At 55.4% G+C, this 68,331-nt stretch overlaps 4 protein-coding genes across 6 annotated transcripts in view; 3 read left to right on the forward strand and 1 right to left on the reverse strand.

Moving 5' to 3' along the window:
- The first annotated feature begins 4,080 nt into the window (after positions 1-4,080).
- On the forward strand, positions 4,081-25,916 carry Adss1 (adenylosuccinate synthase 1). The gene is made up of 13 exons (XM_052739124.1): positions 4,081-4,377; positions 13,183-13,285; positions 17,101-17,163; positions 17,594-17,644; positions 17,988-18,054; positions 19,049-19,156; positions 19,285-19,366; positions 19,555-19,681; positions 20,181-20,335; positions 21,106-21,230; positions 22,913-23,010; positions 24,354-24,503; positions 25,534-25,916. The coding sequence occupies exons 1-13, from the start codon at positions 4,186-4,188 to the stop codon at positions 25,584-25,586; spliced, it is 1,374 nt and encodes a 457-aa protein (XP_052595084.1). The 5' UTR covers positions 4,081-4,185; the 3' UTR covers positions 25,587-25,916.
- A 2,585-nt stretch (positions 25,917-28,501) lies between these two features.
- On the forward strand, positions 28,502-32,974 carry Siva1 (SIVA1 apoptosis inducing factor). Its single transcript, XM_052739125.1, has 4 exons — positions 28,502-28,673; positions 30,807-31,001; positions 31,858-32,014; positions 32,804-32,974. Exons 1-4 carry the CDS (start codon positions 28,556-28,558, stop codon positions 32,859-32,861), a joined length of 528 nt encoding a protein of 175 aa, XP_052595085.1. The 5' UTR covers positions 28,502-28,555; the 3' UTR covers positions 32,862-32,974.
- A 5,371-nt stretch (positions 32,975-38,345) lies between these two features.
- Positions 38,346-60,881, reverse strand: Akt1 (AKT serine/threonine kinase 1). Of its 2 annotated transcripts, none has more exons than XM_052739127.1 (14): positions 60,764-60,881; positions 57,175-57,310; positions 47,116-47,244; positions 44,551-44,662; positions 44,081-44,228; positions 43,500-43,631; positions 42,808-42,873; positions 41,964-42,032; positions 41,570-41,695; positions 41,374-41,502; positions 41,085-41,299; positions 40,763-40,850; positions 39,645-39,747; positions 38,346-39,276 (listed from the first exon to the last, which is right to left on the reverse strand). In XM_052739127.1, the coding sequence occupies exons 2-14, from the start codon at positions 57,218-57,220 to the stop codon at positions 39,197-39,199; spliced, it is 1,443 nt and encodes a 480-aa protein (XP_052595087.1). In that variant the 5' UTR covers positions 57,221-57,310; positions 60,764-60,881; the 3' UTR covers positions 38,346-39,196. The 2 variants fall into 2 exon arrangements, with proteins under 2 accessions (XP_052595087.1, XP_052595086.1); XM_052739126.1 differs by lacking the exon at positions 60,764-60,881 and adding an exon at positions 59,740-59,832.
- A 131-nt stretch (positions 60,882-61,012) lies between these two features.
- The window catches only part of Zbtb42 (zinc finger and BTB domain containing 42), a 7,324-nt gene continuing 5 nt past the window's right edge, over positions 61,013-68,331 (forward strand). Inside the window, exons 1-2 of one of the 2 annotated variants that reach the window (XM_052739129.1) lie at positions 61,013-64,476; positions 65,079-68,331. The exon at positions 65,079-68,331 is cut by the window's right edge and continues 5 nt beyond it. In XM_052739129.1, coding sequence (XP_052595089.1) covers positions 65,164-66,180 — 1,017 coding nt within the window. In that variant the 5' untranslated portion in view covers positions 61,013-64,476; positions 65,079-65,163 and the 3' untranslated portion in view covers positions 66,181-68,331. Of the gene's footprint in view, positions 64,477-64,596 lie in introns of those variants that run through there. The other variant, XM_052739128.1, reaches the window with a different exon arrangement.

Consider the following 68,331-nt stretch of genomic DNA (forward strand, 5'->3'; position numbering starts at 1 on the left):
GTGGGCTGGCTAGGGTGCAACAGATTATCACAGCTTTCAAACCCCTGAGTGGGTGATGGGCAGCATGGGTATAGAGCCTGGGGCCCGGTGATGTCCTTAGGCAACAGTGAGCAGGTGCAGGCCATGTTCCTCGGAGACCCTCTTTAAAGAGGGCATGCCCTGTGCCCTAGGTCCCTGCCAGTGGGGATCCCAGCCCAAGAGGGAAGTAGGGACCTGGGGCATGGAGGCAACGTTGGAGCTCATGTCACTACCCATGCTTAGGCACCTGCTGGCCTGGCCCAGCCCTCTGGAAGCTGCTGGGTGTCTGCCCCTCAGCCAGGGCAGAGTGTCCCTAAATACTATCTGGGGACCCTGTTCCCAGACTCACAGGAAGGTCACACAGTGCAGCCGCTCCTGTGCTCGGGATAGTAAGCAGTAGTCAGTCCTCCCTTGTTTAAACACTCAACCACTTGCCAGGCGCCTGCTGAGGGTCCTTGAGGGAGGTGGTGGTGGGAACTAAGACCAGACAAGGCAAGTAAGTGGTAAGCAGCTCCCGGCTGCCGTGGTGTGATGGCTAATTTGCATACCGCAAACCTCACACCACATACTGCAAAGCTTTTTTGTCACTCTAAAGGCTCTGTGAAGGTCAGCAACTATGGTCAAAGGGCCTAGAGAGACGGCTCAGCAGTTAAGCACACTGGCTGCTCTTACAGAGGACCCAGGTTGCTTTCCCAGCACCCTCATGGTAGCTAATGCCCCCCATAATTCTAGTCCCAGGGAATCTGATGTTCTCTTCTGACTTTTGTGGGCAACAGGCATGCACATGGTGCACAGACATACATGCAGGCAAAACACTCATACACATAAAATATTTTTTTAAAAAATCCATGATCAAGCCAGGCGTGATGGCACACAACTTTAATCCCAGCACTGGGAGTGGGGGGGGGGGGTAATCAGAGGCAGACTGATTTCTGTGAGTTTGAGGCCAGCCTGGTCTATAGAGTGAGTTCCAGGACAGTCAGGGATACACAGAGAAACTCTGTCCCAAAAAACAAACAAAAAAAAAAATCTATGATCAAAGTTTTCCATTACCCCAGAATTCCTTCATACCCATGAGCATCATCTACTGTTCTGGCCCTGCCCCTGCCATCTGACTTCCTCTGGGTTGGCCCATTCTAAGCATGTCATATAAATGGAAGCATTGAACACATTTCCTTCTGTGACTGGCTGCTTCCAATTGTTCTCGAGGTTTGTGGGAGCAGTGTTTCACATCTCATGGTTGAGTCACATTCTGTGATGTGGCTGGATTGTGTTTCTTTTTTCCATTCAACTGCCTCTGCGTGGGGGTCATTCTGTGTGAGGGTATGCAAAAGCTAAGCGGCACGTGCATGCTGGCCTGCAGTGGACTGCTTTCGTCTCTGCTGCACACACACACACCTGGGCTGCAGGCTGAGCCTGTGTTTAACTTTATAAAGACTTTTCCAAAGCTGCTGCCCTATTCCACTAGGGATATTTTTAATCTTTATTAATTATGGGGGTGGGGGATGTTTGTCACAGCATACATGTGGAGATCAGAGGACAATCTTGGAGAACTGTTCTTTCCTACCATGTGGATCAGGGGGTGGAACTCAGGTTCCCAGGTTTGGTAGCAAGTGCCTTTACTAACCAAACCATCTTGCTGGCCCCTTGGGCTATTGTTTCTAAGCAGCTTAACTCTGCCTTCTCACTCTGGAGCTCCCGGATATTGAAGTAAAACTGAATTTTGAATTAGAGTTAGAATGCCTACCCCATCAGTCAAATCTGCAGAGCCTCAAGTAAGGGCAGCATTTCACCGACCTGGAGACAGCTGCTCCCCCAGCCTTCTTTCCCCACTGCCTACTGGAAGTCAGCCTGGTGGCTAACAGATGCGGAAGAAGCCAGCCCTGTGACAGCTCTGACGCACCTGGCACCTGCAGGCCCAGGGTGCCAGTTCATGGGCATTGACTGTAGGTGTCTGTAGGTGTCTGTGTGGCATGGTCTCATGCTAACCCAGAGGGAACCATAGGTGGTGCTATGCCTGCACACCCTCCCCCTAAGGCCATGCAAAACACTGCTGAAACCACTTGTCTGAGGTCACAGAGCTGCAGGGCCAGAACCCCTCAAACTTAGTGACTGCTGTGCTGCCCACCACCCTGGAACGGGCTCGATGAGGGGGTGGGGGTGCTAATTTCGGCTGAGCCTTGTGACTGTCAGGGCCCCAGCTGTTGAGCTCGAGTGAAGCTATTTTTAGAAAAGCCTTCCCCCTCTCTGGGCCCTTGGCTATTTATAGTCCCAGGCTTAGGAGAGTCAGTGCCCCAGGACCCATCTAAGCCCCCAGAGTAGATCCCTCTGAGCCCCAACCTATGCCTCTTACACAGAACCCCAGGAAAGGGAGCCAGGACCCTTTCAGGCTTACAGCAACCTCCCGGAGGGCAAGGGCAAGACAGGGACTGAAGTGACATTCAGCATGGGCAGTCTCTGTCTCTGTCTCTGTCTCTCTCTTTCTCAAGACAGGGTTTCTCTGTGTAGTCCTGGCTGTCCTAGGACTTGCTCTGTAGACCAGGCTGGACTTGAACTCACAGAGATCATCCTGCCTCTTTCTCCTGAGTGTTGGGATTTCAGGCATGCACCACCACAGCCCTGCTCCAACACAGGCATTCTTAATTCATAATCTCTCTCACCTGGAATCAAAACTCATTATCCCTTGCATCAGTCTGCTAGCCTGTCTCCTCCCTCCCTCCTCAGAAACTGCTGTGCTCCACACCCCGCCTCCTATGACCCCTGTCCTCTCTTGTGCACCCCCACTCCGTTCCTGTACCAGCTGTTTCTGTCTGCTCCACTCGGCATGCATCAGCCCTTCTCGGGTATTCCTGCCTGCCCCGGCCGCCTCTCGGGAGGTCTTGGCCTGAACCACTAACTCTATATCCATCCCACTTCTATCAGTTTGTCCCTCAGCATTGTGGCACTGAGTGAGGTCGGCAAGGACACGTGACCTGCCAATAAATGCGGTCGCTCTCTTCTGGAGGTCGTGTCCAGACTCAAGTCCCTGACTGCTTCACCCACAGCAACTGAAGGAGGGCAAGTGTCTATGTCCCCGTGTGAAACAGAGGGACACAGATTACAGCGACCTGCACAGCCAGGGAGGTAGGAGGGAGGTAGCAGCAGTGTGGCTGGGGCTGGCTGGGAACAGCCTCTCTCCCCCAAGCTGGGAGGTGGGGGACAGGCCCTCAGAGGGTGTGTCAAGTCTCCCTAGTCTTGTGACAGGCCTGGGAACTGGCCCCAGGACTACAAGGAGCCTGACGGTCCTATGAACCTGTCCAGGAGTCAGTCAGCACACTCCGGAAGCACATATGACCGCCCCCAACGGGGTGGGGCAGTCCTTCCAGGCAGAGCCTTCCTTTGTCCCTGTTTCCAGCCTAGACCGACTTGAGCTAGCTAGCGCAGGGCATAGGGTGCCCAGGAGTGGCAGAGGCCGTTGCCACTGAAGTCTGGTGTGGGTCTCTTGGAAACCTGAACCCTGTTCTGCTCCTGTGTCCCTGAAGTTGCTCTAACCGGGGTGGTTGGGGGTGCTTCATCTTACACTTGGTACTGGAGTCCAGAGCAGCATGCCACCTCCACAGCATGTCCTGGGCCCGGAGGGGTGACTATGTGGCCCGGTGGAGAGAGCCTGTCCACAGCTAAGGTGACTTTCTGGGCGGTCCTCAGGAAACCAGCGCCCAGTCATGGACTTGAGATTTTACCACCGGACAGCAGGAGATTCCCGCGGGCAGATCCTCCAGGTTAGCGGCAAGGACGCATTTGTAGTTCTGCCGTTGCTAACAGTGTCTTGCCGGGTGAAAGACAGCCACCTTCGCAGCTCCTGCAATCCCAAACCCTAGTCCTGGCAAGCCAGGGGGCAGAGGTAGTGTCCAGGTCACACAGCACTGACCCCACCTCGCGTCCCTGGATGCTCTGGGTCATTTGCTTGCCCGAATTGTGTCGGGGCGTCTGCGCCCTAAGTGCGCGCCACCTACTACGACAGCGACAGGGGCGGGGAGCTGTGGCCGCAGGTCACCGAGGCGCGTCACCGCACGCGCAGGACCCGCCCCCGGCCCGCCCCCAGCTCTAGGCGGCCGCATTTAATGGTGCGAGAGCGCTGGCGGCGGCGGGCTCTCCTGTGGCCCAGCGCAGCGGACCGACTAAGCCAGCATGTCGGGGACCCGAACCTCCAACGACCGGCCCCCCGGCGCGGGCGGAGTCAAGCGGGGGCGGCTACAGCAGGAGGCGGCGGCGACAGGCTCCCGCGTGACCGTGGTGCTGGGCGCGCAGTGGGGGGACGAGGGCAAAGGCAAGGTGGTGGACCTGCTGGCCACGGACGCCGACATCGTCAGCCGCTGCCAGGTGCGGGCCAGGCGCCGAGTCCCTCCCCAACCCGCCCAGCGAGCCTCTCCCCTTCCCTGGGAACCAGACGAACCCTGTCCTCCTGTGCCCTGAGTGGGTCACTGCCTTTTGGATTCCTCCCCTCCAGGAGCACCTTCCCCTTCCCCACTAAACCCTTCCTTCCCACACACACACACCCTCTCACACAACGCTCTTGTGCTCCCGCCCACCCAACCCCTCCCCAGGGCAATGGCCGGGACCTGAGCTAAAAATATAAGTTGCTGAGTAGGGGACATGGGATCTTCAGGGGTAGGGCGTTCCAGGGCAGTGACGGTGGGCCCTCTGGTGGGGAGAGCCCCACCGGGGTGAGTCAAGGTCCCCTAAGACACAGCAAGGGCTGTGAGCTGCTTTCTGGGCTGGGGGTGGCCCTGGTGAGTCAGCCAGGATAAGGCTATCACCCAGCGGAAGGGCAGGGGCAGGTGCCTGAAGCAGAGTTCAAAGGGGGTCCTGGCTGACGTGGGAAAAGGAGGAGCCACAGATTTACGGCCGGGGTGACCTAGTGGCTGGAAGTGCTCAGAGAAGGCCCTAGACAGGCTTTGTGCTCTTGGCCAGCTGCAAACTGCTCTGAGCACCCACATTTGTTCTGACTGACTCTGGACAGTGGGTGGGACTCTCCTTTGGCTAGTAGCCTGGTCTCCTTAGGTTCCTGGTGGTGCCATACTGCCGCTGCCACCACACTGCCTCTGGGCTGTCAGCTCTAGCACCAAGGGCTCAGATTGAGGGAACATACCGTCATGACTGGGTTTGGAGTCACACTTCCAAAATGCTGCTGACCTAAATGGAGGGGGAACACCTGCTGGAGTTCTTCTACCTGGTTCTGTGGCTTTCTTGCTGAAGTTCCTGAGGAACTCAGAGCAGGAGTTCAGGCTTGTGGGCTCAGGAGGCAGGGCTTGGCTCTCTGGGCCACACCTGCCCGGCGGGGGATGAGGATTTCTGGAAAGTTTTCCCAAAAATGGGGAGATAGCCCTCTCTCTTGCCCTGGTCACCCCTCTCTCCTGAAGTCTCTAGGTCCTAAGGACAGGCCTTGGACCCCTGCTCCATGCATGCTTTGTCCAGCTGTGTGTATGTGTACTTCCCGTGCTCTGTAGTCCCTCTCTCCAAAGTGCCCCTGCACCACAGCCCCCACCCCTCCCCAGGGCCATTTGCTCCTTTGGTGCCTACGGCCTCTCCATACAACGTGCTGGTTCTGGTCAGCGAGGTCAGAGAAGCCCTGTGGTGTGCCTTGATGGCCCCAGGCTCCACTTCCAGCTGTGGACACAGTTCTGGAGGGGATGGTCCCTCCCTGCTCTATGCTCAGGCCAACATGCCAGGCCCAGATCCCCACTACCTGTCAGGACCTGCAGAGATGAGAGCCAGCTGGACCACACCATCCTCTCAGACAGGCCTTCTCTCCCTACCAGCTGGCTCCCCAGCAGATCCAAACAGGTGCTCCCCCAGAGAACATGGGAGCTGAGACATGTCTCCTTTCCAGTCTCTACATTGCAGGTCAGGAGCCTCTGATAGAGCTCCTTTACAGGTGGGGAAACTGAGGCTCAGAGTTGTGGGATGAAACTAACTATCCCTTTGGGTCCCTTATAGCCTTTACCATAAGCCACCATGATGGCACAGACCTGCCTTCCTTCCTTCCCCAGACTCCATGGAGAAGGCAGCTAAGCCAGAATTCCCTCGGGCCCCACACAGCCCCCTCTGGAAGGCACTTCAAGTCCCTTTTCCATGGGTGCCCAGCCCTGGTCATTGCAAGCACTTGGTGACCCTGGCTTCTTGCACTTGTCCCTCCCCTTGGTCTGCCACTGGCCTCCCACATCGTCCCTGGTCTTATGTCCCCATGGCCAGCCCTATGTGATCAGAGACTGGCAGGGTGGGGGTCTAGGCAAATTGTCTCTGACTTTGGATGGGTGCATGAACCAAGTGAAGGTTCCAGGGGCCATCACGAAGCCTTGGACCCACTGGCTAGGACAAGATTGCAAACCAAATTCCCCCCATAGCAAGTTGGCTCCTTCAAAAGGTTGCAGTCAGCAGGGCTACTGGTTCCTTGGGCTCCTGGAGGATGACGTGGCCTAGCACCTGGGCTCATCACTGTTCCAAGTGGCAGTTGTGACCCCAGGGATACCCTGGTCTCTGGCAGGCACAGGCCTTGCCTCTGCAATCTGTTAACCCTCCATGCTGACAGGACTAGCCTCCAAATCCAGCTTCCATGCCTTTCTGTGGGGCAGGGACTTGTCGCAGCTCTCCACCTATGCTGGGCTCTGACTCTGCACAGCCCCGACAGCTGCCCTTACTTCTTGCTTTGCCGTCTTGATTAATTGGGGTCTATGGGGCAGAAGGCAATGTTGAGCCCCCAGGAGCACCCTCCAGCTAGCACCTCTGGCCTTGGGTCCTGCCTGCTTCTTTTCTTCGCCTCTAGGTCCCTGCTCTGACGTGGTTCGCACCCCACCCCTGCTCTTGACACTGAGAGCATCCTTCATCCACCCTGAACCTCTGAGGCTGCTGGGGGCTGCATTGTCCCCCTCCCTGGCTCCCCACTCATCTTTCACCCCTCATCCCCTTCCAGGCAAGTCCTTCTGGCCTCCTGCTCAAGGGTGTATTGCAGCTCCAGTCCATCAGTTGCATCCTGTGCTGGGGGATTTGTTCTGTCATCCTTTTCCTTGGAGTCCCCAGCACCTCTGCCCAGGCTTCCCCTTTCTGTGTCCTCCATGTTTCCTTCTCTGCTGCCTGACTGTCCAGCTGTGTCCAGTTGCTCCATCAGATGAGTCCAATGTTTGTGTTACCTCGTGGGCAGGTGGCCACCATCTCCTGATGCATCCCACTGCTCATCTAGGCTCTTTCCTTCATCCCCATAATACTCTTTCTCTGATACTTGTGGCACCCTGCCTGGCACTGCCAGGCTGCCATGCAGGCCTGTTGGTATTTAAAACTCTCCTTCCATGTGGTTGGAGAGTCAGAACCCTCAGGGTGCTAGGGCACTGTCATCTGGTCAGGCTCAGTACTAGACTGCTTTGGGGGCTTGCTTGGTTTCCACCATGAACCCACATACCGTTCCCATGTCTGAGACTTCTGTCCAGCTGAGGTCACCCTTGTGGAAGGGCTGGCCTCAAGCAGTGGTAAACAGCCATGGCTGTGACCACAGGTCTTGAGTCCCACAGTTTTCTCTAGTAGAGTAGCACTCTTAGAGCCGAAGTTCTGCGCCAGGACCTGCCTTGCAGTCTGCAGGTGCGCTGGCGCTTTCTCCAAGGGAAATGTGTAGCCTTGGATCCTAGGCTGCTCCAGGGGCCTCTGGCTTTGTGCTGGGAATGCCTGGTGTTGATTCCAGAAGCAGGTCTCTCTATGACTCTACTTGCTGATGGCTTTGATGGCCAAACAATATCTCCAGGAGAGGACTCTCAGGGTCACACAGCCCCACATCACCCTGGGCAGGACCTTCACACTCTTGCCGAAACTATTCCTCCCTGCAAGGGAAGAAGTAAGTGAGCTGTAGGTCTGTGAGCAGATCTGGAATGGAAGTGAAGGCCTTGATATGACCCCCCCATGGCTCTTAGAAGGTGGGCCATGAGGGGAGAGGCATCAGCAGGTTAGAAATTGATAAAGCCCTCTCCTCTAGCACAGGGCAGGTACCAGGGCAGGAGCTCTGGCAGGCATGGACAGGAACAGGGCAATGACCACACTGTGGAGCTTGTAACATGTTAGTAACTAGGCTCAGTCCTGCAGGCACTTAGCACCTGCTCCATACAAGGTCTGAAGGACAGCTAGAGTGGACAGAGGGGAGATGGGTGCTGGAACAGCTTGTGGTGTGGAGAAACCCCTGCAGATGCTGGAAGAGTTGGGGATGAGCTAAGGTAAACCGGAACCCAGTGCTGCAGAGGCCCTGGGAGCTAAACACCCATTCCTTAGCCTGTCCCTTGGGCGCACACCACACTAGCACATGTCATTCACACAGAGCCCTTCTCTACTGTCCGTGAGGAGGACAGGGGTCTCCTAGCTATCTCAGCCATCTCATAGTACCCTACCTGGGGTCTGCAGATATTAGGCCAGAGTAGGGAAAGAGAAGGGCTGGGAAGGCAGGAGCCCAGAGCACCCCCTGGTGGAGGGCAAAGGCCACAGCTACCTGTCCAAGGACCTGCAAGGGAAGGAAGGTTCTGGCCTAGAGGTGTAGAAGTAGGAGAGGCTAAAGAAGGCCTCAGAGATGTGCTCTAGGTGCTCTGCATTCACACACAGGTCTCCTGGATAGAGGGGTCCAGCTAGGCAGGAAGGTCTACTTCGGGTCTCTGCCCAGCAGGGCCCTGGTATGTCCTGGAAGGGGATACTAGGACACAGCTCATTGTATCCAACCTTGAGGTCCTCTGTTCAGCTTAGGTCTGTGCGCTGACAGGGCCCTGGATAGTCAGGAGCTGTGTCCAGATGTCCACAAGATGGATGGCTGAGAAGAGCATTTTGGGCATTGGGGTTGGAGCTCAGGGCTGTGGGGGCAGGTAGGCTCTCCAGCTACATGGTAGGCATGGGTAGGCAGAGGAAGAGTGTTGGTTTCTGCAGTGTATGTCCACAACTACTGTGTATGCAGCCCATTCAGAGGGTGCCTCTACAGGGCCGGCACCCAGAACCCTTCCCAGCCTCACACTGGAGATATTGGGTCTCAACTACAGGGCAAAGCAGAGGTCCGGACCAAGTTGATCTGGAACAGAATCTGGTTTGGTTCTGGTCCCCCTTTGTTTGCCCAAGACAAAGGTCTCTTGTCTTAAACTCTTGGACACCAGGGCCTGGGGGTTCTGGGTGACAAGCCAGGCTGTCAAAGGGTGCTAGAGGTGGGGATTTCAGTGTACACAGGGGCCTCAGAATTATGCTATGGAGAAAATCCTGGGAGAAGCCTGGAGGCACCAAGTAGTGCTACTGTGCCCACCAGGCTCCTTGATGCCCCCGATCCTGGGCTTGCAGCCTGGTCTGAGCCCCTGTGGTACAGGTATCTTGAGGTATGTGCTTTGAGCTGTCCATGTAGCCACTCCCCTTAACTGGCCAGTGGTGAGAGGTGTCATGATGTACCGTGGGTGACCATGCCTCCAAGGACACTGTTCCACACTATTTACACAGTAAGTGGAGAGGAACTGCCCTCGCTGATGGACCCTGAAGGCTGTACCCAGGTGCTTGGCATCCACCTGCAAACATAGGCAGCTGATCATCTTCCAGTGGACCTCCAGGAAGGGGGTCTGAACAAGAGCTTGACTCTGACATCTCAGGTCCTCCTTAGGGTTCAGCACCAGTGGGCATTCTAAGCAGATGGCTCCCGCAGTAGGGCAGGGCCACAGCAGGTCTTTGGGCTATTCCCAGCATACATTGGCTAGTGCCCACTTGGGCACTGCTGGACTCTTCCCCGTATGGGGGGGCGTCAGTGAGATCCTGAGCTCTAAGATGCCCTGGAGCAGTCTGAGGCTGGCACACCTCTGCACCCCCAGAACTGGAGCTGGCAGTGGCACAGGTGGTGTTTCCTCACTTGTGCAGATCTCCACAGGGTCCTCAAGAGCCTGCCCATGTAAGGGGGCTGCTGCGCCTCAGAAACAGAGCTCACCTCGCTTCTCCTCATCCCACCTCCCGCCTGGGAGCCAAGTGTAAGCAGCTGTACCAGGAAGGTCTGAATGTCCCCCACATTTTCAGGGGTTGGTGACTCCCATCATGCCCAGATTTTTTTTTTTTTTTTAAAGATTTATTTATTATGTATACAGTATTCTGCCTGCATGTATCCCTGCAGGCCAGAAGAGGGCACCAGATCTCATTACAAGTGGTTGTGAGCCACCATGTGGTTGCTAGGAATTGAACTCAGGACCTCTGGAAGAGCAGTCAGTGCTCTTAACCTCTGAGCCATCTCTCCAGCCCCATGCCCAGATTTTATTGAATGTCTGGACCGGGTTAGTAAAGCCAAAGAAGGCATGGGAGGGCTTGTCTCCATCTCCACCAACTGTCCCTGGGCAGCCTGTCAGTCTGAGACCTCAACGGGAAGAGGGAGACTGTCACCCTGGGCTCCACAGGGTTGCCCAGTGTCCCGGGATGGTGCGTGCCTTAGCAATGGCCTGTGTCTGATGCCTGGGTGTTGCAGTGGGCGCTGGCGCCGAGGTCATCTGATATCTGTTGGCCCATGATGCTCAAGCCTGTTCCTAGGCACCCGTGTTTACCCCAATACAGACAGGCGGGTGCTTGCTGTCTGTGTTCTCCAGCCAGCTGACATGGCTCTGGGCACTCAAAGAGAGGGTGGGACCGAGCATCCTGCCTAAGGTGTCTGGGTTCCCTGGACCTAGCCACGGTGGAAGGCAGGTTGGCCACCTTGCAGTCCCTGGAGGCCTGCCAGCCCAAGAAAAGCTCATCACTCTAGGCTCTGTTGCAAGCTTGTCTTCTCTTGGGACCTCAGTTTCCCCGTCTCTTCTTGGAGACCACCTCAACTGCCTCAGGCAGGAAACAGCATTGTGGGTGTTCACATATTTTGGGAACTGAAAGGGGGTGGTGGCAATTCTGCATCTGCTGTGGCAAAGCGGAACATGGCTGGAGTCTCCAAACCCCAAGGCTGGCCGAGGTTCCTCATGGACCTGTCCCCGTTCTGATGGTCTGACCTCACAAGCTCAGGGGCAGGACACAGGCATCTTCTGTGCCCAGCTGATGGCAAGTTCAAAGCCGGAGCTGCAGGTATCTTCCTCAGTTCCCACCTCCTTCATGCCCCACCCACAAATCCTCTGTTCTTCCCAGCAGCCCCTCTGGGACCTTCCCCTTGCAGTTCACCTTCTAGCACTGTATCTGTCATGATCCACGTCATTTTCTCCTGCTCTATCACCTGCTCACAGAGCCTGTAAGGCCAGGCTGCCTTCGGGTTTCCTGAGGAGGTACCCTCACGTGCCTGGAGCCACTCAAAGATCAGGAGATCCCTGCAAGTCACATTAAACTGAGGAGCCTCCCAGACGGTTCCTACCCTTTACATGGCAAACAGCTCCAGCAGAATTGTGTTTCGGAGATTTCGGAACAGACTGCACAGTATACCTTCCTAACAGTCGGGTGCCTGGGGCCCGTGCCATGAAGTTGGCTTCTAGTTGACCCATCTATGTCATCTGATGTCATCTCCATGATAATAAGCCTCACAGAGGGCAAGCAAGGAACAGGAAGCTTACGGGTCTGGGGCCTGCTCTTAAAACGTGTGGAGAATGAAGTCCTTGGAGGGAAAGCCCCTTACACAGGATCTCAGCATCAGCATTCTTTGCCTCCTGCCTCAGCAGAGGACCTGGTAGACATGACTCTGTCCATCACGTTGTACATAACAGGGGGTCACAAAGGGAGGTGAACCTTCACTGAGGGAAAGATGTGTGGGAGCTGAAACCGCCGCCTTCGCTCTGCCAGCCAGCTAAACAAAGTGACATGTGCCTGGCCTGTGTGTCTTCTGGGAGAGGGGGGCAGGGAGCTGATCTGGAGCTGAGCTTCAGGGTCCCTAGGCTGAAGTGAGCTCAGTAAGGGTTGACCTTTGTTGACTAGAGGCCAAATACAAGTGCTGAGCCTCGTTGCACAATTAGGGGGACCACAGTGCTGTCTGCAGGTGGAATTTGGTACTGCAGGCCATACGACTACTGGCCTTTGAAAGTCTGACCGCGGTTTGTCTAGAGTAGTTGTTCTCAACCTGTGGGTCGCAACCCCTTTGGGGCTACATATCAGATATCCTGCATATCAGATATTTACATTATGATTCATAACAGTAGCAAATTATAGTTATGAAGTAGCAATGAAATAATTGTATGGTCACCACAACATGAGGAACTGTACTAAAGGGTCACAGCATTAGGAAGGTTGGGAACCACTGTATATCAATGCAGAGTATGAGGGGCCTGGCTTAGAGGACATCAAATCATCTTGGGAACTGAATCTGCCACTCACTATACCAATGCGTATGCCCATTTGCAGACATCATGTAGTGTGGCCCTTCCACCTGTTCATGGCTTCAGCCTTACCCATTGTGCCTTGCCCCCACCCACCCACCAGCACACCCAGACTACAAGTTCCTGAGGGGCAGTGACCTGCTAAGCAGCCCCGCCCCCAACCCCATGTGAGTGACAGGCCACCACAGTCAAAGGCAAGAAAGCTTTGGTGACCCACCACCATGGGCCTCTATTTTTTCTATGGCATCAGAAGCCTATGTCATGAGTCTCTGGGAACCTGAGGAAGCAGTGTCCAGGGTCTGGAGCTGTGTGCTTCTGGTCAGGTGGCTGACTAGTGGAAGAAGGATGCTGGAGCCCGAAGCCCAGCCTTGATGTTGGCCTCTCCCCCGACCCTGAAAGCCCTGTCCCGGCTGGCCTACCCTGTCAGCTTGAATTCCAAAAAGAAGGAGCCTCCCTGGAACAGGGTGACCTAGGAACCACCTCTTCCTTTCATTTTTACCCAGGACAGGGCCCTGCTGAAGAGGGCAACAAGCTGGACTGTGGGGTCTGGGTCTGTGTTTTCCATAGGAATTGATCCTCAATTCCTCATTACTTCCTGGTGGAGAGGGGTGCTCAGCAAGGTCCACCTGCCAAGGCTGCACTGAGTCCTGGGACCAGGCTGGGCCAGAGAATCCCTAGAATCAGACACTAATTCAACCCAAAGCCCTGACCACTGACCTGTATTGCCCAAGCCCTACCACTGGACAACCACTGGGGCCTCAAGCACCGTGTAGGGAGAGAGATGATCTGGAGTGAGGCTAGGGTACTAGGCAGGCCCTGTGGGATCGGCTTCAACACTCAGGTGCCAGCCGCTCATTCGAGTCTCTGTTCCTAGGGGGGCAACAACGCTGGGCACACAGTGGTAGTGGACGGCAAGGAGTATGACTTCCATCTGCTACCCAGCGGCATCATCAACACCAAGGCCGTGTCATTCATTGGTGAGTGCCCCGCCAGCCTCAGCCTGACTTCCTGAACCGGGGCCCCGGTGTGTCTGGAGAGCGTGGGGAGTCTCATACAAACCCCAGGGCCGGACCTCGACCTGCCTGCCCTGTGTGCTCACCTGGAGCTCCCTACCCAGAAACTGTCCTCAGAGCCTGCTCTCACCAGGCGTCAGAGGGTGCAGGAAGCTCTGTGGAACACACAGCGCAGTATGGTGTGTGTATGTGTGTGTGTGTGTGTGTGTGTGTGTGTGTGTGTGTGTTCAAGTTCATGTATATGGGTGTATTTGTATGTGTGGAAGTGAGTGTGCAAAGTTGTGCCTTCAGAGTACATGGGCATGGGAACAGCCTGGGCACATTTCTTGATGCTGCCTGGCTGTTGCAGATGCCTGATGAGGCGTCCCTGCCCCTGGTCTCTCTAGGTGGTGCTGCAGAGGGCCCCCTTCTATCCCCCCCTTCTCTCTCACCCACAGCCCCCTTTGTCCTCATTCTTGTAGCTCTGACTGACATGCTTGTGGCTTATCTGACTCCCACATCTCAGGAAGCAAAGGCAAGGTACTGCCTGTCCACGGCCAGCGGATAGCACAGGTCTGGCCCATTGTGTAGGAGCGGAGGAAGGAAATCTGCAAGGTAGGGCTGGGGTGGGTAGAGTCAGAGCTCAGACATCTTAGAGCTCCTCCCCTCAAGTACACACTGTCTCTAGCCTCCCGGTGCAGAGCCAGGAGAGGGATGATGTGAGGAGCCCCAGCGACGGAGCTGGCCTGTCTACCTGTGCTGAGTAGAGCAGCAGGCCAGGGGTGCTGCCCATCCTTTGGGAAGGCCGCAGGAAACAACCTGCCAGCCTGGTTCTACTTCCTCCAGAAGCCTCCTTGGTGGGACAAGGCGACACCATGGAGATGCACATGACCCAGAACACGTGCTGCCTAGCCCAGAGGATGGTTGGGAACCAACAACTGGAGAGTGGCCGGCAACTCCCTGGGAACTCACTCAAGAGCAGAGATGCCATGGTCATCACAAAGGGCGCCCGGAGCAGCCACTCAGCAAGAGCACCAGCTTGTGTTGACCCTCAGCTTGCGACACTCCTTGTCTCTGCTGTGGAGTTATTTCAAGATACTGTGGCATTTGGGTGACCTTTTGTGTTCACTGTGGCTTGTGTAATCTCTGAGTCACTCTGATTTGGACTGGTGTCCCATCTCCCTCTGCCAACCCATGCCATGGCCAACCTCATGAGGCTGGCATAGGGTTCCTCCTTGGGAGCAATGGTGGCCTCTGCTTGCTTGGCTCTCTTCAGCCCAGACCCTATACCGGCATGTCATGTGGCCTCAGCAAGGCCACCTTTCCTCTCTCTGAGCCTCTGTCTCTAGCTGTGTAGACTAACTGAAGATTCCATGTTTGTTTTTCCATGATAAAGCACAGCTCCCAGGGTGCTGGTAGGATTCTCAGAAACTTTAGGGTCCACATTTCTCCATGCCATGGTTCCTATTTTCTTATTTTTATATCGTTTCAATAAATGGAACTGCTTTATTGAATCATAATTTACACATTATAGAATGTATCCATTGTAGGGCTGGAGAGGTGGCTCCACAGTTAAGATCACTGGCTGCTTTTCCAGAAGACCTAGGTTCAATTCCCAGCACCCACACGGCAGCTCCCAACCATCTGTAACTTCAGTTCCAGGATACCTGACACCCTCTTTCAGCCTCCATGGGCACCAGACATGTTCATGGTACACACACATGCTCATGTATATGCCAGACATGCTCACGTATATCCAGGCAAAATACCCACACATATAAAATAAAATAGAATAATCATTAATTGTCCGCTGTAAAGGTACAGTTTTGAGGCTACCACAGTTGATTTCAGAATGTTTGGGGATATTAGAATGCTTTGGTCACTCAGACGTTCTCTCTGTCAGCTGACCCGCTACTGATGCTAATTATCGTCATTTAGGTGGTAGCTTAGATTTGTGGTGTTGTCTTTGCTTTTTGAGACAGGGTCTCTGTAGCCCAAGTCAGTCTTGAACTTGCTCCAAAGCCAAGTTGAGTCTTGAATTCCTTATCCTCACGCTGAGCACTGGGTTGATTTGGAATTTTGAGACATGTAACCAAGACTGTTCGCAAACTTGTGATCCTCCTGCCTCAGCCTCCCAAGTGTACTTCATGCTTCTAATGGGCTTTAACCTGCTGTTCTGGGGTCAACTGAGCAGACGCCAAGTCACATCCCCTTAGGATAGAATGCGTTCTGGTGAGCTGGGCAGAGGCGGCTAGCTCTGGAGGCACATGTGGGGTGGGAACAGCAGGAACAGGGGGCTGTGGCATCTAGGTTCCTTCCTCGGGGCTGGAGAGAGGACTGCTTGCTAGGCTGACTTGGAGCAGGAGTCTCCTGGGGTTGGCTGTTTTTTTAACGATCATCTTGGCATCAGGTCCTAGCACAGCACCTCTCTTCTGGTCTGCCATGGTCACCAGGTCTCCACATGGAAGACATAGCCGCTAGCCTTGTTCACTTTCTGTTGCTATGATAGCGCACTCCGACTAAAAGCAACTTGGGAAGGAAAGGGTTTGTTTGGCTTAATTTCCAGGTCACAGTTTATCATTGAAGGAAGTCAGGGCAGGAACTTAAGTAGGATCTGAAACAAAAACCATAGAGGAACTCTGTTCACTGGATCTCTCACTTTCTGGACCATTCATGCTCAGCTCTTTCCTCTCTCTCTCTCTCCCTTCCTTCCTTTTCTCCCTCCCTCCCTGCTTTCTCTCTCTCTCTCTCTCTCTCTCTCTCTCTCTCTCTCTCTCTCTCTCTCTCTCTCTTTCTCTTTCTCTCTCTCTCTCTCTTGCTTTCCTTCCTTCCTTATCCTCATCCTCTTCTTTTTTGAGACAGGGTCTTGCTATGTAGACCAGGCTAGCCTCGACTCATAGAGATCTGTCTGCCTCTTCCTCCAGACCACTGTGATTAATGGCATGCTTCACCACACCCAGCCTCAGCTAACTTTCCTATACAGCCCAGGCCCACCTGCCTAGGGGTGGCATCACCTACGGTGAGCTAGGTAGGCCCTCTTACATCAATTAGCAAGCAAGATAACGTCCCATAGACATGTTCACAGGCCAATCTGATTGAGGGAGTTCTTCAACCGAGGTTTCTTTTTCTTGGGTGACTCTAGGTTGTCAAGTTGACAATAAAACTAACCAGGACCACCTCCATAGCTGCCCTTGCCTCACACCAGTTGGGGGCTGAGTGGACAGCCTTCTTAGACACTCCTTTATTTGCCTGTGTTTGAGGGTTCTCCAGGCCTCCTGGCTTGGCAGCCCACTTCCCTCAGCACTAAGAAACATCCCAGCATCTGACATTCACAGGTATTCATTCATTCACCCTCCGGAAGTCTTGCTGGCCTTCAAGATTTGTCACTTTTAATAAGCTGCTGCCACCACCAGGGCAGTATCAGTGCTCAGCCCCTTTGGGTGAACACCCAGGATAGAGGCACATGGGGGCATCACACCACTGACTGCAGAACTCCCCATTCCCCACACCTACCCTATGGAGCCCCGCCCCCGCCACTTCCCCTGGGTTCCAGAAGCTGCTCTTCTACTTTGTCTTCATGAGCATGGCACCTCAAGACCTCGCCTAAGTGGGTCATAAGGCTCATGTCCTCAGTGTCTAAGCCCAGTGTCCCCAAGTGTAACTGCTGCTGGGTGTGATGGAGTGACCTTTTTCATCCGTCACCTGGGTCTGCACTTGAGCCTCTGGCCCCTACTGCCTGCCAACACCATTGGAAACAAACGTTCAAGACCTGGGACGTGATTCTGCCCCTTGTGTTGCAGGCAATGGTGTGGTCATCCACTTGCCAGGCTTGTTTGAAGAGGCGGAGAAGAACGAGAAAAAAGGTAGGTCATCCGTGTCCTCGCCCCACCCACAGGCCCACGGCCTATGAGGTCCTAGCTGGCTGCTCACTGCATGCTAGCTCTGGAGAGTGGAGAGCGGAGTCCCCACCAACGAGCAGCAGCCTTGGCAACCCAGAGTCTCCAAAGCTGCTGCTGTAGGCCACTGCTGTGGCATCTCCAGCCCCTGGAGTTTCAGTGTGCAGGCCATGCAGGAATGAGGCTGAAGCAGGAGTTCTAGCATGGGTGTGGTGTCTTTGGGCTTTGGAGTCCAGAAACCTCAGTAAGGAGCCAGTGCCAGGGCAGGGTTGTGGATGCTGTGCAATGCACATGGTCCTTTGGAACCTGGGCACACACTTCAGCCACCAGTACTGGGGAGGACGGCCCTCGTCACCTAGGACTGTACACACCTGTGGTCTCTGCCATGTCCCCACAGGTCTGAAGGACTGGGAAAAACGACTCATCATCTCTGACCGGGCCCACCTCGGTAAGGTTCCCATGAGGCTCTGGGGATGGCCCCTCCTTGCTCCCTCCATCCAGAAGCCTTGCCCCTCCATGGTACAGAGCTCAGGAGGCCCTGGAGGGCCTGCCTGGTCCCGTATGCTGCTGAGTTTACTCTTTTTAATGAGCCTCAAGGTAGGATCTAGGCCAAAGCCAGAGTCACCCTTGGTTACCCCTCCTTTGTGGAGACTGGAACCCTGGAAGCCCAGAATCTGCTCCCAGCTGGGGACCTGCTGACCCCTTCTCCTGATACCATTCAGAAAATGAGGTCCCTCACAAACTTCTGTCCTCTGCTCCTCTCCTGCCCGTGTGCTGGCTGCTGGCGACAGTGTTTGACTTCCACCAGGCAGTGGATGGGCTGCAGGAAGTACAGCGTCAAGCACAAGAGGGAAAGAAGTAAGTTCTTCATGCCATTCCTTCCTGTTCCTGGGGACTTCAGTTCCACATGCTGGTGGCCCAGGTGCAGGTCCTGTCTGAGCAGGAGAGGGGGCCGTCATCAGCCAACTTAGGGTCCCTTGAAAATAAAACCTGCAAGAACAGCAGGGTAGTCCGGCCTTGGGCTGACACGCTGACTTGGTTGGCTGCCACTGCTGTCCCCTGCCACAGCTGCGCCACCCTGACCGTGTACACATCCCTCAGGGAAACGTGAAAAGCACTGGCATGGCCTGACCGCCCCTGCTTGGCCGACAACCACCCCGGCACCCAATTCCTGCACTTTTGTCCATTCTGAAATGTTTGTTAAAACTCCAGATACGCCAGGGAGGCATGTGGGAAGCAATCAACGGCCACACACACACTGCACAGACACACAAAGCTTGCATACATGTCAAGGCTCATTTGCTTCTACAGTTGTGCACAGGAGCGCTCATGTGTATCTGCATGTGCACATGACACATGGGTACGCATGTGCCTGCACGTATGCATGTACACATTCACACTCACACATGTATACTTGCACTTGCATAGGTACATTCACACAGTGCACGTGCAGTCACACACGCACTCTCACATGAATACACAGACACAGGTGGCAGCAGTATGTGACCTGGGGTCAGCTGTGCAGACCTTAGGGATAGGTGGATAGCACCAACACCCCTACAGTGTTCTTGCTGCTGAGCAAGAGGGCAGCCGGAGCATTCGAATGCTCCGGCTTAGAGGTGGACGGGGGAACCCAGAAAGCTCTCCTCACCTGCCCTGCACCGTGGTGCTGTGTACTTAACCTGTCCAGGTGTCTTCACAGCAGCTGAGTCCCCAGACCCCACTGCTGCTGTTCGGCGGTCTCCTTCTCGCCTTCTGGCCTTGATTCATGAGGTGGATCCTGAGTCTGCCGGGAGCCGGGGTGGGTGGGGTCAGCAGAGCTCCTCAGCAGCACCCATTCCACGTCTTTCAGCATTGGCACCACCAAGAAGGGAATTGGACCAACTTACTCTTCCAAAGCCGCCCGGACAGGCCTCCGCATCTGCGACCTACTGTCGGATTTTGATGAGTTTTCCTCCAGGTAGGTCTGCCCACCCTCTCACGGCCCAGGGGGAAGACACGGAAAGGTGGTGGGGGACATGATGGAAGACAGAGCCCCTGGGTCCAGTGTGGGTCCTCGGAGGGTCACAGTGAGGGTTGCCTGCACAGATTCAAGAACCTGGCCCACCAGCACCAGTCCATGTTCCCCACCCTGGAAATAGATGTGGAAGGTCAACTCAAAAGGCTCAAGGTAAACTGGCCAACACTGGACCAGGCATTGGGGGAGTACATGGGGGTGGGACAGACCTCCCCCGTGTGGCGAGGGAGCTGCCGCCGAGCGCAGAAGTCCCAGGCGGGCACTACTGCCAGCTGTCAGTTTCTGTGGGCTGTGTGAACCCTGCCCCTCTGCAGCCTCATGTGGTTGCATGGTCCTCTCAGGGCTTTGCTGAGCGGATCAGACCCATGGTTCGAGATGGTGTCTACTTCATGTATGAGGCACTCCATGGCTCCCCCAAGAAGATCCTGGTAGAAGGTGCCAACGCAGCCCTTCTTGACATTGATTTCGGTGAGTTCTCCACCAGGCAGCTCCATTCTGAGGGAGATATGGCCTTTTGTATCTGCCGGGGACTATGAAAACTCATGGAACAGTTAAGTGACACAGGCCACCTTCCAAGGCCACAATACTGTCCATATCTACCACAATGAGCCCATTGTCCTTTTTGCCTAACTTCAGCCAGATAAGAGAGCATCAAAGGCTGAACTAAAGTGAGGTTGAGAGGCCAGAAGTGGGACAAGAGAGCCTTGCAAGGCCATGTACCTCATGTCCCCAGCCCCAAGGCATACCAATCTACTGCCCTCATTGTTGGGGAGGCCAGGCGACCTCAGTACAGGCTCCTCTGTGAGCCATATAGCACCCTGTGTAGGCCACTGTCCCAGGACAGGCCCTCACTGGTGGCTCTGGTGATTCCCAAAGAGGGAATCCAACTGCCCTTTGCTGAGAAGGCACCTTGGGCCCTGGGATCTGCGAAGGGTGGTGGGTAGCCACTGACTATTCCGTCCTGCAGGGACCTATCCCTTTGTGACTTCCTCCAACTGCACCGTGGGCGGCGTGTGCACAGGCCTGGGCATCCCGCCTCAGAACATAGGTGACGTGTATGGTGTGGTAAAGGCCTACACCACCCGTGTGGGCATTGGGGCCTTCCCCACGGAGCAGATCAATGTGAGTTCCAGCACAGAGGTTGGGTGGGATCTTTGGGGTTGCATGGTGCCAGGTGGAACTGCAGACATGCTGAGGGGACCCTACTGAACAATTCTCCATGTCCCAGTGGGATCTTTTTACAGCACAGGCTCAGAGGTGAGGGTGTTAGAGGCTTTGAAGGACAGTCTGTTCCAACGCCATCAGCAACACAGTTCACAAAAGGGGTGTGTGTGTGTGTGTGTGTGTGTGTGTGTGTGTGTCTGAAACTCCATTTCTCCATCAAGTGTGTGAGGCCCACAGACAAGGGGGACTCCTTCAGCACTAACTCTCTAGCTCTCCAACCTTGGAGCATTTCTGGGAGCCGCTGAGGCCTCAGAATCTTCCTGGCTTTCCTTCCCTGACACCTGATTTGGGTGAGTCACAGCTCTTGTCCCAGGAAAGGCAGGTGTTTGAGAGAGCCTGAGGTGGGGCTATTTTCAGGGTGGGGATAAATCCTGCTCTCCACCCTGAGTTGCAGGACAAGGCCTCACCCTCACTTGCCCACACTAAGAGGAAGGGAGGTGAGCTGCCTGTACCCCCACAAACAGGCTGGGTTTCTGGGGTGTTCTGGAAAAAGTGCTGCCTCCTCAGAGCCAAACTAGGGAGCAAAGCCCTGTGTCTGCCTCAGCTGGAAGGGCGATGGAGAGGAGAGGAGGCCAGGAGCACAGGAGACAAGTGGACACACACCACACCTGTCCTGGCCAGTGCCCAACATGGCGGGCACAGACAGACAGGCCTTTATTTTCACATAGGAAATTGGAGATCTGCTACAGAACCGTGGCCATGAGTGGGGGGTGACCACAGGCAGGAAGAGACGCTGCGGATGGCTGGACCTGATGATCCTAAGATACGCTCACATGGTCAATGGCTTCACTGCGTAAGCAGCCCTCTGTACACTAGCACCAAGGTGTCATCAAAGCTACATCACATAGGGATCTTCTCTGATCCCAATGCCCACAGGGCAAGTGGAACTCATCTCAGGGGCCGGGGCCCCAACATCTGTATGGAGTCTTTCCATCCAACCAAGCCCCACCCCCAAGCAAGACCAACCAGGGAGTAACATAGAGGCCATAGGTGTGAGGCAAAGTCAGAACAGGGACACTCTTCCATACTGACCAATCCCAAATCACTGTGATGGCCATGTGAGAGTTAGTGTGGAGCTGGCCGGGTGCTCAGCATGGTGTGGGACCAAGTGCAAGGTGAGGGTGATCCTGAGTGGAGGACCAGGGCCTGAGCAGAGCAGGCTTCAAAGAAGGGCATGTTTGGGAGGATGTGGAGGTGATAGGTGTCCTGGCATTCGTTCCCTACCATGCACACCCAAACATGGCTACAGGCTTTGCCTGCAGGGCTTGGGGACATCCTACAAAGTACAGTGGTAGTTTATAAGCCAGAAGGACTTGTCATTTCTAGATTAATCCCACAGGAGGAACCCCGAGGAGCCGGGAGGAGGGACAAGCCTGGGTTGGAGAAGCAGACAGGCAGGCAGGGCTCTGGATGCCTCTTGCAGAGCAGGGAGACAGAGCAGCCCCACAGCTCCCATGTGCCGCCAGGAGCTGACTTAACAATCCTGTGAATACAGAACCCCAATGAGAAAGGCTCCCTATGACGGACCCTCCCACAGCCAGGAGGTAGAGGTGGGGTCAAGGCTGGGTAAGGACCTAAAGCAAGGTATCCCTCCAGCAGCAGCAGGGGCTTCCCAGCCCCCCAACCCCCCGCCTGCCACCTTTGTGAGCCTGCAAGGGGAAGCCCCCAAGGATGCTCTTACAATTTTCTTCAGGAGTGTCAGGGAGCACAGGGTAGACCACAGGGGGCCTCTGCAGGTCTGATTGCTCAGGACCTTTTCCTGGGAAGGAAAGAGGTGGTGTAGGGTGTTGGCTTCCCTGCCCCTTCTCCAGCTCTGAAAGGGGGCCAAGTCTTCCCCACCAGCACTGGAAAGTCTATGCTGGCTTCAAGACTTAACCAGAGCCTTCCTGGGTGGAAACAGAGCTGATAGGTAGCTAGAAGTAAACTGTGTGGCTGGTGAGGTGTCTGAGGCCTTGGGAAGTAGATGCAGGGGAGCAAGGGTCTGCAACCCACATCCTGCCTGAGCAGGCACAGCCAGATGAAATTATCTGTGAAGCCTGTGTGGAAAGGAGAGCAAAAAAAAAAAAAAAAAGCAGGGTGGGGGGCGAAACTTCAGCACAAGGCAGTTTTGAGGAAGGCCAAGGAAGGCCACAGCCATACTGCACCGGTCCCAGCTCTGGAGCGGTGTTCAAGCAGATCCATCCTGGAAAAGTGGGTACCATGCCCATAGCACTAGGCCCCACATGCCCCATGCTACGGGGAATACATGGCAGGACCTCCAGGCACAGGTGGCACCCACTGGCAAGAGAGAAAGCCCCGATTTCAGGAATGCTCCAGCTGAGGGGGATGAACAGCAGATTTTTTTTGGGAGGTCACCTGATCTTTACTGTGTTCAGTGCAAACAGCAGGAGGAAGCGGGGGAGGGGGGGGACCAGAAAAACAGTAGCAATGACGGTACGCTATTTCTCCGTTCTCTCTATCTTGTTTTGGGTACAGGCTGGCCTTGACCAAGCTGGACATCTTGGATGTTCTGAGCGAGATTAAAGTTGGCATCTCCTACAAGCTCAATGGGAAGAGGATTCCTTATTTCCCTGGTATGTGTGATGAGCCTGAGTTTTCCTGGCCATTGGGGACACTTCTTGAGCATTAGAAAAGACAGGCACTAATTTTTAGGTGACTAGGGGAGGGCCTTAGACTCTAAGCTGAGGACCACTGCTTGTCTCCAAAGACTGGCAGCTGCCTGGCTTTAGTCCCTCAGTTTCTTGGTTAGGCCTGGCCCATCTCTGGGAAACTCCATGCCTTCTGGTGGCTTGGAAGTGTCTTGAGACAGGGCTGAAAGGCAGTTGAGAGCCCACACTGACACTCGCCCTAGCTTCCTGGGGCCCCTCACCAGCCTCAGAAAGGTCCCCCTCCAGGGAGATGGACAGCCCGGGAAGTCAGGAGTCCTGAGCTGCTCTGAAAACATGGATCTCTATAAAAACATAACGCATTTCAGATGAGAGACTCTGTGGGTGGATCTCTTTTCTTTTGCCATTTCCTGGTGCTGGGACTGGAACTCAGGGCCTCACCTATGCTAACAGGAGCTTAGCCCCTGAGTTGGATTCTCATCCCTGGGTGGCATCTAAGGATCTGGCTTGGCTTCTGCACCCATGTATCCTGGCCTTTGTTAAACACATTTTTCTTAAACACTTTTTCTGGCTTTTAGTTTCTTGAGCATCTGGAATATGCCTCTCAGCCTCAGATCAGAGGCACATCTTATCAGCTGAGACTCCCTCCTCTGCAGCACATTACAGTCAAACTCTTCTTGCCTGTCACCTCCCAGTGAGCCCTAGACTCAGTAATACCCCTTAGCTAGGGGAGCCTTGTGCATACTTGAAGCCAGGTCCTCTGACCTTACTGACCCCTGACCTTTGAAAGGGTGACCCTTCAAGTTGATAGAGTCCTGCTGGTAGCTCTGGGCTCTGTGGTAATATACTCAGGTAAGACACTGTCTGGCGCTGAGGCTTGAGAACCCTTAAAGGAGGCTGCCTATCCAGAATATTCCCTTAGCAAGGAATGATGCATCTATCATGAGCCGTGGTGCCCCAGCACAGAGCTGGGGGGGTCCCAGGCAAGAAGAGATTCATATATCTTTAAGGATACCTTGACTTCGGGATTCTAGAGTCTCATAATTAACACTTGTGCCTTAGAGTTCCTCCATTGACATTCTGTGGACACTCGGCAGATTGGTTAGCCAGTGTCTGGAAACTGGCCATGCTTCCTGGCTGGAAGGGGCACAGCCAATGTTTGAGCCCCACTACAACCCCTGCTCACTGCCCAATGCCGAAAAGCCAGCAGGGCAGCTTCCTGCCTGCCAAGTCACTAGGTCAGAAGACAACCATCCTCAGGAGTAGGACAGCCTATGGGACCCTTCTGACGCCACTCTCTCCCACCCCAGCTAACCAGGAGATCCTGCAGAAGGTGGAGGTAGAGTATGAAACACTGCCTGGATGGAAAGCAGACACCACCGGTGCCAGGAAGTGGGACGACCTTCCCCCACAGGCCCAGAGCTATGTGCGGTTCGTGGAGAATCACTTGGGTGTGCCAGGTGGGTACCATTGGATGCCCCAAGTGGCCTGTATTCCAACACAAGGCCTGGTGAGAAATAAGAACCCCCAGATAGTAACCACATGAACGGAGCAGACAAGAAGAGGTGGAGGTAGGAACAGGTGCCATCTGGGGAGGGCCACTTCCGCAGCTCCAGCCAGGTCGGGGCCCAGTGACCCTGCCTAGGATATAGTTCAGGGTGCAAAGAAGCAGGCAGGGTGTGCCTGCCCTGTGACTGTGGTTACTCTGCCACCCAGAGAAGGCTCAGGGCTGCATCCTCATGGCTCAGGCAAGGAGAAGGACAGGACAGGGTGCTGCTTTCTGATGCCTGTGGATGAATGACTCATTATAGGGCCCACAATACAGTTTAAAATACTCCCCTTCTGGGGCAGGAGAGGTGGCTGAGCAGTTAAGAACATTGCTGTTCTTGTGCAAACCAGGGTTTGGTTCTCAGCACCCACATGGTAGCTCATAACCATCTATAACTCCAGTTCCAAGGGAGCCTATGTTTTCTTCTGACCTCTGTGGGCACCAGGCTTGTACATGGTACACATACATGCATGCAGGCAAAACACTTATAAGATAAAATGTTTTTAAATCTAAAAATTACTTTTTTATGAATACTCCATTTGGTGAACAAACAGCACCTTTGCCAGGGGACTGAGAAGCACAAGATGCAGTGTTAGGGACATTTTGTAACCTGTGTGTGCATGTGTGCAGAGGACAGCCTCAGGAGTCACCTCAGGATCCAGGAATGCTGTCTACCTCTTTTTAAGACAGGATTTCTCATTGGTCTAAGCTCAGTGATCAGGCTAGACTGGCTGGACAGTGAGCCCCAGGGCTCCATCTCTACCTCCTCAGTGTTGGGGTCACAAGGGTATACCACCAGGCTAGCACCTTAACTTGGGCTTTTGGGGTCAACTCAGGCTCTCGTGCTTACAAGGAAGCTCCGACCAACAGAGCCATCTCCCCAAGCCCGAGAAGCATTTTTGTTCATGCTCTCTCCACTGTGCGCTTTGTTGTCCTTTCAGTCAAATGGGTCGGCGTTGGGAAGTCCAGAGAGTCCATGATCCAGCTGTTTTAGAAGCCAAGCAGAAGCCAGCAGGCCACACCACAGCGCACCACCATGGGTGAGCAGCTGCAGCCAAGATCCTAAGCGGTACAGCCAATGCCTTCAACAAGACAATCTGAAACCATTTCCCATACTTTTATTTTTCTATGTATGTCTTCAGCTTGACCCACTGAATTCTACGATGATTTTAAGTGTGTAAAAGAAGCACTGTGTACACTTTTTAAAATCTGCTTTTAAAATGAGCCTAAAGTGTTCAAAACAGAGGCCTTCAATGACTGATTGTCAATGGTATGTGTTCAGCTGGAGCCATGTCATAATAAACACATACCCAGGAGCCACTGAGAGGTCATTACACTGTCTTGACTTTGTCCTTATCACTTTTAATCACTAATGGCAACCTTTCCCAATGACCATGATGCCACTCCCAGTAGCTGTGTGAGGAGCTGTATGGCACCAGCATAGGGTCTGTGAGACCCAAATCAGAAGCAGTCAGAGCCAGGATTGCACAAAGTGTAACTTACTGAGGACTTACATACACCAAAGCAGGAGGAGCCCATTTCCCAGGGTGTGAGGAAAGGACTTTCACAAAGCCAGACTAAAGTGGCCCAGGGTCATCTGAAATGTACCTGCCTTTAAAACAAAGTTATTGTCCAGCATCAATCAGGAAAGGATCTGTGTGTCTGTGGCCTGCACTTCACACTGGGATGGCTTAGTGACACTCGTGCATTGTTACCTGGTGTGCAGAATGGGTGTCATGACCAAGATGTCCTAACAGCTGGACTCCTCCACTTTGGTGTCATGGAGCCACAGTGTTGTGCCTGCTCAGAAAACAAAACACAGCAAGCCCAGGAAAGACAGACCTGGGATATTACATTTCCCAGAACTAACCATCTGAGAACTACACACAAGAACATTCCTGAATAAAATGACCCAATCCCTAACACTTTGGAAAGCTGCCGGTTAGTTTAGAAGATAAGCATATGCCCCCCCTCTCACAGGCATACGGAAGGGGAGCCCCACTCCCAAGTACCAACCAACACTGAATGAACATATATGCCAGAAAAGGCCTGACCCAAGGTTGTCCACAGAAACTAAATTCACCATAGCCAGAGCTTGCCAGTGGCCCTGGTGTCCACCAGGCAGATAAACAACTTTAGGCTTTCTAGGCAGGAGAACACCCAGTATCAAAAGGAACCAGCTGCCAACAGATGTGAACTCGAGGGAGCAAACTTAAAACTATGAGAGAGCAGCCAGACGCAATGGTACACACAGAATGAATCTCCCTGCGTGAGATTCTGATGCCATTTAGTGGGAGCTTTAGAAAAAGTGCAAGAAAGTCCAGGGTTAGAAATCTTAAAAGCATATTCAGGCTCTGGCCCCCATCTGAAGGAAACAGAAGAAACTAAGGAATAATTACACCTCTCTAACTCGGAATGGCAGTCAAACACAGTGGAACCCCATGGCAGCTTGCAAGGACTGCATTAGGAAGTGGGAAGTGGGAGGCGGGGTGGTTTCATTATCTTAATGTGAACAGCCTTCCTAGTGGTAGTTCCCTAGCCAGGTCTCTGCCCTGTCTGTCCCACTGGATTTAAGCCTTATAGTAGGAGACAAATACATGTCCCCACAGAGTCCATTCCTTACATTCTACAACAGGGAACACCAACCATGGGGAATGGAAGCACAGACGTTAGTAGTCACTTCTAACAGGTGTTTGTCATCAGGGCTTACCCTGCACACTTGGCACTTGTTCTATGTAGAATTGTGCCCCCTATTCATGTTGAAGTCCTAGCTCCCAAGACCTCAGAATGTGACTATCTGGACACAGTCTTTTGTTTGTTTTGTTTTTGGTGTTTTGAGACAGGGTCTCTCTACACAGTTTGGGCTGGCCTCGAACTCAGATCAGCCTGCCTCTGCCTCCAGAGTGCTGGGATTAAAGGCATGAACAACACACCTGGCTCCTGGATAGAGTCTTAATGAGTTAAATGGGGTCCTTATGGTGGACCCTAATTCAAAGTACTTGGTGTTTTTTTATGAGATGAGGACACAGCCACTCCATCCAGCAAGGACACAAAAGTTTCCATCTGCAGATAGAGGAAATAAGAAGCCTGCAGAGAACCCAACACCTTGATCTGAGACTTCCAGGCTCCAAAACCTGGAGAATAAACCCCTGCTGAGCATATGCCCAGTCTCCCGCGCTCCGAGATGAGCGCAAAACTTAACGCACCTCAGCAAGTAGTTCTTACGTTCAGATTGTGTGTGGAAATACAAGGACTGAGAAGGTCCTCAGCATCGCTGCTCGCCTGTCTATGTTCACCATGTTAGAAGACCCCGAGGCAGTTTTAAATCCGCTCCGACCAGCGAACCCGCGGGTGACGCTGTAAACCCTCACCCAAGGAACGCAGGAGGAACTCGCAGGGGAAGATGGGTGCCGGGATCCACCACGACTGGAAGCGCGGACAAAGAACGCCACCCTAATGCTTGTGACTCGTAACCCAGCAATATCACCCATCACAGTGGCTTAGCGACAACGGAGACATTCTGCTTTTCGCGCGCTGAGCCCTATCCCCAACTTCGCGCTGGTTTTAAGCAGAGCCCCGCCACACATAAGCCCCGCCCCTGCTGTTGCCTCCCGCTTATTTCCCGCGCCACACCCTCCAGAGCCCCGCCTCTTAATTCTCAGCCTATCCCGAGCCGTGTCGTGCACTATCCCCGCCCACCACCAACCCTTATCCTATCCTGCACCATGCCACGCGCAGACCCCGCCCTCCGTGCCGTCCCCTTTGGCCTTTCCCGCGCCCCTGAGCTCCACCCACTGCCTCCCTCGGCCTATCCCGCGCCCTTGAGCCCAGCCCCTAGCTTTTTCCCCGGCCTATCCGGCGCCGGGCCCTCGTCCGCCCCGCCCTCGCCGGCGGGGTCAGCGCGCTGTGACGTGTGTTGGGCGCGCTGTGCGCAGCTGTGGTCTGTGTTTGGTACCCGCTGCCATGCCCAAGCGGAACTATCCGTTCGCTGATGCTTCTCCGCTGCAGCTCAAGGTCCATGTGGGCCCGAGAGAGCTGAGCCGCGGTGTGTTCGCCGAGCGCTACTCGCGCGAGGTCTTCGGTGAGTTCGGGGTTCCATGATAGAGCGGGCAGCGGGAGACCCCAACTGGCCAGCGCGTCGCCGCGAACCCAGCGGCTTCAGGCCGCCCCCGGGGAAATCCGAGTCGAAGCCGAGTATTGCCGAGTGGTCCAGCCTGGCGCTGGACACGCAGAGGGACTGGGCCGGGGGTGGGCGTGAAGGCGTGCGCTGCCCTAGGCCCTCTCTAGTGGACTTTGTAGCGGATGGAGGCTGTTGAACATTGCTTTGCAGTGATGACGCTTCTGGAGCAGATGCAACGCGATTTACCTTGCTTAGCGCAAAGTTTACTCCTGTAGTTTTGAGTGGTGCCGCTGTGCCTGTGGAATGTGCTGTAAAGCCCAGGCTTCGGAATTACAAACTCCCTATTCAGTCCCAAGTGTGTAGCTGATTGGCCTTTTCCCTTTTCTGTCTTCTGGAATGCAAACTCAAGTGGTGAGACCTCGGGGGGGGGGGGGGGGTGTGTGTGTGATAAGTGAAGTGTGAGAACTGAACGGCAAAGCGTTGTGCCCGCAAAAAAAAAAAAAAAAAAAAAAAAAAAAAGTAGACGTGGCGGGGAGTCGTGGCATTCGCCTTTGATGCCAGCACTCCAGAGGCAAAAGCAGGCAGATCTCTTGAGTTCGAGGTCAGCGCGGGCTACATGGTAAGATGTCTTACAACAGAAATAACAAAATGCAAACAGGGCCCAGAAGATGGCTCAGCCTGTTAAAATGCATTCTCTGCAAGCCTGACCCTGCGTCAGACCCCAAGAACACACAGTAGGAGAGAATCAACTCCTCAAAGTTGTCTTCTGACCGCCACACTCCCAATAAATAAGTCAAATAAAAATTCTTTTCATGTAAGCATGCAGTTAAAAAGAAGACCTAAAGCCGGGCGGTGGTGGCGCACGCCTTTAATCCCAGCACTCGGGAGGCAGAGCCAGGCGGATCTCTGTGAGTTCGAGGCCAGCTTGGGCTACCAAGTGAGTTCCAGGACAGGCGCAAAGCTACACAGAGAAACCCTGTCTCGAAAAACCAAAAAAAAAAAAAAAAAAAGAAGACCTAAGTATAATTGGAACCTAACTGCCTGGCTCTACCTTTTTAAGGACTTATATCCTGGAGCACTTGACAGGGCCAGTCAGAGCCAGCCAGGTCAGGGAGGGTGCTGGGTTCTGGGGTGTTGTAGAGTAATACAGGACACATAGTTTGAGGCCTGAAGGATGAATACCAAGCCTGAGCTCACACTCTGGACTCTTCGGTGGGTGGTGAGTCCTTGAGAACAAAGATTACTCTCAAACAGGGTTTCACAGTGTATCTTAGGCTGACCTTGAAGTTTAACAATCCTACCACCTCAGCCTCCTGAATGCTGGGATGTGCCCCCACATCCACTTCCTGTCTTTAAGTAGGCGGTAACACTGAGTGTAGCTAGGCTGGTAACAGCCAGCCACTCTGAATTTGTACTTGCTGTTGCTGCTGCCAATTTCACAGAGAAGCCCCTGGGTCTGGCAGGTCTCCCCTGGCTGTATGTGAGCATTTCTGGAACTAGCATGCAGTGTTTCACTTGGAGGTTCCCTGGGCCTGTAGCCCAATGGAAAGCCACTGTTAAAAGTGTGAGCATCCTCTTACCCTGGGACGGTGGGTAGGAGGGCCTGGAAGGTTCTGGGAGGCCTTTGTCGGGAGGTTGCTGTAGAAAGGACGGTTGTTCACTGGCCCGACAATGATTGTAGGTGCTGGTTTGAACCTGTGTCTGTGTCCTGCCTCCGTTGGGCACTTGCTTTTGAGAATGAATGCTTCAGGGCCAGAGCTTTCTCTGGCACGATAAGACAAGCTTAGGGAGGGTGCAGAGGAAGACACAAACCTGGTGAAGAAAGATGAGCCGTGGCTGCTGAAATAGGCCAGTGGAAGGAGTGCCAGTGTTGAGCACCGCGTGGTGTGGGGTTGGGCTGCAGGCTGCAGGTAACAGTCGAGCCAGAGAAAGGCAATGGAGAGCACTTCAGCTTGGAAGCAAGGAGGCCCCGGCAGTGTCACGGCTTCGGGAACAGGCACCAAGAGGGACTCTGTGCCTTGTAGGGTCATAGGATGGCTGTGCAAGGGCTTTGCAGTTGACAGTGTTGTCTTTAGGAAGGATCTTCTTCCCCAGAAAGAACCAAGCAGCTCCTTTTCCAAGGGGCCCAGGCCTACAGAGATCACATATGGGGCGAAGGCTGTTCCATCATCCACTTGCCGGAGTCACTGAAGCCTGGCCTGGTGGGGGCCCCTCAAGCTGCAAGGGGACAGATGGTGATTGGACCTGATGGCCGACTGACACGGTGCCAAGCTCAGGCCTCGGAAGCTGGTGAGTGGCTGCCAGTGGTACTTACTGGCTATTGCACTGAGGGGAGACCTCGGCAGATGTTCTGTTCAGGGGCTTTTACTACCTGGGCAAGCAGGATCCACTTAGAGCAGTGAGTGGTTCTCAGCCTGAGGCTCACAACCCTTTAGCAAGCCTTTATCCAAAAATATTTACGTTACGATGTATAACAGTTGCGAAATGACAGTTATGAAGTAGTAACAAAAATAATTTTATGGTTGGGGGTCACCACAACATGAGGAACTGTAGTAAAGAGTCACAGCGTTAGGATGGTTGAGAACCACTGACTTTGAGCCTGGTAAGTTGAGCAGATGGCAGAAGGTTCGGAAGCTTCCTGTTGTTGGGAAGTCTGCCCCTCACAGACATCCAGGAGTGAAGTCAACAACTTCTAACTGTTGTGTCAAAGAGGAACAGGGCTCTCCTGCTATCCCATCTGAAGTAGGAACATGCTGGTCCATTGCCTGTTGAAAGATGCTTCTCACGTGACTGGTGAAAACAGACAGACCTCTGTTTCACCCTGAATCTGTTGGTTCCAGAGGCAGCCCACAAGTCTCTTGGCTGACCAGTGAGTGACCCACACCTTGAGACCTAGACAAAGACAGTTCTGAAAGAGTACTCCAGGGGAGAGTGGAGCCTTCCATACAGGAATAGGCAGGTCATCTGTCCTGGAGTCCTGTGACCAGTCCTGGGAATGCAGTGTGGTGACTCTTTAGTGTAGTGCCTGGTGGCTGCTAGGTTCTCAGAAGAACGCAGTTGCTGGGGAGGGTAGGCGCATGGCCCTGCCCTCTTGGTCTCTCAGTGCATTTCCAGTTCGCACAGCCTGGGTGTGTTTTCCTCACAGGCCTGCCTGGGACAGCACCCATCGCTTGTTCATCCTGCGTGAGGTCTGTGGATGGGAAGGCGGTCTGCAGCCAGTGCGACCGGGCCCTGTGTGGACAGTGCATTTACACCTGCTGGGGCTGCGGTGCCTTGGCCTGTATGCTGTGCGGCCTTGCAGAGTGAGTGCTTTGATCTGTGGGGTGCAGGAGGCATGGTCCCTCTCCCAGGGTGGGCACTGCCACGTGTGTTTCCTGGTTAGCAGTGGTCTCTCGGGCAGTATGGAACGGGTACTGCTCATCCCTTCACTGCAGCCAGCTGGGTCAGCTGTGTATTTGCGAGTGCTTGGTGAGTGGGTGGTACTGCAGAGCCCCGCCCCCTGTCCCACCCTGTAAGGACACATTCCACCAAATGTATATGGAATCCAGACAAGCTCCGACCCCACATTTCTAAAACTAACGGGTCAGATGGAAAACCACACATCACATGGCAAACCCTTGCAACCAGGGCACTCTGCAGTGGTTCGGAGAGATCGGGAGTGCTATGCAGGGGTGCTCTGGGGAAAAGCCTTAGGCGCCCGTAGGGCTGGTCACGCTGAGGCTGGGAGGGAGAATTTGCCAGGCTGCCTCCCAGCCTCTGATGACCGCTTGCTCTAAGTCCTCAGTGTTCCTGCCAGTGGCTGTCTTGTTGCTGTGTCTTCATGTCACATCTGTGCGTGTCTCATGACATCTGCTCACTTACCTGGTAAACTAGAAAGGACTGGAGCCCAGATGTTAGGCCCACAGGATGTTTGCATGCTAGACCTCCTCCCAGAGAAAATGGCATCCCCAAACTGTCCCTGAAAGGCTCCTGTCACCTGAGTCTGTCTTCCAACAAGTTCACATGCTGAGGTGTCCTGAGATTAAGGGCTTCAGTAAGTAGAAGGTGCAACCGGCCTCTTAGATGGCTTTTCTCTCTCTTGACAACTGTAGCTATGACGACGATGGCGAGAAGACGCTTTGCACCAACTGCGCTATGTTTGAAGCCTGACGTGGTGGCCATGGAGCGCACAAGATGCTCACACTGAAGAGAGAGGAGGTGGCTTTTTTATACAGTATGTTTTGTACCCCGGTAACAAGTGAATAAACCTCTTTATATTTGCACGAGGACTCCCTTTCATCTGTTAACCGTGCTGATGGCAGCGGTGAAGCTTCAGGGGCAAGCTTTCCCAGCAGCATGCACCTCGGACACCTTGGTATGATGAGACCCCTGCTTATCGTCCCCACCTGGAGGCAAGCCAGACCCAGAGGATTCCTTCCTGTCCTCACTCAGCTGCGAGAGGGAGGCAGCTGGGTCTCAGGAGTCTGGCTGCCGAGTGGTCACCTGTGTGGGTGGCTACCTCTCACACTGAATGGCCAGCCTTTTTCAATACCTACACAGCCGGGCCCCAGGTGTTGATGGGCCCTTGCCCTCTGGGAGGTTTGACCCCGTGAAGTGTCCTGTTGATGCTAGGGTATGACAGTCCTCACCACATCTTCAAAGGTGTTTTTTGTTTTGTTTTGTTGAGACAGGGTTTCTCTGTGTAGCTAGCCCTGGCTGTCCTGGAACTTACTCTGTTGACCAGGCTGACCTCAAATTCACAGAGCTCTGCCTGCCTCTGCCTCCCGAGTGCCAGGATCAAAGGTGTGCACCATCACCGCCTGGCCAGAGATGTAGCTTATGCAGGGCTTTGGAAGGAATTCATGGGAGGTAAGATGGCCTGGAGGGTAGTGGTAGGCCAGTCACCGCAGCCACCTAGAGGTCTGCTACTTAGAAGTGTGTGGCTGGTGGGTGGGTAGACAGTGCAGAGCTTCCCCTGCCCCGCCCTGTAAGAGCAGCTATGGCTGTTGGTCCCCATACCCATCAGTGAGGTGTGCCCCAGATGAGGTTGGTTCAAGCTTCCTGGTATGATTGGACACTTGCCCATAGCCCCTTTGTAAGCAGGAGGGTTGGAGGCTGCAGGTGGGGAAAAGGCCTTACACTGGCTGTGGATAATGGGACCCTGGCTAGTTCTGAGGGTTAAGTAGTGCTGAAAGCTGCTTGTCTGTAGACAGTGACTTGGAGGTGGGCCCATCTGGGCCAAGGGTTGCAGTTAAGCTGCTGTGGCAGTGCTGGGGAGGAAGGGCAGCCAGTGAAGCTCTGAGGATGGGATTTGGGACCCTCCCTGGAGTATATATTTGCAGCAGGGGCTCACTGTAGCTCTGGTTATCCTTGAACTATGTAGACCAGGCTGGCCTCTGCCTCAACGGAGACCATCTTCTTCTGCCTCCTGAGTGCTGGGATTAAAGGTGTGTACCATTATGCCTGGCAGCCTTCTAGATCTTAAACATTCTGAGGCTGTCTTAAGTGCTGACGCCATAACACTTGTCTGCATGTGTCCGAAAGGAGCTGGCTGCTAGGGGCTTGCCAGGCACACACAGGAACCAAAGCAAACCCTGTCCCCACACCACACCCTCACTCCCATGGCTTCGGATGCTGCTTCACGCTGGCCTAGCCTTCTGGCAGGCCTGTGGGCTCCCCGATCTGTCCTCCAGCCTGCTCAGCCATGCTTTGCACGGGCCTCTACTGTAGCTAGCCCCCCAGCTCACCAGCTAGGATCATTGCACAGCCCCCATCTTCAGGCTGTCCTCATAAGCAGCTGGCTGGCCCTAAAAGCAAAACACCAGAGACTTGACTTCTCCTGCTCCTGCCCCCCCAGGGTTCAGTCCATGCTAAGCATGTTCCCCCTTAGCTCCCCTCACTTCCATGGCTGGAGGCTCTTCCCCTGGGTATTCATATGGTTCGTGTATGTCTTCCCAGGTTGGGCTCAGAAGCATCCTAGTGCCTTAATGCACAGCCCTGTTGGACTTTTGATTGCGCCATTCAGAATATGATTTGTTAACCCTTTGGCTGCTGTGTAGGTTCCCAAGAGCTATAACTTGGCTTGACATGGCATCCTATGTGTCACAGACTTGTATCTGCCCAGCATCCAGCCATGAGGTAGCAGGGACTTAAAAATGGTTTGTTTAGGGAGGTATTTGAGTGTGTGTTAGTGTGGGTGCATGCATGAGTTTGCCATCTATGGAGTCAGCATCTACTTTGTGTTGTTTTGGTTTTATTTGGTCTGGTTTTTGAGGTGGGGCCTCTCATTTGGCCTGGAGTTCACTGATTAGGCTAGGCTATCTGGCCAGCAAGCTTCAGGGAGCTGCTGCCTCAGTCTCCCCAGCATTAGGATTACAATCAAATGCCACCACCGTGTCTAGCTTTTTTAAATGTATATTCTGGAAATCAAACTCAGGCCATGTTTACATGGCAAGCATTTTACCAAGAGAGCACTCCAGCCCCTATACAACTCTTAAAAAGAACAAAGTACTAAGACATTAGACAGCACCCAGTGTCGGATGGTAACCCTAAAGAAGGGAATGAGATGAGTGTTAGCTTCTGCCTGCAGAGCACTCAGCTGTGGTATGGGAGGGGATTCAAAGAACCTATGAAAAGGATTGAAATTTGGGGGATTAGAGTTGGGGTGGCCAGAGTTTGCACACCAGATTGCCAGCATGTCCTGCACACTGGAGCAGAGCACCCTTGAAAGTGTTAATGTTTTTTTGTTGTTGTTGTTTTTTGTTTTTTTTGTCATTTTTTTTTTCTTTTTTTTTTTTTTTTTTTTTGGTTTTTCGAGACAGGGTTTCTCTGTGTAGCTTTGCGCCTTTCCTGGAACTCGCTTTGGAGACCAGGCTGGCCTCGAACTCACAGAGATCCGCCTGGCTCTGCCTCCCGAGTGCTGGGATTAAAGGCGTGCGCCACCACCGCCCGGCGTCATTTTTTTTTTCAAGACAGGGTTTTTCTGTGTAGTTTTGGTGCCTGTCCTGGATCTCGCGCTGTAGACCAGGCTGGCCTTGAACTCACAGAGATCCGCCTGGCTCTGCCTCCCGAGTGCTGGGATGAAAGGTGTGTGTCACTGCTGCCCGGCTTAATTTTTTTAAGATTTATTTATTATGTATACAGTGTTCTGTTTTCATGTATCCCTGAAGGGCAGAAGAGGGAGACAGATCTCATTACAGATGGTTGTGAGCCACCATGTGGGTGCTGGGAATTGAACTCAGGACCTCTGGAAGAACACTCAGTGCTCTTAACCTCTGAGCCATCTCTCCAGCCCCGAAAGTGTTAGTGTTTTTTAAAGCCAGAGAGAGGACAAAAAGCAGTCCACATTCCCAACAAAGAAGGGATATGGGCAGGATGCTCACCAGGGTCTTCAGACTCCATGGGCAGACCTCCCCTCCCCTAGCACCAACTAACCGGCCTCTTCCTGGGGTGAAAGCAATGCCTGACAGTCCTATGGTCATCAGTACTGATGTGCATCAGCTTCCTGCAGGATTTAACTTCCTTCTCTTGGAGGGAAGCTCTTTAAGACAGGATGTTGGGAGTGGGATGTGGTGAAACACTCCACCTGCAGGGAAGCTCCTTAAGCTCAGCAAGTAAATTCAAGGGCTTCAGGAAGTCCCTGAAACTGACCAGATTCACTAGGCTTGTCCCTCCCAAGCATTCTCAGGTCAGCATAACTGCCTGGAACAAGCGAAGTCCCCCTGAGCTATTGTCAAGGAGGCTCAAACCAGTCTCCAGCCTGTTCAACTGCCTGTAGTTTGGCAGTGTGTGTCTGTGAGCTGTCTCGATGCAGCAGTCTTTTGAGTCACTTCTGTTCCTGTAAACAACTCTTCACCTATATTCTTGTATGCCGCCTCTGTAAAACTCATTGGTTAACCAGGTTGGTCTTTGGTGGTATCCGTGTTTTGCTCTGTCATGGGTTCCCGAGCCGAGGTGAATAGACATTTGCTCGCATCTCCCTAGGAATAGTGTCGTACGAGTACTTAACCATATTCCAGAACACAACTCAAAAGACTGTCACAATACAAGTACTCAATCAACCATTGTCCCAGAATACAATCCAAAAGGTCTTTGAACTCAGTCCCCATAAGATAAACAGTAAACTTTCCTTCCTCCTTTCCTGGCCTTAGTAGGCCATTTCCCTAAATGGAAACTATAACCATTAAGCAATTACTCATTCCCACTGGTCCCCACCTTGGCAAATACAATCAACTTTCTACAAATTGAAGTATTTTAGGTAACTCATTTAAGCTTACCAGACCCTTCCATGGCTGCAGGTCAAGCCCCTCATATGATCTGGTTGTTATAGGCTAGGCTGGGTGCCTTTGGTGAGGGTACCACATTTCCCAAGAGCATCCCCTAGATGCCCGATTCTTGCCTACAATGATTCTGTGGGGCAGCTGCATGAGTAACAGTATGCTCAGTTGACCATCACTATTCACTCCAAGAGCTTGGCCCACCTCTGTGATGGTGGCATACAACGCTGTTAAATGCCCACGACTTCTAGACCCCTTCCTCTGTGCTAGAGACATCCCCAAGGAGTTTCATGGCAAGAACAGCCTGTGACACTCCATCTGGCCCAACCCTGGCTTTAGCTGTGTGTGTCTACATTTCAGCCACTTTAGATGAGGCTTTGCTCTACATGAGGGTTACAGAGAGCACTATTTACCATGTGCTTGCTCTGTCCCTCCCCCTCTCCCTTCCCCGCCCCCCACACAGGGTCTTACCATGTACGCCTAGCTGGGATTGAACTCAAGAGATCTACCTAGCTCCAGTGCCTGAGTGCTGGACTAAGGGCGTGCACCACCACTTGGATCTCATGCCTGTTTTCTATAGTTCCTTAGTAACTTACAAGTATAGTGTGCAGTGCTGTATACACCTCCAGAAAGGCTCTAGATGCCACCACTGGGATGGCTGTGGTCACCTAGAGTAAACTTGGGCTGCTCTACAAGTACATATTCTCATCTTCCAGAGGTCAAGACAATCACCAAGTCCTATGTTTGCAAGTGTCAGACGCCATCCCAGTGAGGCCACCAGCCACTGGGCTCTGTACATGTGTAGTTCCCCCATACCTGCAGGGAGCCCAGTACCTAGAGGCCTCTAAATGTTTTACTGGGCAGTTACTCATCTCTTGCTGCAGTTCCGCCAGTAGCCACCAGGTGGCACCAAGAGCATATCCAGTATGTCTTGGGAGGCTGCTTGGACTCCTGTCATGTCCATGCAAACCCAGAATGGTCCTGTTCTGTTCGGTCACAGATGTGCTATGTGACCTCAACCAGGGCCTCCTGAGCCCTTTTTGAGCTGTATCTCCAGCGTGTTGTTATCCTTCCTGGGATCCGGGTCCGGCTTACTGCTCTGCCCACACACAGCAGCTGGGGCTGGCCCGTGGCTTAGATACCATCCTTTGGGGAGGGTCAAGAGGAGAGTAGACTCCGGTCAGTCAGGACCCCACTTGTCATCAGGAGTGTCTTGCTGGAGGGACGTCTGTCTTCCCCTGAAGGCTATCACTGGAGCCTCAGGGACCTGTGCCTAGGACCCACCTTGAGGTCCCAAGTGACCCTAGCCACGCTCCTTCACCTCCAAACCCACAAACAGGGCTCCCACACTTCACACCATCCAGCAAAGCAAACCACAAACTTGAAAAGCAATTTTTATTGAATTTGGAGGGACAGTTTCTTATTATAACAGTAAAAATGCTGAAGTTGAATGTTGTAAAAAACGACATGGTGCAGCAATGGTCAGTGCCCGGCCAGGAGGGACAGGCCAGGGTGACAGCTGGAGAAGTCAAGCATCTGAAAGGACAAGTGCTAAGAGAAGAGCTCCCGTGAGGCAGACACTCCCAGTGCCCCCAAGAGCCGCCACACGGGAGGGGGCAGGGGCTCTTCTGCACGGAGATTAAAATCCCCTACAATGCCTCTCAACAGCATGATACACAGCAACAAACTGGATTCTTGTTCCTCTGTCAACCTAGGTGAGTCCTGGCCATCCCACTCAGCCCTGGTGCTGAGGCTGCTCTGCCCTCTCCCACCCCAGAGGGAGAAAGCCAGCTAGCATACCACAGTGAGGTGCTTCTGGTGCCCTCCAGTTGGACTTTGGCCCTGGACCCTAAAGACAGGTGGCGGCCAGAGTGGCCAGGTCGATGGGGGCGGTGACAGGACCCACCCAGACCCATGAGCCCACATTGCACATGGTCTCAGAAGTCCTTAATATTTTTCTACATGAATCTAATTGTTCTGGGCACTGAGGCCACATCTGGCCTCAAATTGATGAAATAAATTAAGAAAAACCCCAGGATAATTTTCCTCCTGACCTGGCTGGGAGGTAGGCTGCTGCCCACAGTAGAAACATTCTCCCCTGGTCCTGGAGGCTGGCAAGGTTCCTCCCCAGCACATCCGAGAAACAAAACCATCAGCTAGAGATGATCCACGCGGGGCTCCTGGACTCGGCAACGCGCGGGAGTGACAGCTGCCAGCCGCTGCCCGGCCTCAGGCCGTGCCACTGGCTGAGTAGGAAAACTGGGGGAAGTGCGGCCTCCGCTCGCTGTCCACACACTCCATGCTGTCATCTGTGGGCCGGCCACAAGAGACGCTCAGACCCCGCCTCCAGAAACAGCCCACCCACCTGCCACATAATGGAGGAAATGGGGAGGCTCTACACGTGGGCACAGCCACCCTGGCCCTCAGTGCACTCACTCCCAGCCTAGTCACTACCATTCTCCAAAAGGGGCCTTTTAAAAGTGTGGGTTTGGGGCTGGAGAGAGGGCTTGGTGGTTAAGAGCACCGGCTGCTCTGACAGAACCCAAGTTCAATTCCCAGCACCCACATGGCATCTCACAACAACCTCTTACTCCAGTTCCTCCCCCCCCATACAAAGACAAAACTGGAGTCAACAGAAGCTTAACACTGAGGCACTTTAGAGCAGGGTGGCCCTCACCTTGATCAGGCGGTGTGATAGTGATCATCTGAGCTGTGAACTCCTCATCGAAATACCTGGTGTCAGTCTCAGAGGTGACCTGGGGCTTGAAGGGCGGGCTCAGCTGTGGAGGAAGAGAAGAGGACTGGTTACAGCTCCCTTTCCATCTCCAGGCAACACTAACTTCCTGAGGGGTGAGCCACTAGCAAAGGGTACAGCTCTAGATGAAACTAAGTAGGGCAGTGTAGGCAAGAAGAGGCCACCTAGGGCCGCCCCAAAGGGGCAGAAGGTGACGACTGTGCCCATCTCCCAGCGGCAGGGACAGCCCTGTCTCTTTTTTTCTGCTTGCCATTTTCCTTGCAAGTTTTCTTATAAATGGAGAAAGAGAAGACTAGAGACTTCAGGTGAGCTCATTCACCTCACTGAGAGCCCAGGGAGAAGAGGCAAACTGCAAAGTGATGTGTACATAGAGGTGCTAACATCCCCACTGGGTTCCACAGGCAAGGATTCTCAACTACGGTCCCCCCAAAATCTGGTGTGAGGGCAGTGTTACATGTCACCTCAAGGGATCTCTAGATGGGTATGGACAGGAGAGGTGTACCATTCACACCCCCATATGATCAGAGGGCAGGGCTCCAGCTGCTGGTCCCATGTGGCCTAGAAAGGACATTCAAGGTAGGGGCAGGCTGGATACACTAAAGGCAGGTTTGGTGACAGTGTTGGGCCCACATGCCATGCCTCATCAGCCTGTGCCAAGGCTGCTCAGGAGCCGAAGGGCACCCCACCTAGGGATGCGTACAAGGGACTCTCAGAAAGACAGGTGCTGCCTAAGAGAAGGGGTGGGGCTCTAGTGGAGCTGGAGAAACCTAAATACCCCACCTCAGCTAGCTTTCAGGGCACAGGGTAGGCAACTCGGGCACAATCAAGGGCCTGGACAGGCCTAGCCACTGAGTGAGGTCCGCACGCAGGGTGTGTGAGTAAGGAAGGCATGCACATCCCTGTGGCTCCTGCAGGGGCATGTGATTACCACAGAGCTGAGCCCATCATGGGCATCTGAACCAGTAAAAACTGAAGAGTGAGTGTTAGTGTGTGCGCACACACGTGTGATCCAGAGATGGGCACAGTGGCCAGATGCACACCTTCTTCTCATACACATCTTGCCACACGATGTTGGCAAAGAAGCGGTGCTGCATAATCTCCTTGGCATCCTCGGAGCCCCCGCCAAGCCTGTGGGTAGGAGAGAGGTCCAGAGCTCAGACAATGCATGCGAGGGGACAGGCTCATGGGGATGCTCTCGGGGTGGGGCTTCCTGAGCAGTTGTGGGTATCCCCTAGCTGCCTGACCACCACCTGGGTCTGCCCTGGCTACACGTGACTGAGACGACACAGGGCAGTATGGTGGGTACAGTGGGAAGCAGTACTACTGTCCGGAGGCTGAGCTTAAAGTACTGGTGGCCCTTACCTCTGTGTGGGGTCCTTCTTGAGCAGCCCAGAGAGCAGGGACTTGGCCTCAGGGCCAAGCGTGCGCGGGAAGCGGATTTCCTCCATGAGGATAAGCTCGAACAGTTTCTCATGGTCCTGGTTGTAGAAGGGCAGGCGGCCACACATCATCTCATACATGACCACGCCCAGCCCCCACCAATCCACTGCACGGCCATAGTCGTTGTCCTCCAGCACCTGGATGGGGGACTCTGTCACCATGTGTCCAGGACATGGGGGGGTGGGGGAACACACAAGAAGTGGCAGAGCACCTCAGGGGCCAGGTACTCGGGGGTCCCGCAGAAGGTCTTCATAGTGGCGCCATCCTTGATACCCTCCTTGCACAGCCCGAAGTCCGTTATCTTGATGTGCCCATCCTTGTCCAGCATGAGGTTCTCCAGCTGTGTAGGAAGCCTCAGTTAGCGTGGCCAGGCCCCCGTCCCCACTTCCCCAGGTCCGTGGACACACCTTGAGGTCCCGGTATACCACGTTCTTCTCAGAGTGCAGGTAGTCCAGGGCCGACACAATCTCCGCACCATAGAAGCGGGCCCGGTCCTCAGAAAACACGCGCTCACGAGACAAGTGGAAGAAAAGCTGTGGGGTGGAGAGTGCTGAGGAGGGGCTGCAGGAGGGGCCCCCACCCCTGTGACCCACAAGGCAGAGAAGGTTAGGGACTACCCCCAAAGAGAACTAGGGGCCTGGAGACTAACTCAGCAGAAACAGGACATCCCAAAGCAAGCAACTGTGGGCTCACACGGCCAGGGGCAGCAGCACCGTCTGGACTGCAGAGAGGGTCCCAAGGCTCTCAGAGGGACAAGTTCACCCAGGAAGTGCCCAGCTCTGAAGCTGCCTATGGCCCTACCTCGCCCCCATTGGCATACTCCATGACAAAGCAGAGGCGGTCATGAGTCTGGAATGAGTACTTCAGGGCCTGAAATGGAAGCACAGTGAGTCTGAGCACGACGAAGCATTAACGCCCTGGCAGTACTGCCGCCCAGCCAACCCCAAGATGTAGCGGGGCATCTTAGTGTTGTCTCAGGTGTCAGTCCAGACTTTCTTGCCATCAGCAAATCCTTCTGCCTCAGCCTCCCAAGTGCAAGGACTACAGATGTGAGGCCACCATGCCAAATGGCATATTTTAAGATAAGAAACGTGGGTCTGGGTTCAAGTGCAGGGCAAGATGGCTTAGAAGTTGACTGCACCAAGTTCTGAGGTCACCAAAAGCCTCCAGGTGGGGAGTCTGACCTCCAGCTTAGTGTTTCTAGAACCAGTGCGCTGAGCCATCCCAGGAGCCTTCCCATCATGGACTACAGGTGGCCCTGCTTAAAGGCAACGCCCCAAAATGCTGGCCCTGCGCCAATCAAGCCGCTGTAACTGAGCTTCACTCACTAAACCCCGAGGAAAGCTGGTCTCCAGAGGAATCAGCCTAGAAGATGGGTCTGAGAGGACTGAGGGGGTGGAGAGTCTGGGCAACCCACGGCTTCAGCAGAGTGGGAAGACCACAGTCACGCCTCCCTCCCTGCACACCACAGTCTCGTGAGGACGGTTCCCAGCTCCACGTCAGCACCTCGCACCCACCTCTCCATCAGTCCGCCTAAAGTCCTGGAAGCCCCCGTGTGTGTGCACAAAGGCAGCACGTGAGCCTGACCCACTCTACCCTACCCATCCCTATCTCAGAGGGGCTCGGACTGATGGCTGCCACTTACTGTAAGGAAGGGATGCCTGGAGTTCTGCAGGACACGGTTCTCAGTAAGGGTGTGGGCAACCTCGTCCTGGAAGGTGGAGCCAAGTGAGCACCCATCTCCCCTGCAGGCCTCACCCTCCCTCCTCTCCCCTTCAGTCCTCTCACCCTCCCTCCTCTCCCCTGCAGTCCTCACCCTCCGTCCTCTCCCCTGCAGTCCTCACCCTCCTTCCTCTCCCCTGCAGTCCTCTCACCCTCCTTCCTCTCCCCTGCAGTCCTCTCACCCTCCCTCCTCTCCCCTGCAGTCCTCTCACCCTCCCTCCTCTCCCCTGCAGTCCTCACCCTCCCTCCTCTCCCCTGCAGTCCTCACCCTCCCTCCTCTCCCCTGCAGTCCTCTCACTCTCCCCATCTCCCCTGCAGTCCTCACCCTCCCTCCTCTCCCCTGCAGTCCTCTCACCCTCCCTCCTCTCCCCTGCAGTCCTCTCACCCTCCCTCCTCTCCCCTGCAGTCCTCTCATCCTCCCTCCTCTCCCCTGCAGTCCTCTCACCCTCCCTCCTCTCCCCTGCAGTCCTCACCCTCCCTCCTCTCCCCTGCAGTCCTCACCCTCCCTCCTCTCCCCTGCAGTCCTCTCACTCTCCCCATCTCCCCTGCAGTCCTCTCACCCTCCCTCCTCTCCCCTGCAGTCCTCACCCTCCCTCCACCCTGCCCTCCTGGCACCTTGGCAACGATGACCTCCTTCTTGAGGATCTTCATGGCATAGTAGCGGCCTGTGGCCTTCTCCTTCACCAGGATCACCTTCCCAAAGGTGCCCTTGCCCAGCAGCTTCAGGTACTCAAACTCGTTCATGGTCTATGGGTAGCAGACAGCCTAGTTAGGGAGGACCCTTGCGCACCACAACTGGCCGATGGGGAGAGATATCTATGCCACTGCCTTCAGCCTGACAATGTCCAAAAGGAACAAGGCTCCAAGTTACCCCACAGCAAACTCAAGAGAGCTGGAGCCAAGACAGGCCATTCTTACATCTGCTGGCTGTGGGGACCAGTGAAGGGTCTGTACAGTTCAGCTCAGAGCACCGGGGCTTGGGAGATGGTGGGCATCTTCATTTTACTTTTTTTTTCTTTATTACTGTGGCTTCATGCATACCAGGTAAGTATCCTGCCAACTGAGGTATCTCTTCAATCCATCTAAGGGGAGCCAGGGGCACCCAGACCCCAACAGGGAGCCAGTCAGGGATACCAGGCCCCGTCAGGTCCTTCTACAACTCTGGTATCCCCAGCAGAACCAGAGCCCAGACTCACCACACGGTGCTTGGGCTTGGCCAGGGACACCTCCATCTCCTCAGCCCCCGAGTTGTCGCTGGGAGAACCTGATCGGAAGTCCATCGTCTCTTCCTCCTGCCTCTTGAGTCCATCAGCCACAGTCTGGATGGCAGTGGTCCACTCTTCCCTGCAGGGGTCAAGTGAGGCTTCAGGCACCAGCAGGGGCTGTACCATGGCTTTCACCTACCAATTGCCTGGCTGCCTGGCCCTGAAGCTGCAGGCAACCACCCAGAGCCTGGTCTGCGTACACTCAGGAGTATCAGAAAACCTCAAGGAACTGGGGACACTGATGCTCCTCCCATCATTTCGCCCCCACACCACACAAGAAGAACCAGCCTACTTCTCCAGAATGGGCTCAGCAGAGGCCTTTGGCTCTCAAGCGAGTATGGCCCTGAGCAGGGGGCATAGCCCACTGTTCCAGAAGCCCTCCCCACACCCTGCCCACTCACCGCTCCTCCGGCGTTTCCACGTGGAAGGTGCGCTCAATGACTGTGGTCCACTGCAGGCAGCGGATGATGAACGTGTTGGGCCTTGGCCGCTCTGTCTTCATCAGCTGGCATTCTAAAGGAGAGGCCAGGCAAGCACTGACATCCACCGCTTCTCCATGAAACCCTCCATACCTGGCCAGATGGACCCTATCCCCCAGACCCACCCATCCTATCCCAGGAAGGTGCATCCTATCCTCCCTTTAAAAAAATTATTTATTTTGGGGGCACTAACTGCTCTTCCAGAGGACCCAAGTTCAATTCCCAGCACCCATATGGTAGCTCACAACCATCTGTAACTCCAGTTCCAGGGGTCTGACACTGTCTTCTGGTCTCTATGAGCACCAGGCACACACATACACAAAGGCACAACAAATACCTTTACACACAAAATAATAAAATAAGAATCTTGAAGTCTTAAAAATTGTTTATTTTTGATATGGGGTCTTTGGTGTATAGCCCTGGAACACTCCACGTAAACCAGAAGTGTCAAACTATGGCAATCCTCCTGCCTCTGCCTCCTAAGTGCTAAGTTTACAAGTTTTAGCTACCACCCCTGGCTTTTCTGTTTTCCGAGGCAGGGTCTTGCTATGAAATTCTGACTGACCTGGTACTCACTATGTAATCTAAGCTGGTCTTGAGCTCGAGGCAATCATGCCTCAGTCTCCTGAGTGTTAGACTACAACATGAGCTACCATACCTAGCTACACCCCCTCCCCTAGTCCCAATTCCCCTCAAAGAACAGAGAGCCAAGACCTGCCAGGTGGGATGCTCTGCTCTGAAGGTGAGGCACTATAAGAAGGTGCTAGGCTAGATCAGTTAGCCCTGCACCATAACCATTTCTAAAGTTCCTCTTTCCTTTAGCTGCTGACCCCTATCTCATGCTGGGTCTTGATCGAGGGATTGAGGAACACTGATATCCCTGGGAGGGGCAAGAGTACATAGCCCACCCACCCCGTTTCGTACAGGAGTATCTTGCTGTTTCCCCAATCACATATGGAGTCCCTGGGAAAATTACACATATATGCAGCACCCACACCAGGAGCATACACTGGAATACGGATACTCAGAGCATGCACACCTGGTGCACACCTGGTGTACACATCTATCAGGGTGTATCACAGAGACAGCCCAGGCCCTGAGGGTCTGTATGCAGCAAGAGGGCTTCCTGGCAAGACTCTATAAGGCAGGAGGGGCTGAGGGGCCTCCCACATTCCATCGTCTGGGTCCTGGCAATGTGAGGGGCCTCCAGGCCCCAATGAATGAGCAGGGGGCAGTCTGCCAAGTCAGGGGCCAAGAGGGGCTTGAGGCCCAGCCTTGGGGAAGGCCTGTGTCAACATGGAGTGGGGGATGGGGGTGGAAAATCACCCTGAGCCTTGTCCTCAGCACATCTGGGATAGCTTGTCAGGCCAGCAGATGAATACTAGCACCAAGCTGGGGTCTTAAACCCTCCCACCAGAACCCACCTCCATGGAAAAGCCCTTAAACTGGCTTGAACACAGCCCCACCCAGCTGTTCCCTGCTCACTGCCCAGCAGCTCCCGGCTGGTGCCCATACCTACGTGTCTGCTCCATAGAGTTCCCTTTCCTACCTCCTGCAATAAGTAACCTAGGATTCCTTCCCCATCCAGCTGTCGAGGCAGCAAACTATGTTAAGCCTTAAGGCTCTGGCCGATCTGGGGCCTGGCCAAGGAAGGTGGACGCCCCTAGGATCTGAGGCAGTCAAACAGACCTACTCGCAGGGCAGAAGCATATCAAGAAGATACTGGGTGTAGAATGCAGATCAAGCTATGATAGGCACACACTGTACTCCGGACTGCAGCCTGAGGATGACCCTGGAGTCCACTGTTAGTAAACCCCCCCCACACCCCCGGCTCAGACATGCTGCTACATATCACTACCAAACTCAACCACACCTACAAAACTAGCTGAGCCCTTGGCCAGTCCCAGGCAGAACTGGGCTGTCACAATGTGGCACAGAGAACAAGGACATAGCTTCTCAAGCCCCAAGCTTTCAAAGATAGTTTCACGTATCCCCAACTTTATCACCCTCACCAATCCTGGAGTAGGGCTGACTCCCACTGGTACTCCAGTAAGGGGACCACAAGACCCACAGTTTTGGAAAAGAGCTTCTGATGCCCTTCCCAGGGACAATTACAGAAATGGCTCCTAGGATGTCACAGACTCCTAGAGCTGGGAATCCTTCCTCCTGCTGTCTACCCAAGAGTTCCCAGTGAATGCCCTTGAGTGGCTTTTAGTCCCTATTAGAGGGATTCTGGTCAAGCCACTCTCTAAATCAGGTACAGTCACCACATACTGGAACCTTCAGCCTTCCTAGCAAAGGCTCCCCGGCCCAGCCAGAGCTGGCCACTCGCCAGTCCTAGAGGAGGTGACTCAAGGCCAGCACTGCCCAGCACCTTAAGATAAAACCCAGGGGCCTCCCCTCAGGTTCCTCAGTGGGCAGAGAGCTCCAGCCTCCCTACTGGCCTGCCTAGCCACCTCACTCAATCCAAGTGGCTAAGACACTTACGTGCCACTGAGAAGTTGTTAAGGGGGGACTCGCGCTGCTCCACATCCTGAGGTCGTTCCTTGTAGCCAATAAAGGTGCCATCATTCTTGAGGAGGAAGTAGCGTGGCCGCCAGGTCTTAATGTATTCCCCTGCAGGATTGGGACATAAGGAGATGCATGTGAACACCACTGCAATGGCCCAGACACCTGAGAGGAACCAGGCATGCAGATTCAAGTGAAGGGTACAGTGTGAGGTGGGGAAGGGATCTGGCCACTTCAGCCTTCCCCAAAGGCTCTGTCACTAGGGCAGAGCTGCCAGTGCATGCTGCTGGGAGCATCTTCTAGGGATCTGCCTATGCAGCAGACCCAGGAGGTACCACAGCTGGAACATGGCGGGCTTGGGCTCGAGCTGAGACCTGGGCTGTGCCCAGCTGAGTCCTGGTCACCCAGGTACACAGGAACTTCGTTCCCTCCAGTTTTGCAGCATCAGCCATAAGTAGGCACCACACTCAGGAATCAGAGCAGATGTCCTCTGTGAGCTCCCAGCGAGTGTCATTTTTCATACTGACACCCGGAAAAAATGTTTAATTTACATTTTGCCGAGCAAGGAGTCTGAACAACAGGGAACTAACTAATTAGGCAACTTCTTCATCTGAGGGGACACCAGGCTGAGGACAGGAGGAGCAGCCCACAGGGCTGGGGTCCCTCTATCTGGGATAAAGTCAGCTTGCCTCACTGAGCCCGAAGCAAAGACACCTGGAGGGATGTGTAGTGAGCAACTGCTTGGACCATGCCACCTACCACCAGGTGCTCCAGGGCACAGACCAAGTCACAGGCACCAGGCAGTGCACCTAATCCCGTTTTCACAGCCCAAGGGAGGCTGGCCAGCTTTCCTTCTCTACCCTCTAATGGTATGTGCCAAATCTAGGCGTTCTTGGAGTACACTTTTCCAGGTGAGATACAGTCTACCTAGTAGAGCACACCAGCTTGGACCCCTCCAGGCTCTCTGGACCTGCCAGGGCATAAGCAGCAAGGGCTCTGGGTGGCATACTGCAGGTCCTACACATGAACCACCTCCCCATCTCCACCATCTAGCCCCTTCCAATCGACACCCTGGGAGGCATTTCCAAACACCAGCCTTGCTCTGCATGATCATACACGAATCGGAACGAGAGAAAGCTAAAAGATGAAAGAAGGCTCTTGGTGAGGGAAGAAGTGAACAGAGCCACTACCAGACCAAGACCCCCACTGCAGGGGGCTGGCAGCTATTAGAGCTAGGGATCCTGCCCCCTCACCACTGCAGATCTCCTAAGTCCGCTGCCAGCACTGACAAAGACCCCAGCTCCACAATGGACAGGGCAGCAAAGAAGAAAGCCTAAGCTCCTCCTGACTCTGTGGCATGTGCCCAAATGTGACTGGTGCTCCTCCAGGGCATAGGCAAGAATATTCTGCTTCTCTTCAAGGGCCACAGTCCACATATAACCACCAGGACACCTGTAAACTGATTCCTGCCTCCCATCTTTACCTCCCAGAAGCCTAGCTCCCCAGTCCAGCCACCTCCCAGCTACTGGGGGCCTCAAAGCAGTGCCCAAAGCCAACCCTCCCTTGCTTAGGAGGGTCTAAGGACCCAGCAACTTGCCTACATAACATGAACACAGAACAGGGTTCCCACCCAGCTCTGCAAAGTCCCCTGAGCCCCTGCAGGCACCAGCCCTGCTCTTGACCAGGTGCCACACACCTGCAAGTATTCACATGCCCAGTAGCCCCACGACAGCCCCCCTCCTGGCACAGGGCCTAGGAGGTGCAGTGGGTAGGCAGGGGCTCTGAGTAATACTGCAGAGCCACTGGGGGTGAGCAGCCCACCCCCAGCCTGCTCCTTCCTAGGCCACCCGCCGCGCATGCCCACCCGCCAGCAGCAGTCTGGAGCTGTCGGCCCCTGATGGAGTGCCTCCCATCTCACCAGCTGCTGCTCCCCGGGACACTAACTGAGTACGGAGGCTGATGAGCAACGCACCCGTGCCCCAGAAATCCATCTTGATTTACCAACTGCTGCCCACCCCGCTGTGCTCAGTGCAGTCCCCCACACGAAGACCACCACCCTGACCCTGAATCTACTACTGGTTCTTAGCCTACACGACCAGCCCCTTAGGCCAGGCAGATTCTGGAATGTGAACCTGGAGGTACAGGCAGGGGCACTCACCAGACAGAAGAGAAGGCAAGTACCCAGAAGGGCCTAGGCGCCCTTCCTCACCCTGGCCACACAGAGGCCACATGGCCAAGGAGAAATGTAAAGCAAAGTGACCTCATCGGGTCTTTTCCTGTGGTGGCCTCCTTCCAGAGGAAAGGGCGCCACAGCTCTGGCACACACAGATCTCAAGGTCTAGCCAAGTGGTCAGTGGGGGTACCTCCTGGCTGAGCCAGCTGCACTGGGATGTGGCCTGCCTGTTAATGAGTGCAGTCCAGACAGACCCCAAGTCCCCCCTCTGCAGAACTGGGCTAACATATGATAGACAAATACAAGAGGCGGCTACCCTGGTCCTTCATGGCTACATGGGATCTAGGAATACTCCTGTCCACTCCTGGGGTCTCTTCTGGGGACATGGACCTCAGCAAGCCTCCCTCCAGCTCTTCACACTCTGGCAAGGAGGAACTGCTACTGAGCCATTCTGGCCTCCGCAGAAGTGCTAGGCTCTGGCCCACCCAGGCTCCTCTTGGCTCCCTCACCCCATCTGGATGCTTGATACCCTGACCCCAGGCAAGGCGGAGTCCAGCTGGAGAAGCGCAGCACCAGCTGGGGCCCTCCACCTGTCTGCACAGCCTCTGGGAACGCAGGTACACACGGCCCACCAGAGGTGCTGTGCTCCACCTGGAGTTTCCTTCCCAGGCCTGCGTTCACACAGACGTGGACAGATGACAAATGACCAGGTGCCACCTCCACGAAGGGATCCCCACGGGTCTGGAGGCCAGACGCCTGACAACAGCTTCCCAATGAGCAACCAAAACAGCAAAGAGCGGACACCCCGGGCTAAGGCCGGCATCACAGTAGATGTGCAAGTCCATCCAGAAGGTCTCACACCTGCTATGCAGAGATGGCAGCCAGTACCCACCCCACCCAAGGGCCCATCCCACCTTCTTGCACCAAGGCCAGCACCTGGGAAGAGGCAAGGGCTCCCTCAGTCCCACCCACTCTTCCAAGTCCAGATCCTGTCCAATTCTGGGGGGAAGGGTACCCAGAGATGCCACTCATTGATGTCCTCATGGAGCATACTCTGCAGCATCTGTGTGGATTAGCCTCCAAGTCCCTCCATCAGGGCCTTCTGGACCTAAATCACAAAAGGAAATGGGGAAGCCGGGCACGATAGTGCCTACCTTTAACCCTAGCTCTCAGGAGGCCAAGACGGTGGCTCTCTCACAGTTCACGGCCAGCCTGGTCTACACAGTGAATACCAAGCCAGCCAAGACTACATACAGAGAATCTGTCTTAAAAAGAAAAAAGAAAAGAACCGGGTAGTGGTGGTGCACACCTTTAACCCCAGCACTTGGGAGGCAGAGGCAGGCAGATCTCTGTGAGTTGGAGGCCAGCCTGGTCTACAGAGCGAGTTCCAGGACAGCGAGAGCTATTACAGAGAAACCCTGTCTCAAAAAACTAAATAAATAGGAAAAGGAAAAGGGAGGAAGAGCGAAGTGGATGCTGGATGTTAGGTGCTGGCACAGTACCTCACAAGAGGCTTCCCCTACTTGGCCTCCCACAGCAGAGCACTGTAACAGGGCAACGTGACAGCCACGGCCATGACCTATACCTACAGACACACCCTAGGGGACACCCACGTCCCGGGTACAACTAGTCACCTCTCACTGGCCTGGCCCATGTCCTCGTCACTGTGAGCATCTTCTCCAAGCCCCTGGTTCTTGGGGAAACTGCTGGATAAACACTTTGCCGCAGTGGCGGTGACAGGCAACAGCTGGCGAGGCGCCAGGCGGCACCGAGCTGTTTCTCCACAGCAAAGTGAGCCCCAGCAGGCCTGGGGAGCGGGCGCCAGCTGACAGCAGCGACCGAACGTCCCCCCACCGCCAACACATCCATCGCACCGACAGCTGCCGGGTGCCCATTTACCTTCTCCAGCACATTGAGCAAGCGGTCTGCTGATAGCAGCCCATTGGGGCCGCTGGCCCAGCTCGTGCTGCCTTCTGGGCAGTGGGTGGTCAGCAGCTGACAAGGTCATCTCCGAGGCCCAGCCTCCCAGGTCCCTCTGCAGGCCCTGGGCTCCACGTCTCTTGACCCCCAACAGACTCAATGCCCAAAAGCTGGGCAAAGGCGGGGTAGAAGGGTGTGCTGCCCATGAGCAGGTGAAACTCCAGGTCTGGTGTTACCAGGTATAGCCCGGGTTCTGCCTTTCTCAGAGGAGTGCTCATGTGAGTCTCATAGGGCGGGGTACCGGTGGCCAGTCTCGGTCTGTAAAAGGCTGGCACTCCACTGAGCCTGGGTGGGCTTTTTGCCATAGAACACAACTCTAAAATCTCACCTAGCAGGAGGTAGGGCTCACTGTACCCACCAGCTTTCTGGAGAAACTGAGGCTTAAAGAAAGGGACTCTAGAGGTCACAGAGAAGCCAAAAATAACCAGAGCTGAGGGACTGCCAGGACAAGAACTGCCATCGGCAGGCCTCAGCTGAGAAGGGTCAAGATCCAGCAACCGCCCAAGCACAATGCCTCACAAATGAAGTGGTGGACCCCGTGGCCTGCTGCTGCTCCAGGATCTACTTCACACGGTGGTGACTAGTTCTCCAGCCTCCTAGAACCCACTGCGGGTATCGTACCTCCCACAACTGCCACCTCCAACACATAGGGAGTATTGGTCCAGACTTTGGTCCACATACCTACCTCCTCCACAGCACTGCCCTCAGCTACCCTGGACCAGAAAAGGTCAGCCTAGAGCCCCACCCTAGAACACATCTCCAAGCCTCCTATGCACTCAGATCATCTAATTCAGCATAGTCCCACCGTTTCTGTGCAAGCCACACACATAGCCCCCGTCCTGCACCTGGTTTTTAGTCTCCCTATGCCAGTCCAACACCACATCAGCCATCCCGCTTCCCCAGACACAAGGCACAGCCAAGAGACCCCACACTGTGCTGAGTCCCAAAGGCGGTACCCCCTTTTGCCTAGCCACCTCCCTCTCTACCTCATTTGTGGCACAGCCCAAGAGGCCCAGACAGTCCTGTAAGATGGCTCAGCAGGTAAAGGCACCTGCCCTCAAGCCTGATGACCTGAGTTTGATCCCTAGGATCCACATAGTAGAAGAGAAAATCAACTCAAAAGGTGTCCTCAGAACACATGTACATTGTGGCACATGTGATCACCCCCTCCCCTGCGTGTATGTGTGCGCGCGCGCATGTATATACACAGACAGACAGACAGACAGACACACACACACACACACACTCATCCCCCCCCCCAAATTTAAAAAAAAAAAAAAGAGCCGGGCGGTGGTGACACACGCCTTTAATCCCAGCACTCGGGAGGCAGAGCCAGGCGGATCTCTGTGAGTTCGAGGCCAGCCTGGGCTACCAAGTGAGTCCCAGGAAAGGCGCAAAGCTACACAGAGAAACCCTGTCTCGAAAGAAAAAAAAAAAAAAAGAAAAAAAAAAGAAAAAAAAAAGAGGCCCGGACAGAGCAGAAAGGATGTGCTGGGAAGCAGAAAGGATGTGCTGGGAAGCAGAGGCAGCCCCAGCCTTGCCTTCACCCCCCAGATACCAGAGCCTACATGGGCCAGCCAGAACCTGGCCAAGAGCAGGGAAGCCCTCTCTAGAACAGTGTCTTGGGGCCCACTACCTCCTAAGTCCTATGCCAAGAGCCCAAAAGGGCGAGGCAGGAAACTCACAAGTTCAGGCCAATCTGCGCTACAAAGTAAGACCCTATCTCAAAAAACTACTGAAGGAATGAAGGGGAGGGGAGAGGAGGGGAGGGGGGAGGGGGAGGGAGAAGCAAGACACCCAGAGGCAAAGAACAGTCCCTGAGCATCAGGAAGTGAGGCATGCAGCTCCCTGCAGACACGCCACTGTCACTGAGGGGCTCCTGGCTGCTCCTCTGCCCCTCTGCCCGGCCTAGGGCCTAGGTCCTGGGGTCCTGGCTGGGGAGGCTCTTCTGGGGAAGTGCTGAGCGTGGGTGGAGCCTCAGCCATAGTGGGGTGGCTAGGACAGGCGCAACTACCATTACAGGGAGGGCCTAAGGGTTGGTGCTGGCTCCGAGCCTGGCCCGGGTGTGACTGGGCAGAGAGGGTTGCCAGCCAAGGACAGGACAGTTCTCCCTACTACCCCATGGCACTTCTAGGAACCAGCCTGATGCAACCCCTCAAGCTACTCCCAGCAGTGCCAGTGGGTCACGGTTCTGCCTGTCCACGTAGTACCCCACCTCCTTCTAGGTCTGTGTCCTCTGTACAGTGCACTCTGCCACCCTGCAGAACTGGCCGGGCCGAGGGGCTGTCCCAGGCCCACAGCTCGGGGGAGTCCCATGTCCACACACACTTTTCCTCACCACCTTGTGACCTCCATGTGGCTCAGCCCCAGGGACGATTCCATCTAGAGGACCGTGATCAGGAAGCAGAGAGGAGTGCTGCCCACTCTGGAGTCACCAGGCCAGGCCACAGTGACCCTCACACCCCAGTGGAAGGACGCCCAGCTTCCTCTTTTGTTGTTTGTTTTTTAAGGGAGAACTCAACATGCTCACAAAACAGGAAACTCAGCCCCAGCACCAGCCAAGACTCAGCCACAGCCACACACTACAGTGTACTGCCCCCTCCATGGGTGGGCCCAGGGCACTCAGCTGCCACCCTCTGTCCAGTTCTCTAGCAGGTGCCACATGCTTACCTCTCTCTCAGGCTCAGTCTCCACACACAGCACCATTCCTGTCCCTAAATGTTGACCTGCCCACTGGGCTCAGAACCGTTGGCTCTCCCCAGAGACATCATGAGTTCCGCACTCACTGATCCAGACCCAGAGCCCCATACCACATGCCAGCTTCTCTCCACCCCATCGGAACCTCCTCTACCTGACAGGAGTGAGAACAGCTGGGTGGTGCCCACCCTGCTGGACCCCTCAACTCAGTTTGCTGAGTGAGTGAGCCTACACTTGGCCCTACAGCTGGTCATGCTACCTACTCCACACACACAGCTCCTTCATCCACTGTGTCAGTGTCCTCTGCTTCTCCTCACCCACCTGCTGTGGGCTGGGGGACAGAGACAAGGGCTAACCTGACCAAGTAGACGGCTACAGATCAGCTCCTGTGCACACAGCCCACCAGGCATCAGGGATTTGGGGGAACAACCCAGAAGAGTAACACAGACAAGCCTGTGGCCTCAGTACACAGCTCATTTGCAATCTGAAGACTGAAATCGGAGGTCACAGACAAGTTCAGCCACACCTGCAATTTAACCCCAGGCTGGTGATCAAAATACTGTCAGAGTTCACTGACCCCAAACCTCTGCATTTGGGGATGTATGACCAGCACTGGGCCCTGGCATGTCCACTCTCCTGGGTGATGCTGCTGTCCTCATTGTCCACCCACCTGCTCATTAGGCTGGCCACGTTGCTTCTAGCTCGTCTTTAGCTCAAGCCCACGGCTTCCATCGGTCTATGGGCCCCTTGTTGGATGCCCAGAGACTTATCAGGTCCAGCCGCAGATCAATGCATAGCTAGAATGTCTGCTCTTGTACTGGGCACTCGGCTGGGCACCCTCTGGTCCAGAGTACAAACAGTCAGAGCTCCCAAGAGTGGTTTGGGGACTCTTCCTGAGGGGTGAGCTCCCAAGGGGTAGGAAAAACCTGGACCTGGGATCTCTGTAGATATGGAGTGAGGGGGAAGGAACATCCTCTCTATATGCTCAAATAGCCTCAAAGGCATGGTCGGTCCATGGGGAGCTTGGGAGTTCAGCCAAGATCCAATGTATGTGCTCCAAGCCCCTGGCTGGACATGGGAGACCTAGCAGATGGATTCAATTCCCAGTCAGCAGTACTCTAACCTACAGAGTCAACAAAGTGGAGGATATGGGGGATACCCAGGTGTCCAAGGGATCATGGGACACTGAGGGTCAATTGCAGTAGCCTTCCTTCCTTGCCTACCCCAGCCAAGTCAGAGTGGCCTCAGGCTCGAGGTTGACCTAACATGTTCTGACCCCAACCCAAGACAGGGAGAGAGTTAGAACCCCAAACCAATGATGCAGGCATGAGTTGGAACCCATAACATACACGGCAGGGTGCTCAGAAGGGAGAGATGAGGGTCACCAAGACAGGCAAGTTCTCAGCAAGCAGCAGCAGGCCAAGCAGTGGGACACGGCTGGGCCAGAGCAGGAATGGCATATGGCTACCATCATCCCCATCAGAGCCCTTACCACCCGGGCTGGAGCAGGAGGAGGATGAGGGACCATGAGAATGGCCTGTCTCTCCTAGCCTGAGGCTGGTCACCAGGCAGCTGTCCCTAGAGGCTGCCGAGACTGGGAAGCCCCTACCCCACAGACAGGTGTTCTCTGTCCATTCCACCTAGCAGGTGTCGTGTCTAGTTGGGCCATCCCACAGATAATACTCTCCTCTCCACATCTTCACCCACCCCCACTTCCATGCCATAAATGTGGAAATCAAGGCCTAAGGAACGCAGTGACCTTCTCCTGGGGAGGAACAACGACCAAGCTGCTAAACCAGGTTCAAACACAGCCTCTGCACACCCATGAGCCTGACGTCCTACCCCACCTGGCCCTTCACAAGGCTCGGCCGTAAGGAGCAATATGACACCCCCCAGGCCTCAGAATGTCGCCTGGGGAATGTCCCAGTAACTTGAGGCCCAGTAACCTCTAGATTGGCTCTAACTCTGACAGCCATACACTGGACATCCATGAAATAGGTTGTGTATGGCCAGGGTGGGGGAGAAGCAGGAGCCGAAGGGGCGAGTCCCACTTCCAAAGAGGGCGGATGGGTGAAGTGGACAGCAGAGCACAACCCAGGATCCGAGCTCCTGAGGCAGGACGCCTAGGGGGCCGGGGAAGGAGGCACTGGGGAGGTGGGAGGCAGGTGGAGCAGGACAGACTAGAGCCAGACAAGAGGTACAGGTCACAGCCCTCGCAGAGCCCAGCACAGAATCTTCCCTGGGGCTGCCATATTGAGACCGCCCGACACAGACAACCCTCCCCACCTCCCTTAGCTCATGGCCCTCGGGCCTGCTGCTAGAATTCTTACTTCCCACATCTCATGTCCTAACACCACCTTCCGAACGTCCCCACTCTCCCTCTTCTGTGTCTGGGGCCTCCTCTGGCCACCAAGATCACAATTCCCTCTGCCAGAGAGCCAGAAGGAGTGGGAGCAGTGGCTAGCATTGGCAAGGATCACTAGAACTTCCGGTGGGAGCAGGTCTGCAGGAAGAGGAAGTCAGGAGGGGCTGAGATGCCTGCCCCGGGGCAAGAACAAGTGACTGTCCTAGGGAGCTGGCTTTGAAACTTACTCCTGGCAGGAGGGAGCTGGTGGGTATGCCTGAAGGTGAGGGGCCGTGGGCATAGGAGCAGTCAGTCAGCTCTTCTGTTCTCATGACAACAGGCCCCTGTTGGGCCCCTGCTGATGAGGAGCCCCCTGACTTCAGGAATCCAGGACTGAGGTGGGCACAGGGCCAAGCAGAGCAACCCTGCCCTGCCTGCCCTCAGGAGCTCTTGGGCAGTGCCCAGGCTACCAGTCTGCCAGCCCTGGAACAGCAGCCATGTCCTTGCTGCCTTCCAGGAAAGTCAGGAATGAGGCTACAGCAGCTGGCCCCACCCCCAAGCCGCTCAAAGCAGGCCCTGCACAGGGCCTCAGCCTCTAGCCAAGAGGCCCCAGAAGGAGGCCGTGACCTCCATACTATGGGAAAAACTGGGCCTGCACACTCCTCCTGAAGCAGGCCTAGAGCCCCACGGTGGGGAGGTGCTGCTCCTGCCCAGCAGGCCTGGACACAGCAAGCACTCTTTGATATGGCCATAAAGTTGCCTGCTGGGCCATTATAGCCCCCTGGGTTCCACACCTGGGCAGACCCAGGCCCAGCCCTGCTCCCCCTGCAGAGCAGGGACTGACCTCGTTTGTGTAGCCAGCCCTCCTTCACAATTGCTACGTCGTTCATGGTATCCGTGGCCCCCACAGACCGGGGTAACCCAGGGATGCTCAGAGTGTCTTCTCAGCAGGCTGAGCCCAGCCGGCTTGGCCGCAGCGTCTAGAAGAAGCCAAGAAAGCATGTGAGGCAGGGTCCTGCTTGGGGTCAGCTTTAGTTAAGTCCCAGGACCCACAAATTACCCACATCCCCTCATGTGATCTACCCCCCTCTGGATCCCAGGTTCCCTCTTCACCCTTACCCTGCCAGCCTGACTGATTTATCTCCAAACACTACTGTATAAGACCCACATGCAGTAGAAGCCGCACGCAGATCCAGGCTCGACAGCCTAGGATGCAAGGCTGTGGCCAACCTCTACCTCCCTGGCCTCTGCTGGAATACTCCATCCCCAGACGGGGGATGTTCCTGACAGGCAGCTTGCTGAATTTGCTACCCCGGCAAACAGTCCACCTCCTCCAGGCAGCGCTGACTGCTTCTGCTCTGCCCCACACTAGTGAGGGTGTTTGTTTGCTGGTCTTGTCCTGCATTCTCACCAGCCTACAGTCTAGGACACCCAATGCAGAACACAGGGTTCCCATCTGCTCGGATTAGGAACACAGGAATGTAAACACTAAAAAGGCACAGGTAGAGCAGGTAATGGTATAAAGCAATGCGCCCAGAGACCTTCAGGGCAACACTAAAAACCTCCTCAGGCGAAACCCCAGATCCTCTCAAAATCAGCACCCTGTTCCTCTGAAGCTGCCTCATCCACTGGGGTAATGTGTACTAGGCTTCTATGGTTTTGCCAAGCGTTCACTCTCCTCTGAAGCTGCCTCATCCACTGGGCTAACGTGTACTAGGCATCTATGGTTTTGTCAAGGTCTTCACTCTATACCAGGGACAAAGAGACTTCCAGACAGCTTGCTGGTAAGGAGCATCCAGAGCAGGGTGGTTACAGCATTCAGCCCACACATGGGGCAGGCAACATACAAGACCTAGGGTCCTGCAGTGGCCCGCCAGCTAGCCTGTGTCAAAGCACACTCTGCCAGCTCATCTTACAAAGTTCCATTGCTTCTTGGCTGGAGAAACTCGTGGGCATCCCTCAAGCCCCAGTTCTTACATCCCCGAGTCTGGACACTCTGGGAAAGTGCCTTTGGGCACTTCTTTACCAGCAAGCCTGTGCTGTGGTCCCTCCACCTGGGGCTCCTGTGGACAGGCCCAGGAAAGACCAGAAGGCCACTGTGGAATAGACGCCAACTTGGGTCTACTACAGCTGACCTGGACAACCTCCTAGGTCACCTCTCTAGCCCAGAAGGCACAAGCTAGCACCCAGAGTCACTGCCACTTTGCCTTGACTGCAGCTAAATGTGGAACAAAAGGAAGACCCTGCTGCTGTGTGTCAAACGCCAAATGCCAGCGTAGTAAAGACCACACTGGCCAAGAAGGAGAACACCTTCCCCTCACCAAGCAGGTGGCAATGGAATGAAAAGCATAAGCCAAGAAGGAACCCCAGAGGATGACTGTCAGAGTGGGTGTGGCCTGGAGGCAGAGGGTTGGACTGCAAGACCTCTCTCTGGATGTCCCCCACCCCCACCCAAGGTCTGCTGATGACAGTCAGCTGTCCAGAGCCATGTAAAAATAAATTCATACGCACGGGGTGAAGAGACACAGCAATGTTAACCAATGTCCACATCAAGCAGCCCTGAGCATGGGACCTTCTCCCCCCCCCCCCCCCCCCCCCCCCCCCCCCCCCCCCGTGCCTCTGGAGGGCCTTGCCACAAGGGCATATGGTTGCTATTGTTAAGTCTTAAGAGTTCAACCCCTCTGGGACACTGGGCCCACACGCCCAGCTGGGGCCCCACCAAGGAGACTTGCCCTTCACTTGAGTGATGGCTCTAAGCAGTCAAGGCTAGCCACCTGGAGCAAGACCAGGGGCCTCGGGGAGGAGGAGTTTGGCCACAGAGCAGAGGAAGGTTCCACCACCACATAACTTAGAAACCAGTCCTCTTTACGACAAATCCATCAGCTCTACCAGTATCCCGGATCCCAGAGGCCGAGCCCATGCGTCCTCTAAGCCCCAGCCCCTCCAGAAACCACCTAGTCCAGGAAGCAGTTTCCGGGCCCAAGAAGGCTAGCAGTCTTTTGTGGGCTAGCCTGGGCACAGTGCCACCGCGCACAACTTTCTGTCCGTGGGAAATGAGTTCTCCTTCCCAGGGCCCTCCCACCACACGCAGGCCGCGGGGCGAGCCTTTCTCCTACCCTCGCTGGCCGAGTGCCCAGACAGCCCCAGGCCCCGGGGCGCACCGGCCCCCACTGCGCACACTAGCAGCGCCCCTCTCCCGCGGCCCGGCCCCGCGGGGCGGCCACCCAAGGTCACGCGGCGGCCGCCCGCACCCTCGCCGGCGTGGGCCTCCTGCGCGATCAGCCCGGCCCCGCGCGCTCCCCGCCCAGGCCTCCGCTCGGCCACTTCCTGCTCCGCTCGGAGGCGCGGCGCGGCCGGGAACAAAGCAGGGTGGCCGCGGCCCGGAACAGGGCGCGGCGCGGGCACTCACCGGGCCGCCGCGTGCGGGCGACGGGGCCTAGCCGGGCCGCGGCCTCGGGCGCCCGCCGCTCCGCATCCCGCGGGCGGGCGCTGGGCGGGGCCGGCTGGAGGCGGCGGCGGCCGGGCGCGCGCTGCTGGCCGGGTCTAGGCCGCCGCGGTGCCGGCCGCCGGGCGCTGCTCGGTCCGCTCCGCCTGTCCCGGACTCGCGTGCGCTGCCGCGCTGGGCCGGCCGCCCGCCGCCTCGGTGCTGCCGCCGCCGCCGCCGCCGGCCCGCCTTCTCCCCGCCCCGCGCCCGCGCCGCCCGCCCACATCCGCCTCCGCCGCCCCGGGCGCCCCCGGCGCGGCCCGCGGCCAGGGCGAGGCACCCCGTGAGCGCGAGCGCGGCCCCGCAGGCGCCGCCCTCGGGTGGCCCCAAGCCAGGGCCACGCGGGTAACGGAGCCCCGCCGCAGATCCGGGGCTCCAGCTCTGGCCTAGGTCCTCCGGTTTGTGAACGAGCTGGCACTTATCGGCCTAGCTCTGCAGACCCCACGGAGGCCGGCGTGGGGAGTGGATCAGTTTTGACTTTCTCAAGAGGCCCAACTGTCCCCATCTTGGGAGCCGGGAGAGACCGGCTGCACTGCCGACCACACTACACAAAAAGGAAGGCTACCGGGGGGGGGGGGGGGGGGGGGACGACATTCAACTCAGTACTGTCTGCCACAGAAGCTGACAGGGACCCTGCAGGTGACGGGGAGAAGGGGACACACCTGGACACCCAGAGGGGCCAGTGTGGTGTTGGGGACAGACTCAAGGGTAGGGCTCAGCCAGCCAAGACCTCGCTGAGGACTCAGATGGGCGAGGCACGGGGGAGGGCGGCGGCGGGGGCGGGGGGGCGGTTCCTTATGGTGTCCCGGAATTGAAGAGTCAAGGTGGCTCCGGCCTCTAACCAACCCATCCTCTCTTCTCCCCCTGAAGCCTGCCCCAGCAGTTCCTGCACAGAGCCCCTCCCTCATCCCTGAGGCCCAAACTGATGATAACCCGTTTGTGAGTTTACCTTCATGTGTTTGGTATTTTTTCCGAGGGGGCATTTTTTTTGTTTTTCATCCAAGGGTCAGAGTTCACCTGGAGTGTAAACAGGAGGGTAGATTTAGTCCACGCTGGCGCCCAGAACGGAGTCGCCGCCGCTACAATCGGCGCTCCGTCTCTGCCTCCGGGGCTGACCTAGGAAGCACGCCCTTCTTCAGGAGAACTCTCCTCTCAGCAGGGGACACACACTCAGGGGGCGGGGGGGGGTGGTGGTGGGGTCTGTTCTGGGCTCTTCCTGCAACACAGCTGCCAGAGCTCCGCGCACCTCCAGGGCGCTAAGTCAGAGGCCCAGCAGGTCTGTGCTGCTCCAGCTGTATCCCTGACCTGAGGGCTAACCCTCAGAGCCTGAGGGTCACACACATATCCATCACTCGCCCAGCAAACGTTCACCCTAGGCCCCCTGGCCCTCCTCCCCTGCTTCCCCAAACCCGGTGCTCCACAGGGCTGAGCAGGGGGGAGTGGCCACTGGGAGCCAGCAGGGCGCCCTCTTGTGGAAGACATCGCAATTCCAGGCTGTTCTCTACGGACTGATCTCTCCTGGGTGCTCTCTCTGGAAGCCACTGTGGCACTCCTACCTGTGGTTTCTATGCAGTGCCAAGTCCTGCCTTTCCTTCTTTGTGTGTCTACCTTCCCCTGTGTGCAGGGTCTGCCTGTGGACAGAGTGCGCAAAGTAACTCCCTCTTCTGGGCCCGCACTTGAGCAACACCCCTCTTGGGCCTCCTAGACAGAGCCACAGGGAGATGCACAACCCGGAGCCCTGCCTTACCGTGACTGTGTTTCCAACAAAACCTGCAGTCCCTGACCGGGCACACAGGTCTTCTTCCCTGTCACCTCCTGCAGCTTCAAGTGCCTGAGCCCTGAGTTAAGAGGTCTGGACCTTGAGGCAGCGCCCGGGTCAGATGGCACCCGAGAGCTGGAGAGGTTCTGGACTGGTTCTGGTTCTGTCGCCTGTATGCCACAGATCACTGGCCTGTGGAAAATGATCTTGGAGTGCCAGGTAGCAGAGCTCTCAGCACAGATGATAGACCAGCTTGAGCAGTATGGCGTGACCCCGCGGGTCTGCCAGATCTGTCTTTGTACTCTATAACTTCTCTGTCCTAAAAGCCATGTAGGGCCATGTAGGGCAAGCAAGGGGCCAGGCTTTGGGGCATTGCTAGATGCCCAACGTGGAGGAAGAGGGACAAGGGGGCCGGTTGGTGTCACCGTTCAACATCCAGCCATCACTTTCTCAAAAACCATTCTGTGGCAGGCCAAGGATGGAATTGGTGCACACAGAAGCCATGGCCCTGGTAAAGGGACAGGGATGTACTTGTCTGACAACCTTTGACTCTCTACACATGGCCAGATAGGTGTAGAGAATGGGTTGCAAGTCAGGAGGGACCAGGGAGGACCACTCTAGCTAAAGGGGTGACCTTCACTCAAAGACAGGAATGAGGAGCAGCCAGCGATGGATGGGGACTTTGGGAAAGAACATTCCAGAACTAAAGGTCTATCATCTTATAGCATATAATTCCCTAAAGTTAATTTTCATAGGTCCTAGAGTGTCCTCTGATTTCCATATTGTTAATGGGGATTATTAAGGCTACAGGGCAGTGATTCTCAACCTGTAGGTCTCGGAGTGACTCACAGGGGTCACCTAAGACCATCAGGAAACTCATATTTACATTATGATTTATAACAGTAGCAAAGTTACAGTTACGAAGTAGCAACAAAAGTAATCTTCTGGTTGGGGTCCCCACGACATGAGGACCTGTATTAAAGGGTTGCAGGATTAGGAAGGTTCAGAACCACTGCTGTTGGGGCTCAGAATCATACTAACCCTGGGAAGGGCTGAGGCAGAGGCAGGCTCCAGCCCAGGCAGGCTCAGAGAGGGTCAGTAGGGTCTGGGCTTACCCTGAATCCATGATGTAGGCCATTCTTGCTGAGGTAGAGTAGAGGACAGTCAGAGGAGGGAACTGCCCTCCTCAGGCAAGGCTCCTAGGCTGGGGACAGCCAAGCTCTGCTGCCCCTCAGCTGTACTGTGTCTGGATAAATGTAGTGTGACTCTAGATTCCTTACTGCAGTTGCCAGATTTAGGAAATAACTCATCTATCCCGTTAAATTTGCATTTCAGATACACTTTTTTTCCAGGACAGGGAGTTGAGACAGGGCCTTACCAGGTAGCTCAAGTTGGTCTAGAACTCAAAATACCCTGCTTTGGCCTCTGTTTAGTATAACAATGTAGTTTTCCCTGTAGAATCTAGGTCCTCCAGGGACCCTGGCAGCCCCTTAGTCTTCAACCCATCAGCTTTGAAGGCTCTCCCCAAGGCCAGGAGGCCCACCTCACACCTGGGTACTCTGTTTTGCATGTCTAAAGAGCAAGCTCCCTACACACGGAATGCCTTTGGCTATTCTACCCAAACACCTGATCTCTGTCCTGTCTACTGTAACCCAGCCCACTGGGGACACCCTACCCAGTACAAGACCTCCTTCCCACTTGCCTTCTAGCATTCTGGTGGTGCCCACCCATCATTCCTGGTCCCTGGGCTTCCAGCAAATGCAAGGTGAAAATTCAGAATGGGCCTAGCCCTGTAAGAACCCTGTCCCTGCAATTTAGTGCTATGAGGACCCTCCCTCCCCCTAGAACGGTAAATGAGAGCCTCTAATTGACAGGCTTATGAAGCCGACCCAAGCAATGTCTCAGTAACTTCAAATGCCCTCAGTCAAGGATGCCCCTTCACATACACCCTTGGGAGAGAAGACTTCCCAGGGATCAGTGCAGCCTCAACCCCTCCAAACCCAGAGCTCTTTTGTTCTTGCCATTTTCTTACCCCCAAAGAACCAGGTGTCTCCACTCATACCTTCCTGACCCTGATTCCCCCTGGAACATCCAACCCAGGGTGTCACCCCTCTAACACATCCTGTGACCTGACTGCCTAACTCTGGAGGTCTGCTGCTGCTCCTCTGTGGTTGTGTATCGTCCACCCACCCCACCACACCTGCCCTATCCAGTGCCCTCGGACACAGATCTTAGTGTGCTTGGCTGCCAGCTCAGGGTCTGCAGAGAGAGGTATTCTGTGTCAGAGACCCCAGCTCCGCAGCCTGTCCCAGCTACGTTAAGCTGAGCTCAAGAGAATGGTTCCTAGGAAGAAATGAATTCTTTTTAAGATTTGCGGTCTCCCGGTAAGCGCACTGACCCATGTGCATCCAAAAGGGGCCTGAGGCCATTGTCCTGGCTACGCCATCAGTGATTGTGGGTGCACTGGTCTAGGGAGAAGCGGACGCCTGGGAGGTGTCCCTTTGTCCACCGGGGCAGTAGGGACCCCATGGAGGGCACAGAGGCCCAGGAAACAAGTATCGCGAGAGGGTCCCGCACCCCCTCCCGCCACAGAGCGCGGGCTGGCTTCTAGCGGGACCGACCGGGTGGGGCAGACAGAGAAGGGGTAGCGAGGTGACCTCAGCGGTTCCGCAGCTCCGGGAAGTCGCCTGGCCCGCCCCCTCCTGCCCCAGCCGGGAGTTTCGCTCTCCGGGGCGGGGCGAGCAGCAGGCATTGCCCTGCCGGCCAAGTTGGTGAGCGCCCCGCCCGGCGCCGTCCGGGTCCCCGCGCCCTCCCGGCCGGGGCGCATCACTCGCAGCTCCGTGCGTTCCGAGCCGCACGGGAAAGCTTTGCAGTACGAGCAGATAGCAGCGCGTGCGGCGGAGGTGAGCGCAGGGGCGGGTTCCCGGCTCCGCCTGCCGCGCCGGCCGCTCCCCGCGGCCGCGCTGCCATAAATGGGGCCGACGGCAGCGGTGGCAGCTGGCGGCGGCGCGGGCGGGCGGCAACTCCGGCGTCGGGGGGCGCGGCAGGCAGGCGGGCGGGCGAGGCAGCTAGAAGTCCCGACTTCTGTCCGCTCGGCTCGGCCCCTCCGCTGCGCCCCGAGCCCCGCCCCGGCGGCAGAGCGGCTTCTGTTTACTTTCGATCGAGTTTTTCCTGCTCCGGGCAGGTGCCCGGGCAGCTCGGGGTTGGCGGTTGCGCGCGTCACTCCCGCGTCTCTCTGCGTGTTGCCTGCAGCCGGGAAGGGCGCGTCGGGGCTAGCGGCGGCCACGGCATCCCCGGCGTGTTGACAGGCGTCCCGTTTGTGCCCAGGTGATGACTGCGGCGGCATGGAGTTCCCGGAGCACGGCGTACGGCTGCTGGGCCGCCTGAGGCAGCAGCGCGAGCTGGGCTTCCTGTGCGACTGCACTGTCCTGGTGGGCGACGCGCGTTTCCCTGCGCACCGCGCTGTACTGGCCGCGTGCAGTGTCTACTTCCATCTCTTCTACAGGGACCAGCCCGCGAGCAGCCGCGACACGGTGCGACTCAACGGCGATATCGTCACGGTGCCCGCCTTCAGTCGCCTGCTGGACTTCATGTACGAGGGCCGCCTGGACCTGCACAGCCTGCCTGTCGAGGACGTCCTGGCTGCCGCCAGCTACCTACACATGTATGACATCGTCAAGGTTTGCAAGCGCAGGCTTAGGAAGAAAGACCCAGATCTGGAGACCCGCGCTCTGGGGACAGAGCTTCCTGGTCAGCCACCATACTCCCTGCCTTCCTGGTCCCCTGACTTCTGCCAAGCTGCACCAAAGGCCAAACCCCCATCTCTAGGAGTCAAGGCTGCTCATCCCCTGCCAACATTTGGACCTCCATCTTGGCAGGTCACAGGGGAGTCAAGTGGGGCCCTGGATCTGTCACTGAAGCCTGGTCCAAGACCAGAGCAGGTCCACCCATCCTGCATCCTCCAGACACCCCTCTGCAGCTCGATGCAGCAAGGGGCCCAGCCTCTGGTGAAGGCCGAGCAAGATTCATTCTCCGAACAAGATAGCAGCAGCCCTCAGAGCACCAACAGATCCCCACCACCAGTCTATGCGTCTGCAGCCCAAGGCCTGGCCGTGGACCTGGAGCCGCTGAACGTCCAAGGGACAGGCAGCCAGCAGCTTGGGCTGGATGCAGAGCCAGTGGTGGACAGTGAGGCGCTGGGTCCCAGCAGGCACCTTTGCATTTGTCCGCTGTGCTGCAAGCTGTTCCCTAGCACCCATGCACTGCAGCTGCATCTCAGTGCCCACTTCCGAGAGCGGGACAGCATCCGGGCCAGGCTCTCTCCAGAGGGGGCCGTGCCCACATGCCCGCTCTGCAGCAAGACCTTCTCTTGCACATACACCCTGAAGAGGCATGAACGGACACACTCTGGGGAGAAGCCCTATACATGCGTCCAGTGTGGCAAGAGCTTCCAGTACTCACACAACTTAAGCCGGCATGCTGTGGTCCACACGCGGGAGAAGCCCCATGCCTGCCGCTGGTGTGAGCGCCGATTCACACAGTCTGGGGACCTGTATCGCCATGTCCGCAAGTTCCACTATGGTCTCGTCAAGTCCTTGCTGGTGTGAAGTGTTCTTCTGTATCCCCAGGGTGGAGGAAGGGACAGGGCAGGGTCTCCTGAGTGGGACTCTGGGACAGAAGCAGCAGCCCAGGTGGGTGGAAGCCCTACCCCCAGGCTAGCAGGCTCCACCTGCCAACCTGAGTGGATGCTGCTGCTTTTTGGATGGGTTGCCTCCCCCTGCCCTTCACTCTGCACCTCATACCTGAGCCCAGGTTGTACCCTGCCCAGTTAGGGACACTGTGTTCTTCAGTGTCCTCTCCAGCAAGGTTCTAGGGGTGCCCATTTGCTGGGTCTGGGCTTCTCAGTGTGAGGTAACAGTCTTCCTCTGTCCCGGGGCTTCCCTGACTACCCTGCTGGGACACTTGAGAGTGTCCTTGTGCCATGGTAGAAAGACTCCCTTGTCAAGAAAGTCGCTAATGCAAGTCTAACAGGGGGCACTGAGTGAACAGGCCACTCCTGGTGAGTGGCAGCAGGGACTCCTGCTGAGAAGGCCTCAGGCACAACAAGTACCAGCAGGGGCCACAGAGACACAGCTGGCCCTGCAGGAGGCACAGCTCCAGCGGGGACCCGGGAGCATCCTGAGGGTGGCTAAAGCCGGGTGTGCCTCTGTGGCCCTGCAGTGACTGGTACTGGGGTGGAACAGGTGGGAATTTCGGGCAAAGAGGGGAAATTTGGAAGTGGATTCTTTTTATATCAAAAGAGCCTTTCAAGGCCACCATATGTCTGCTACTGGGTGAGGACCCTCCAAGTGTCCCCTACTGGGGACAAAGGGCTGGAAATGGCAGATCTTGCCATGAGCCATGCTTGGCATGTTGAAGTTAATGCTGTGTTCTAGCAGGCCTGACCCTGGGAGTCACTCTCCTGCTTTCTGCGGGTCTCCCTGGGGCTGTAGTCATTCCTAGGCACCAGACACAAGGCCCAAGCTTGTCCAGCTTAACAGGAGCGATGTTTGCTGTGCCACCTCCTGCTGTGGGGCACAGGTAGGAGCAGCTGTCACAGGGAGACAGGGGAGGCAGACCCCCCCTTCATCTGCAGCCTTGGAAGGAAGGCTGGCACCCTTGGAATGTGAAGGACTTGGTCCTCTGCCTTTGCAGTGGACATGGGCCACCTCACTTCGACCACTTGCTGTCCCAGAACCTGAAACCTGATGTTTTCAGGAAGGGGCTGTGGCAGGATGGGGGCCTCAACCTTGCCTCAGCGAGTGGTAGAGCTGCCTGAAACAGTCTGCCCTCTCCCAGCAGGGCTGTCTGATGACTGCAAGTGGCCCAGAGGACAGAGGTGGGCCAATCTAAATCATCGTGTCTTCTGCTAACACTTGATGTATTTATTTGTCTGCTTGCTCTGGAGTGACGTGACAGTTGGTCTCCTCAAGGTGGAGAGAACCATTGTTCATCTCCTAACCCTCTCTGTGCTCTCCTACTGTGTCCATGGCTGGCCTGGGAAGTTGGTGCCTGCCCGTGATGCTCCAAGACTGGAGGTCCGGGACAGGTTGCAGTCCTGAGGGCTGGAGAAGAGGCCAGGAGCTCCTGGCTTCTGACTCCACATTTTATTTATGACCTGAGGTCTCTCTCTCTCTCTCTCTCTCTCTCTCTCTGTGTGTGTGTGTGTGTGTGTGTGTGTGTGTGTCTGTGTCTGTGTGTGTGTCTGTGTATCTGCAGTACTACAAGTGAGCAGGCCGAGCACCGCTGTGTTGGTCTTCCCCGAGTGCCTGCTTTCCTGGGGCAGGGAATCTGCCCTGAGTCAACACTGGACTCATTGTCTCAGTGCAGTTACTGTGAAGCTAAGAAAGAATAAGTGACTGGTTGTAAGTTTATATATAACTGGCACCATTCAGGTGCCTGTATGCGTATGTCTGACACACTGCCTGTGTGGAGCGCACAGGACAGGTGTGTGCAGAGTCCAGGTGCATTCTGCTGCGTGGGGTTTCTAGGGCCAGCTACTGTCCCAGCCTGGGTCTCACTGCTGCTCTGCCCCTGGAGAGACCCCTGGGAAGCAACCACAGGACAACCCTTCTTCCCGCGCAGGTCTGGCTAGGGTCTGGCGAGGAGGTTTGCACAGCCCTGCTCGTGGTCAGCCTGCACCACGCCTAGAAATGAGTGCTGTCTTCCTATTTCACACCTTCTGGCGGTCACATGACTGGGTAATAAAGCCAACCACA

Source organism: Peromyscus californicus, unplaced genomic scaffold, assembly GCF_007827085.1.
Source record: "Peromyscus californicus insignis strain IS unplaced genomic scaffold, ASM782708v3 Scaffold_15__1_contigs__length_86483966, whole genome shotgun sequence".
NCBI classification, from domain to species: Eukaryota; Metazoa; Chordata; class Mammalia; order Rodentia; family Cricetidae; genus Peromyscus; species Peromyscus californicus.

Coding starts and splice junctions, on each gene's coding strand:
- Akt1 (XM_052739127.1), bottom strand. CDS start 57,220: ATGAACGACGTAGCAATTGTGAAGGAGGGCTGGCTACACAAACGAG. Junction 41,300..41,373: donor CCGAGTACCTGGCCCCTGAG/GTGCTCTGCCAC, acceptor TCCCCCATCCAG/GTGCTGGAGGACAACGACTA. Junction 39,748..40,762: donor AAGATGTGTATGAGAAGAAG/GTGTGCATCTGG, acceptor CTTCCTCCACAG/CTGAGCCCGCCCTTCAAGCC.
- Siva1 (XM_052739125.1), top strand. CDS start 28,556: ATGCCCAAGCGGAACTATCCGTTCGCTGATGCTTCTCCGCTGCAGCTC. Junction 31,002..31,857: donor AGCTCAGGCCTCGGAAGCTG/GTGAGTGGCTGC, acceptor TTTTCCTCACAG/GCCTGCCTGGGACAGCACCC. Junction 32,015..32,803: donor ATGCTGTGCGGCCTTGCAGA/GTGAGTGCTTTG, acceptor TGACAACTGTAG/CTATGACGACGATGGCGAGA.
- Adss1 (XM_052739124.1), top strand. CDS start 4,186: ATGTCGGGGACCCGAACCTCCAACGACCGGCCCCCCGGCGCGGGCGGA. Junction 13,286..17,100: donor CAAGGCCGTGTCATTCATTG/GTGAGTGCCCCG, acceptor CTTGTGTTGCAG/GCAATGGTGTGGTCATCCAC. Junction 21,231..22,912: donor ATGGTCAATGGCTTCACTGC/GTAAGCAGCCCT, acceptor TTTTGGGTACAG/GCTGGCCTTGACCAAGCTGG.